Source organism: Megalops cyprinoides, chromosome 19 (genome assembly GCF_013368585.1).
Source record: "Megalops cyprinoides isolate fMegCyp1 chromosome 19, fMegCyp1.pri, whole genome shotgun sequence".
In the NCBI taxonomy this organism is placed as follows: domain Eukaryota; kingdom Metazoa; phylum Chordata; class Actinopteri; order Elopiformes; family Megalopidae; genus Megalops; species Megalops cyprinoides.
The window spans coordinates 20232455-20302489 of NC_050601.1; the positions used below are offsets into that span (position 1 = coordinate 20232455).

The 70035-nt window shown below is 48.0% G+C and overlaps 4 protein-coding genes across 4 annotated transcripts in view; 2 read left to right on the forward strand and 2 right to left on the reverse strand.

The window, feature by feature from the left end:
- The first annotated feature begins 2576 nt into the window (after positions 1-2576).
- cog1 (component of oligomeric golgi complex 1) lies at positions 2577-14151 on the forward strand. Its single transcript, XM_036552581.1, has 14 exons — positions 2577-2897; positions 4526-4770; positions 5076-5257; positions 5494-5664; positions 6473-6629; positions 7713-7923; positions 8297-9076; positions 9710-9856; positions 10262-10423; positions 10835-10959; positions 11091-11199; positions 11893-12002; positions 12609-12690; positions 13968-14151. The coding sequence occupies exons 1-14, from the start codon at positions 2589-2591 to the stop codon at positions 14103-14105; spliced, it is 2928 nt and encodes a 975-aa protein (XP_036408474.1). The 5' UTR covers positions 2577-2588; the 3' UTR covers positions 14106-14151.
- An 866-nt stretch (positions 14152-15017) lies between these two features.
- Positions 15018-31548, reverse strand: rgs9a (regulator of G protein signaling 9a). Its single transcript, XM_036552916.1, has 19 exons — positions 31483-31548; positions 28558-28654; positions 27260-27310; positions 26792-26898; positions 26535-26586; positions 26093-26151; positions 25925-26001; positions 25413-25494; positions 24355-24417; positions 21371-21400; positions 20912-20973; positions 20468-20581; positions 19842-19957; positions 19659-19746; positions 18991-19129; positions 18768-18850; positions 18496-18619; positions 15306-15757; positions 15018-15168 (listed from the first exon to the last, which is right to left on the reverse strand). The coding sequence occupies exons 1-19, from the start codon at positions 31546-31548 to the stop codon at positions 15018-15020; spliced, it is 2013 nt and encodes a 670-aa protein (XP_036408809.1).
- A 2412-nt stretch (positions 31549-33960) lies between these two features.
- Positions 33961-54162, forward strand: gna13b (guanine nucleotide binding protein (G protein), alpha 13b). The gene is made up of 4 exons (XM_036552265.1): positions 33961-34244; positions 40009-40235; positions 47408-47458; positions 53511-54162. Exons 1-4 carry the CDS (start codon positions 33962-33964, stop codon positions 54081-54083), a joined length of 1134 nt encoding a protein of 377 aa, XP_036408158.1. The 5' UTR covers position 33961; the 3' UTR covers positions 54084-54162.
- A 5147-nt stretch (positions 54163-59309) lies between these two features.
- The window catches only part of slc16a6b (solute carrier family 16 member 6b), a 12342-nt gene continuing 1616 nt past the window's right edge, over positions 59310-70035 (reverse strand). The window contains exons 2-6 of the mRNA XM_036552342.1: positions 67851-68096; positions 65758-65901; positions 64581-64709; positions 62463-63311; positions 59310-61992 (exon numbers count right to left, since the gene is read on the reverse strand). Of these exons, the coding sequence (XP_036408235.1) occupies positions 61721-61992; positions 62463-63311; positions 64581-64709; positions 65758-65901; positions 67851-68088 (1632 nt within the window). The 5' untranslated portion in view covers positions 68089-68096 and the 3' untranslated portion in view covers positions 59310-61720. The remainder of the gene's footprint in view (positions 61993-62462; positions 63312-64580; positions 64710-65757; positions 65902-67850; positions 68097-70035) is intronic.

Here is a 70035-nt window from a genome sequence, read left to right on the forward strand (position 1 = left end):
CAGGTCCTGTCAGGGTATAATATTTACTGCAGGCACTTTGCATCAAGCTATGAAGCTTTCAACATACTATGAAGATCAGTAATTCCTGCTCTCCCCTCTAACTCACAGAACACAAAGCCTGTAACATGTTTTTGATTGATGACGGCCATTTTGCCCTCCCAGGTGTTGGACAGTATCTGCTTGTCCGCAGCCATCATCCCAGACCAGGCACTGAGCAGCTCAACATATCTTTAATATCTTCACAGTCATGTAATCATCTGCATGGTGAAATGTAATCTATCCGGAAGACATACAGACCCATCGCTTAGAACAGTGACTGACCTGAACCTAATGATGTTCACAAACAAGCAGTGTGTCCGGGTGAGCACAGGCTGCAGTGAGAGGAGATGACACACTGTACACTCTGAGTCACGAGTCACGCGTCACCAGGGGCCGCCACAGCCACCCATGCAGCAGTCCGAGCAGACGGGCCTTTACCCGCCGTTATACCTGCCAGCATCCCCACCTGTCACGGGCCTGACCGCTTCTCTCCAGCATGGGAGGCTGGCAGTGGCGGTGCAGGGTGCCTTGTGGGATGCATATTTCATCCTCTTATCTGGCTGCAATCCTGAAAGCAATTCATGCAGCTGGCCTTTCAGGTGAGCAGTTTTACTGAAGCACTTTCCGCAGAAGCTAAAGTGCCTCATCATTTTTTATAATTATGCAATGATGTTATGATTATTCTGAGCGGTACTGCTGACATTTTACCGTGCTGTTTATTTTACAAGCAGTGGCCAAAGGTGGTGTTTAGATTGTGTCCATATTTTCATATTGCCAGATGCCTGAGCTAAATATTATATTATTATAATACTATTTATGCAGAGTTTAAATTGTGTACCTTGATCAAGGGCACATTGGCCCTCTTGGGAACAAAGCCTGTAAACTTCAGATTTCCAGCCCAGTTCTTTATATACTACACCACACTGCCATCCCAGCCTATGCCTTCTTACTTAGCACAGACAGCTAGAATTTTAAGTATTGTCTCAGTGATGTAAGCACCTCAGATAAGCACAACCCAGTCCACCAATTATGTACTTATTGTTAATAACTGAATTGTGTTTGACTGATCACAGTGATGTCAGCACATTGCATAAGTCAAACAAAATCCAACAATTATTAACAACAGGCATTTCAATCAATCAATCAAATTTTATTTGTAACAGCACATTTTTACAATCAAGATTTGTATGTGTAAACTAACTTGACACTATGAGTAGTTAGTTACAGTAGTAGCAACAATGGTAATAATGGTACATGAATAGTGTGTTGTAACATTACCTGTACCATGGTCAGGTAATTGTAATATAGTTTCTTGTGTCATAAATGGGATCATAATCTTTTCACCTCTCTTACACACATGCAGGTAAATTGTAGTCGCATTTTTCTGTTTCTGTCACCACACAGAAAACACCTCTCTCTGTTTGTTAGGAACAGCTGGGTTAGTGGAATCCAAAGCAAGCTCCTTGGGGTGGTGAATGGTTGTTCTGAAATGATCCAAAGGGAAAAGGGATCTTGTACCTATGCTGCTTCCATCTGGATCAGAGCAGCAGAGAGCAGATGTTTGTGACTTAGGATGGACTATTGGAGAACCACTGCCTTCGGTTTTTACCCATCATGCTCTCTCCTCAAAACTGATTTACAAGGCAGAGAAGGGGTGGCCAGTCCAGAGCTTCAGGCGTGGCCCCTGAATTGAGTGTGAAGCAAAAAAGCCCCATTCCAAATTGAATAAATGCAGAGTCAAGGTGTTGTTACCTGTATAAGTAAAATGCAATTAATTCATAAGCAAACATGAAAGAGTTCATGGGGACTTCATTCAGAAAATAATTACGGAGGGGAAAACACTTGATACTCAAGTTTGGTGTCCCAAGCATAAAGAAAAAGAACAGAAACGTCACCTGTGATTGACAAACCCAGGACTGAAGGACCCAGAAAGCTGTCATCTATCCACCAACAGTAAGGCCACTGTTGAAACCAGGACAGAGAGTTGTGTTGCAGTAAAAACACCACTGTTAAGAAACAGAGCGAGACTAAAAGGCTAAAACAATAACAAATACAATTTCCCAGTATAAAACACAAAGTACACGTTTTAATATAACTACAATAATTACGGCCAAACTATTAGGGCCAGGCTAATATAACTACATATCAAGTAGGGCATATCAATTGTAAAATTGGTCCCACTTTTTGCAGAGAAGAATACCGTGGCAAAGTGATTGTTGATATGCCATTTGCAGCTGGCACGGAGGCTTGGAATATAACATGGGAGTACAGATGAATGTATTCTTAACAGAAGAGATTTTTAACGTTTGTAAATACCACGGTGTCCAGCATTGGGTTAGTCGGTCACTGCAAACACTGCGCAAGGACCAAACTACCACTGTCCAATGTTAATGACGTGTAAGAGGCAGTAGGACGCATATATCCACCAGAGGCGCTGTGTTGAATTCTCCCCTCCTGATTAACCAACCACCGACCTCTCTCGTCGCTGGCATCCCTGTTTACGTGGAACGAGGCTCTTACTTCCGGCTTCGCAGTCCGATGCTGGTGCCATGGCAGTCGTCCCTGCTCAGTCGCTCCGGGTCTCCGAAATCCGGGACCCCGCGGCCCTGTTCGAGCGCTACAATACCGAAGAGATTCGGGCGGTCGAGCGCAAGGTCCGGGGTGAGATCGAGCAGAAGAAGGAGGAACTCCGGCAGATGGTCGGGGAGCGCTACCGGGATCTGATCGACGCCGCGGACACCATCGGCGAGATGCGACAGTGCTCGGAGAGTGTGGTCCAGTCTATCCAGGACATGTACCGGTACTGCAACAAGCTGAAACAGGGGAAGGGTCCCGCTCCTGCGAACAGCAAACAAGAGGTAATTCATATACGGTGTTTCTGAATGTAGACTCCGTCAAATGGTGAAACACTGCAGTTCTGGACGTGTCATGCCAACTATCCTAGCTAGATAAGTTAAATACCCTAGTATTTTGTCGGAGAGGAACTTGGTTAAAATATGTTAATTGTTATGTATACGTGACAATGTTTATAACAGCGTTTATGTAGCATATTAACTTAAAATGACGTTGGCATGAATGCGGTTACCTGTATGCAACTTGCATCCAGTTGACTGATACGGCATCAGAGTGACTTGTCATCAGTACAGTTGCTGCTCTCCTAAAGTTATTCCATTATGTAGCGTGGAAGTCCCTTTCCACTCAACAGATTTCTGTAGTGTATACATATCTCGTCGTATGTTGACCTCCCAATGCATTAGTAGAGCACGCTTCTCTTGTACACAAACAAATGACTTTACTTGGCTACAGATTCGATAAAAGCTTACCTCGTATTGTACTCAGCTTTTGCTACAACATTATAATCTGTTTCCACTATTCAACGTTATAGCTTCTTTTATCACCGAAATCATTAAGTGATATCCAGGTATCAGCGTTACTGAATGGCGGTTATTACTCAGGAAGACCAAACGACCGCAGTTTTACTACTACGTAAAAAACGTAGGTTGCTGGAACTGTGCGCACATCAGATGCATTGTTAGACGTACAAACGTTACAGGAGCATTTTTGGGTAGACACTTGAAATGGCATGGCCGGTATGCCTGTCAAATAAGCTACGGGTTGACGGGGCGTTTACCATCCCTATGTTAGTCTACATTAACTTGTGCTTTTATTTTTGAAACAAGGTAGACCTTTTTGACATGTGACATAGACTTATGACAAAGACGTCTTGTTCATATAGTCATAGCATTTGTATCTGTTTTAATTTTCTTCCCAGCAGTAATTATGTTGTATACCTTTGGCGCGTTCAAATATAAAAGCAACACATCCTCAGAAAGCATTTTAATCATTTCTCCAGAAAACCATAATCGCCGTAGTTCTCTGAAAACAAGTCACTTGCTCACTGTCACTGGCTAACAGGTGCTTTCCCTCCTAAAGAAACAGGTAATATGGAAAACGAACTGGGTTGTAGATCTCCTAAATCAGGATCGGAGATGGCAGCTCAAACGACTGTCAGTTTGGACTTAGTCCGAAACTAGTTGCCATAATATAAATTGACACTAGGTGGCAGCACTCTACAAGTAATAGTCGATGCCAATCTGTTCCATCTACTTTAGCCGCAGAAATAGAAGTGACTATGGGTGGTCAGGGGCAGTCTTAATTCATTTGGATATTGTGCTAACTAGCTGTTGTTGCTCTGTCTTAACTGTGAGCTAGTAAGCATGCAGTTCACTGTAAGCCTTTAGTAAGCTATCTCTCTGGGTTTATTAAGTTGATTTCATGCTGGCCTGCCAGCAATGTCAAAATACCATACCAAAATACCAAATAAAGTATATTTAGTTAGATGTGGTAAATTAAATTTGGTTTCAGAATGTTGTTATAACCTTGCTAGCCTAGGTGGCTAGATAGCTAACTCACGATATTTTGGCTAGCCAGATATCCGGCTAACATATCATAGCTCACCACATTCATGTGCGCGTGCGCATTTCAGAGCCAGAGACAGACCCAGGAGAAGTTCTACAGCATGGCCTCGCAGATCAAGCTGCTGCTGGAGATTCCCGAGCGCATCTGGAGCTCCATGGAGGCGTCGCAGTACCTGCGCGCCACACAGCTCCACCTGCTCTGCTGCCACCTGCACAGCCTGCTGGGCCTGGAGGGCGGGGCCGCCCACTACAGCCCCGTGCTGGCGCGCTTCCCCATCCTGGTGCGGCAGGTGGCCGCCGCCGGCCACTTCAGGTACGCTTGGGTTCGTCGAGCGGCAGCGTAGCGTAGCGGTGAGGAGCAGGGCTCGTAGCTACGCGGTTGCTGGTTTGGTTCCTCGCTGTGGCACTGCTGCTGTACCCTTGGGCAAGGTGTCTCAGTAAATGTTCCACTGTATAAAGAGGTGACATGCAAAAATTGTAACGTACATAAGTCGCTGTGGATAAGAGCTTTTGCTGAATGATGATAATGTAATGTAATGTAAGTGAACCGTTTTCTGACCGTGCGGTCCTCCCCTGGTGTTTCATGTGAATGCACTCCCTGTGGTTGCTTTTGAGCAGGGCCACCATCCTGCAGGACAGCAAGTCCCTCCTGCGGGGCCGGGCGGTGTCCGACCAGGCCATCACCGAGGCGCTGGTCTCCACCATGCTGCTGGAGGACAGCTCCCCGCGCCAGGCCCTGGCTGACTTCCTCCTGGCCAGGAAGGCCTCCATTCAGCAGCTGCTCAACCAGCCACAGCATGGTGCGTGCAGAGACAGGCTGCTGTCTGTATGTCTGTCTGTCTGTCTGTGAACTGTGCTTGTGTAAAAAGTGGGTGGAGGAACCACCGTGTACTTGGGTTTTTGTCAGTGCCATAATGGTGATAATGACCATGGTGATTATGATGATGCTGATGATGATGATGGTGGTGGTTGTTGTGGTTGTGGTTGTGGTTATGGTTGTGGTGGGGATAACAGTGACGGTGGTGTCACCCTGCAGGTGCGGGGATAAAGGCACAGGTGTGCTCGCTGGTGGAGCTGCTGGTGACCACACTGTACCAGGCCTACGCCGTGTTCTATACTCCCCCCGAGGGCCGGCTCGCCGACCCGGGGCTCAGCTGCGGCCTGCTCTTCACCACCCTGGAGAGCGTGACCTCCACCACGGCTGCAGGTCAGTCCCACAATGCACCGCTCTGGCGTCTCCCTGAGCAGCTCAGAGCTCAGCACACACACAGCGCTGAATGGCGCTCAGTGCTCCCTCAGGGCCATACACACAATGAATACATTAGGCATGGAGTGTCTGGTCTGCTTACTGTCTCTGGATCAGTGTATCTTTGGGGTTTCAAACCCCAGACTCATGTAAAATATGTTCACATCTGCACCTGCATCTTTTAATAAACCTGTGTTTACTCTCCTGTCTTCAGATAATGGGAACATCCAGTCATGGTGTGATGCAGATGGAAATGAGTTTTCATGTTTTTATGTCTCCTTGAGCAAGGGTCAGCCTGCTTGTTCACAGGCATCACATTAGAGTGGTCGCTGCCAACATCCACAAGTCTTTCTCATTCGAGTACATTAATCTGATCTTGTGTATTGTCCATCTGTTATCGAACTGTCATCACAACACAAAGCAGACTTTCGGAAGGATTCACAAGCTGCTGTGGCAGCAGATCCTTGTTTTGCTGTCACAGGGTGATGACAGGAAACTGCTGTTTGTTTTACATACAGACAGAACCACGTGGGAGTTTGCAACTTGTTTTAAACTTCCAAATTCAAAAAGATTTATATGTGACCAGGGCTTAGCGCAGTATTTAAAGTACATGGGTGGCTGGATTCATTCTTACGTTTGTGCACTAACTGTGTAGATGCAGGTAAAGGTGAGATGGTTCAGCTCGTTAGTTAATTTGTGCTCCTTGTTGATGCAGGTAAAGGTAAGATGGCTTGGGTCACTAGTTTATTTGCGCTCCTTGTTGATGCAGGTAAAGGTCAGAAGGTCCTGCAGGAGGAGGTGAGTGCTGGCAGCTGGTTTAAGTACCTGCCTTCCTCCATCCTGGACTTCCAGCCGGCCCTGCGCACCCTGGCCCAGCCCATCCAGGGGGAGCAGCTACGGGACACCCTGCAGCAGTGGATCGACACGTGAGTCCAGCCTCTGAACCCCCATACCCACCCCCACAGTGCATTCTGAACCACCATACCCACCCCCACAGTGCATTCTGAACCCCCATACCCACCCCCACAGCGCCCTCTGAACCCCCATACCCACCCCCACAGTGCCCTCTGAACCCCCATACCCACCCCCACAGTACCCTCTGAACCCCCATACCCACCCCCACAGCGCCCTCTGAACCCCCATACCCACCCCCACAGTGCATTCTGAACCCCCATACCCACCCCCACTGTGCATTCTGAACCCCCATACCCACCCCCACAGCGCCCTCTGAACCCCCATACCCACCCCCACCGTGCCCTCTGAACCCCCATACCCACCCCCACAGTGCCCTCTGAACCCCCATACCCACCCCCACAGTGCATTCTGAACCCCCATACCCACCCCCACAGCGCCCTCTGAACCCCCATACCCACCCCCACCGTGCCCTTTGAACCCCCATACCCACCCCCACAGTGCCCTCTGAACCCCCTTACCCACCCCCACCGTGCCCTCTGAACCCCCATACCCACCCCCACAGTACCTTCTGAACCCATATAGCTACCCTCACAGTGCCTTTTGAGCCAGGATATCCACCCTCACAGTGCCCTTTGACCCCCGCGAGCTTGGAAAACCACCCGCAGCAGTCCCCACACCCTCCGGCTGCTGGTTCACGAGAATCACTTCAGACTAACGCTGCAGAGACCAACTGCTCTGTGTCTGCAGGTTGGACGTAATATAAAGTTAAAGTTGATCAGCATAGTGCCCACAGCAATGCCCACAGACAGGCAGTTGTTCAGACCCAGAGCAATAGGCTATAAGGATATCTCATCTATGGACAGTGTCTCTTCTATGAGGTTTATCTTTTTCGATAGCTCAGCCACTGGCCTTTGCAGCCATCACTTCATGGCTGTGCATGAGAGGACACCTGAACTGCTGTGGAAGTACTGTGGGTGGGCCACTAGAGGGAGCTATTACCTATTTTCCAGTATAAACCCACTCTCTCCTGGGACAGGGATGGGGGACAGGAGATGACTCGGTGGTAATTCCATATCCTCTGATGCCCCCTGCAGGTGTAAAGAGGACGTGCGCAGTGGGGTCAGCAGACTGCTGGTGTACGTGAAGAGTCTGAAGGGCCTGGCCGCCATAAGGGACGCCGTGTGGGACCTCCTCAGCAGCGAGTCCATCAGCCAGCACTGGAGCAACGTGTGTCAGCGGCTGCTAGAGCGCCCCCTGGTCCTCTGGGATGACTTCCTGCAGCAGCTGTTCCTCGAGCGTCTTCAGGTGTGTAGATTCACCCAGCAGACACCCTCATCCTGGAATACTTACAGGGCCTATCATTTTACATTCTGTAACATGATCATATAGAAACTGACAGATTTTCTTGATAGGGGCATTTTGAAGGCAAATGTACAGGGTACCAAAGCAGGGTCTCAGCAGGGTCCCACATCCTAGGTCAACTGTACATTGTCTTCACTATTCTGTGCATGTATGGTAAAACAGGTGTATCAGAAGATCCCAGATCAGTAGCAGAATTATTGTCACTGTTCTGGTATTATGGGGTTACTGGGTACATCAGCAACACTGATGGGCAACAGAGATAATGCAGGTTTTGAGTGACACGTCCCGCCTCCCCTCTCGGCCAATCCTGGAGCAGGCTCTGACCCGGGAGGGCACGGAGGGCGTGTCCAGCAGCTCCCGGCAGCTCCTGACCTCCACGCTGCGTGAGCTGGAGGGGCAGTCCAGCAGAGCGGCGCAGTTCGAGAGCGACGTGGCCTCCTTCCTGTGGGCGGAGTCGCCGGGGGACCTGGCGAGCGACGCGGCCTGGGTGGGCGTGGCCCAGCGCAGCCCGCACCACCGCAGCGGCCTGGCCATGAAGACGCAGGCCCTCACGCCCTGCGTGCAGACCTTCTGCGCCGCCCTGGACGCCAAGCTGAAGGCGCAGCTGGACGACCTCCGCCACTACCTCCCCGCGGAGAAGGACGGCAAGGAGGGCGCCGAGCCCCACCCCGCGGCGGGGGGGGCGTCCGCCTTCGACCGCTTCACGGACGCCGGCGTGGTCGAGGACACCCTGAGGGAGCACTGCCTGGCCTGCGTGCGGGACGTCCTGGCCTGCGTGCGCTCCGAGCTGGGCGCCGCCCGGGGGGACCCGCGGAGCCCCCGCCCCCCGGCGCAGCTGAGCTCCGTGCTCTTCATGGCCAGGCTCTGCCAGTCGGTTGCCGAGCTCTGCCCCAACCTGAAGCAGTGCATCCTGGGAAAGCAGGGCGCCGTGGACCCCGTGGCCCGGGGCACCCCGCGGCAGGGCAGGAAGCTGGGGAAAAGCGGCACCAAAGCAACGGAGGTCAGCCCCGCCCAGGCCAGGTGGGCGGGGCTAAAGGAGGAGCTCCAGTCTTGCAGCATGGAGGCATATCGCATCTGGACCTCCGCCCTCTCCAAGGTGTGTGTCAGTGCAAAGCGTTTTATGTTGAAGGGCAAGAATAGCACATTTTACAGAAGATACAGACTGGTGTGAGTCGTTATTGCAGAACTAAAGATGTTGAGAGTTGAGCTGGCTGACTGCCTGCAGTCCTGGGTAGAAGGTAGCATATTGTAGAATTATGATAATAATTATGGTGGTATGCTTGATTTTGTTACACTACTTTGCTATAATCTGTGTTACAAGGCCTATGACTTGTGAGTGTTGGTTGCTATTGGCTTGTCATGTTTACCTCTGGCGCTTCAAAGTCAGTACTTTACAAGTCCTTATCTTTTAAATTATAAGCATACTGACCACACAAAATACCGTTTGATTAAATGTCACTATCTGTTTCAATAAGATGGGAGTTTTAAGTTGTGTTTCATCTTTTTGTGGTGTATATTTGAAGTTTTCTCCAAATGTAACCACTTGAAAGACATGATAGCCCATATAAGAAAATTTGTTAAAAAATGTTGATGTTCAAAGACAAGGAAGTACCAATTCCAGAAACCAGAAAATCAGTGTTATACAGTATATATAAGTGGTGTTTTCCTGTTATATCTCACATCGCTCTTTTCTTCATCTTTCCCTTTCGCCACATTTTGTGCGTCTCAGGAGCTTGTGAGGAGCTTCACAGTCACGCTCCACGCAGACTCCCCCGGCACCATCCTGGGAACATCCACAAACTGGGAGGAGCTGGAGATACAGGAGGAGACAGAGTCAGGGAGCAGCGTCACGTCCAAAATCCGCCTTCCTGTCCAGGTGAGATAGGCTGACCCGCACAACGTTAATCACATAGTGGCAGCAGGTCGGATAGTCGAATGTCTGGACCATTGCATGATGGGTAGGCTAGTCCAGTTTCTATAACTACAAGTTCTGGTCAGTGGCCTACGTCATGCCAGGTCCAGTTGTCATTTTAAGATGCCATAATGATCAGGCTTGCAAGCATATAGGAGTGCTTTCCTCTTCCTATCTTAAGGGTGCTTTTCAGAGGCACCATCTCATTGGCAAATGTAATGGCACAGTGCTACCATTGCCGCTCTTGGGATTTAGATCTACTCTATGCAAGTGGAGGACTGTAAAACTACAGAAAGTCCCCATCTGACGTTGGCTGTGCAGATGGAACACACTTAAAGTTTGTGCCACTGTTCTCTTCCCTCTCCACAGCCCTCATGGTACGTGCAGTCTCTGCTTTTCCATCTGTGCCTAGAGGTCAATAAGGTCGGAGGTCACGCCCTGCCGAAGGTCACCTTGCAGGAGCTCCTGAGGGGCTGTTTAGACCAGGTCGTGAGTGAATACGAGAAGCTCACCCAACGTGCTCAGAACAAGGTAATCTGACATTCTGTGTGTGTGTGTGTGTGTGTGTGTGTGTGTGTGTGTGTGTATATGTGTGTGTGTCTGGAACTGAGTGTGTGAGTCTGTATCTGTGTGGTCCAGTTTGTGTGTAAATGTGAGCACGTGTGTGTGTATGTTTGAGCTTACGCATACGCGTGTGTCAGAGTGTGCATGTGTGACTGTACGCATGTGTGAGTGTATGTGTGTTTGTATGTGTGTGTGAGAATGCGTCCATGTGAGTGTGCATGCATGTATGTCTCTGTGTGTGTGTCCCTGTGTATGTCTGAATGTGTGTGTGAGAATGCTCAAACACAGACACACGTGTGTGTGTGTGTGTGTGTGTGTGTGTGTGCGCGCGTGCGTGTGTGTCTCTGTGTGTTTACCGTCTCTCCGTCGTGTCCCCAGGACGTCTCCTTCCCCGTGACCCAGAACAGAGCGCTGCAGCTGCTGTTTGACCTGCGCTTCCTCAGCGCCACCCTCAGCGTCCGCCCAGAGGACGGCAAGACCGCCCGCTCCTCGCAGGAGCCCAGGTGCAGCGTCGCCCCGGAACCCCACACCACAGCGCCTCCGTAATCACCCGGATAAAGCTGCAGAGGTCAGACAAATGGCCTCTTTTTTGAGAATGGTTCTCAGTGTGCCGGTTTTCCTCCCTGTCCCCCAGAGTCCAGGAGGTGTGTGATCTCCTCGAGAGCTACATTGACCCCTTCGACCTTGACGTGTTCACCCCTCCGCTGAACAGCAACCTGAACCGCCTGTCACAGAGAACCTCGGTGTGTACCGCCTTCCCTGACTCAGCCAGGACCACGTGGTCACTGACACTGACCAGTGCTTACACTGCCTTGTGTAATGTCAGTATGCTGTTACAGTGTGGTGCGATACAGTGTCCTGCTGCACTCTCAGCTCGGTTATGCTCCTTATGATGTGGTGGTAGACTTTACTGAGACAGTGTTGCTGTGAGACTGTCAGTGCGTTGGTGCAGCTCAGCCAGCATTGTTCCGGTGCGGTGAGACACTGTTTTGTTGCTCTGTTATGTCAGTGTGTTGATTGAATGTAGACACAGTGCAGCGGCATTGTGGCCATATGTTGGTTGGGCATTCACACAGCTGTGGGGTTGTGTCAGCCTGTTGGTTGGGTGTTGACACAGTGCTGAGGTGTTGTGTCAGTGTGTCTCAGCGCCTCAGTGTGTTGGTTGGGTGTTGACACAGTGCTGAGGTGTTGTGTCAGTGTGTCTCAGTGCCTCAGTGTGTTGGTTGGGTGTTGACACAGTGCTATGGTGTTGTGTCAGTGTGTCTCAGCGCCTCAGTGTGTTGGTTGGGTGTTGACACAGTGCTGTGGTGTTGTGTCAGTGTGTCTCAGCGCCTCAGTGTGTTGGTTGGGTGTTGACACAGCGCTGAGGTGTTGCGTCAGCATGTTGACACAGCAGTGTGTTATACTGTGTGTTTCCCATTCCCCACCCTGCGCAGGTGCTGTTGGGCCTGCTGACTGGCGCAGAGAAGCAGTTCACCCCCCGGGGCAACAGCGTGAGCTCCCAGGAGCCCTACAACATCCTCCCCTTAGCCAGCAGCCAGATTCGGTGAGGGAAGCCTTACCTTTCAGCTGCCCATCTCTCTCCGCCTCCTCTATCTCCAGCCCACCGGCTGCCTCTGAGAGAACCCTGTCCCACTCACCCTGTCTGTCTCCTTTCCTCTCTCAATTCAGTTGAATTGTGCTTCATTGCCAGGACAAATCGAAAGTGTAATGTCAGAGCTGCCACATACAACATACAGTATAACACAACCATTCAGTACAACAGAGTTGCAGTATAGACCACAAACATACAACATGCTCTGGACAGTATTATGTTTTTAAGAGTAGGGAAAAGGTTTTGTTGGTCAGCAGTCTAGAAGGTGCTATAGGCTATTTAGTTATTCAGTACATCCCAGTCCTGTGGTACAGAGTGCTCTCTATGTGTCTGTCGGGCTGTGACATGTGGCTACGTATTGTGCCAATAGTTTGGCTGCAGGCCTCTCCTCTAGTGTGACAGACATTTTTTCTTAATTTGTCACGCTTGAGGAATGGGGGGAGGAGGGGGTTGCAGTTGTCTTTTTGAAGAATATTTTCCTTCCTTTTGTGTGCTTATTAAAATGTGTTTGAATCGCTCTCTCACTCTTCCCTCTCTCTCTCTCTCTCTCTGTTACAGGTTTGGACTGCTACCCCTGAGCATGTCCCAGTCCAGGAAGGCCAAGGCGGCGACTCGGGGCGTGGATGTCACCCGCCCGCTGGTCAGTGGGGTGACTGGGGGGAGGGGAAGGGGGGCAGTGCGGAATATCTGGTTATTCAGGTGATTCGGGCCAGGGCAGAGAGTTGCTCTGTTGTTCCTCAGTGATTGGTTGCCTCTGAGGAGTGGCGTCCGTGGGGGTGTGGCCTCACTGCAGCTGCCCTCACCGGGCACCCCTGTGCTCAGCTGTCTCTCTCCCTCTCTGTGCCTGCAGCTGTTCTGAGATCAGGGGACCGTTCGCAGCCCAGCGTGGGGATATTACAGCTGTGGGTGACTGTGTGTGTTTGCAGTGTGCTTGTGAACTTTTTTTTTTTTTTTTTTAATTTTTTGTTTCTTTTTTCTCTTTCTGACTTTGACGCTTTGCATTGAGCTGTTCTTAAAGCCATGCCTGTGTGCTGTCTCCTAAGAGAATTTTAAGACAGGTTTGCCTTTTTAAAAAAAGAAGAGCTTTTGTTTGCTTGGTTTTACCCGAGTGTGAATTTTAGTGATGGCTAAGGGCAATTTGTTAAATGCAGATTCTATTTATTCTGGCCTTGAGAGGATAGTTTCTCATCTGAAAAGCAGACGGTGTTTTCCCCCGACAGACAGAAGCATGCAGAGATCTATCAGAGCAGACCAGTGCAACAGGCAGACGTGCTGACGGATTGAGGTCAGCCGCACAGAGTTTTTGCAGAGACTGGCTTACCAGCCGTGTGTCGTCTGTGTGACAGCAGTACCCTGAACTGAAATAACGTACGCACACAGGCTGAGCAATCAAGCACAGTGATTGATTAACCCACTCAATCAGTATGGGAGGTATGGCAGAAAAAGATTCCGGATGAGGTTTTTGAGGCCGTTGTATGAGATGCATGAGGCCAAAGTTTGATCTAATCTATGAACCTCTGCTATACCTTTCTAAATTCATCTGCAAATGTTACCTGCACTGATATATTTAGTGAATTTTGCCAACACTAGCAACAGTATTCCAGTCAAAACAGTCAGTGCAGGTACCCCACTTTGGTATTGGCACCACCTTGTCTTTCTGGCTGGGTGTTCTGCAAGCACTGAAGTCACGCCTTGAATTGTGATTGGTTGGCTTGGTGAAGGCTCCTCCCCTCAAATACGAATGGTCCTTGCATACTCATCTCTGTAATGCCCCCTCTTGTCTCCACATTTATGTAAGGCTGGCTGAAGCAGGTAGGCCTGACTCACAGCTGCTGTGTGAGACTTGCTTTGACCCAGAGACCCTTGAGGTTCTGCCTTCCTGTTTGGTAAATTTCTGCTCTCTGCGTCTTGTCTCAGGTAACCCCTGCGTCCACACCTTCGACAGAGGACTCCTTCCGCCCAGGGAGCCTGTTCAGACAGCTGACCAATCAGGAAGAGGAATCCACCACGCCCTCTCTCTTCAAACTGGGCTGGCTCTCTGGCATGGCCAAGTGAATGTTTTATCATGAGACATTTTAACGTGTACAAAGATTGTAAAATACTCGCCTATAAATACATTTTCAAACACGAATACCGGGTTGTAGATGTGTCATTGCTGAGAACATTTATTTTAAATTTAAGGACTAGACCTGCGTTTCTCAATCCTGCTCCTGGAGGCCCACTGTCCTGCATATCTTCTATCTATCCTTGCTCCAAACACACCTGATTAGTGTGATTAACATGTTCTTGATTAAATCAGGTGTGCTTAGATAATCAAAAGTGCCACTGATGAGTTCAGTCAGGTAGGTAGAGCAAGGATAGATTGAAGATATGCAGGACAGTGGGCCCCCAGGAGCAGGACTAAGAATCAGTGGACTAGACAGAGCTAAACACAGATGTAAGTGCCCACTCCTAACCCTAACCCAATGTTTTAAGAAATGCAATAATTTAAGCAAGACGTAAACATTACTCTTATCAGTGTACAGTCTTAACAGTCATCACACATTGTAACTATTGCTGAAGTCTAATACAGTTTTAGATATTTAGATGTAACATTGATATATATTTTAAACATTTTTATAAACAGTTTAACAGTTTATAACAGTATGACAGTTTATAAACAGTATAACAGTTTTCCCAAAACAGCAAAAACATTACGGTCAGACAGTATGTTTTGTTTCAGTGTATTTTTGTCCCTCCGTGCAAATACATTTATTAAAAAAGTGAACTTTGGGCACTGCCATTAAACCGTCACAGACATGAATCTCACATATTCTTCAAAACATTCAGAGTAGTGACTGTAGCTTAAGTTTTTTGGTATACCCTTGAAGTTTGGTGGAAGCGTATCAGTGGTAGTTTCGGCAGGGGAGAGATGTTTGCTGGCTGTTCTCAGGCTCCCACACTGCCCTCTGCTGGTCATCAGGGGAATCATCCCACGTAGTCCTGCGGGGTGGGCGAGTCCCAGGGGCAGACGATCTCTTGCATGGTGAGCCTGGCTAGGCGGCGACGCTCCTCCTCCAGGAGGTGCATGGGGTCACTCGGGCCCTCTGAGGAGTCGTCCCCTGGGGTCTGAAGGAAGCTGGGAATTAAAGACGACAAAACCGCAGGGTCAATGCACAAGATCACCGTCATATCAACAAGGAACAAGGAAGCGAAAGCGCTGCCCAATCGGAGTGCCTCCTGGCACCAGGAGAACGTCCGCCCTGAGTGACTCACAGCGCTATGGTCCTGGGCCTGGGGCGCATCTGAGGGCGAGTGCGGCGACCCGGGGGCTGGGCAGACCCGCTCTCCGCGGGGGGGCACGTGGGCAGGGGGCAGGAGAAATTGGGTGAGGTGGAACGGCGCAGGGAGAGAGTCAGGCGGGGCCTGGGGGCGGGTGACGGTGACTCCCCCCATGCCCCTGACGCCGTCGGCACGCTGGAACCGGGCCCGCCCGACGGCCCCGCCGCCGCAGTGTCGGTGACGGAGGGGGACCGGGCCAAAGCTGAGCTGCCGTGGGCGTGGCACTCCCTCCCGGGGCTGGGCGTGACGTCTGTGACTATGCTGGTGGAGGAGGAGTAGGTGGTGAGGGCGGGCGACGGGGAGAGCCACGCCCGGTCGTCACACCCCGTCTGGTAGAGGGCCGAGTACAGAGCCAGGTGGGACACCGGCGCGGTGTATCTGCACAGCTGGAGGGACAAGAGAGCACAGGCACACCTCAGCACCTCCAGCACCACCCAAAGCGTGTGTTCACACACACACACACACACACAGTTGTGAATAGCATGTCGCTGCAATTTTTACACTGAACGATCTGAGTGCAGAAAACAGGCTTCAGTCTTTGGTATCTTCCCTTACACAGTCTATTTTAAGGGCACAACCTCCTTGAAGCCCACCCTGAGTGCAGAAGTTAAACTTCTGAGAGAGAGAGAAGCCCAGAAAGTGTCAGAGGGAGAAGCTGATTACTGCAATGGGTGATGTAAATTTTCCTCATATAATTCCTTTGACAATGTTTTTATTTATTTTCGTGACTTGTGTGGGTTTTCGGTCCATATTTCACAGGAGTTTCTCTCTTTCGCGCAGGCCACGTGACAATCCCCCGCTCACACTATTGCGTGATTCATCACAGAAACATGGGTCTGCAGTCCGATGTGCAGACGGCAAATGAGGGCTGGCTCACTCACAGTCGAATTGCATGCAACTTTTTTCATCAAAGAAAAATTCCCCGCTTCACCTTCCAAGCAAACAGTGGTTGTATCTTACGGTATCTCTGAGTGGTGTGCCACTCAGCCCCCTTCAAAACAGACATAAGTGTGCAAGCACAACACAGTGGTGCAAGATTTGTGTGGAAGCTGCCACATCTGTTATAAATGTCACAGTGGAATCGTTTAAAAGGATGGCAAACACAAATGTAAGAAAAACAGAAAAAACTGGAACACCAAAAGGCAAAACAGGAAAAGCTCTTAATTGGCAGAAAGCAGAAAAACCAGACTGGATTTCTGTGTTCACAAGCAGCCAGATGGTAATAAAAGCCACTAAGCGGGCTGGAGGCTATGGTGAGTCATGATGCTGAAACCTTTTTAAGAAAAGAAAAACCAAAACACAAAACACTGCAGGTTTTCCTGAACTTGGACGGTTTCCTTACCTTAACACAAAAAACGTAATCGACTCATTGCTGGAAAACGGTAAGGTGTGTAGATTCAGTGATGGTGGATGGGAAGACTATGTTAATGGTAAGATGAGCAGACCAGTAATATGTAACATATGTCAGTAGCTGGCCAGAACTGGGAGCCATTAAGCCTGTGGTGCTGAGATGGTATCCTAATTAGAACTACAGTTTTACCACAGGAATGTAATACCCCTGACAGGATGTTGGCAAACCTAACATAGCAGGTCACAGAAGCGCACACACACATGTTTGCCAACTATGCATCTGTGCCAGTTACACATAACTATTCGGTTTGTCAGATCAAGCATAGAAACATTTCCTAATGGCCACACAACAGCGCTGCAGAGGAGAAGCCCAACTACGTCCTGTTGGCCTGAAACAACAACAAAGTATAAATAGGCTAGTTACTGAGATCTCACTCTTACTGTGAGGATGGAGAGCAGCTGTCAGAATCTAACCTAAACCATCAGAGACATTCTGCGCTGCATTTATGTGGACGTACGTCAGAGAGAGGCTGTAGTGAAGGGTGTATCTGAAAGCAGGTGCATCCATTCTGAGTACATTTCACTCAGTGACAGATACAGCCTTGGAAGGATCTCCAGCAGCAGACATCTGCATGTTATTACAAACACCTGTTGGCAATTTTCCATTTTCTAAAAATGGATTTCTGTCAGGGAAATGGTTGCCTGTATCGTATTGTGCATTGAGTGATTTTTTTTTACGATGCTGTTTGTATAGTTATATCGTCACATACAAGCATGAGTGATGAGCATTACGCCGCAAAAAAAGATACTGAATGGTTGGCATGAGAACAACACAAAGGAAACAACAAAAACAAGATGGTTAGAGGTTTTATGGATTTATTTGATGCATGACGGCAGAACACACTGACTGGAAAAAAAAGGACACACCAGAGCTGTGTCTGTTTCAAACAGAGCATGTGACAACGTTGACACACACCGCAGACACAGGTGCGGGCTCCGCCTCTGTCAGCAGGCGTCCCCGGTAAGCCATGAGTGACAGACGCGTGTGACGCGGCAGTTTGGTGGCATAGAACACATGGGTGGAGGCTGCATCACAGACACACAAATGTAACGATGAGGGACACAGTTACAGACAGGTGCTTATCTCTGTGATCTGTCCTGTCTCGGCTAAACAAACCCGTATACGAGTCTTACATAACAGATGAGGTTGTTCACACAGTTTCCCTTAAATTGTTATCTGGTCAATCCTACGCTGTCATAGTTTACATACAATTTAAAAAATATCTAAATGATAAATAAATTATAAATGATTGTCTCTTTAACCTACTAATCTTATAACAGTAATTTTGCATAGAAATTCAACTCTGTACATCTTTTTAAAATAAATTTAAATATTTATACATTGGTAATAATCATTGTTTTAATTTTTTAAAGTATTCATTATTTATCATATTAAACATTATTTCATAAGTATGCTATTAAATCACTCCATTGCAATAGTGTTTGTATGGGTCATACTTGGAGACTTGACGTTTTCTGCTTGAAAAAATCAGAGATGCCCACTAGAAAATGCATTTCATGAGGTAATAATCCAAATGAGGGATTATTGAGGGAATGCCTTTTTCTCTTCTATTAATCTGTTTAATACACTTCCCCAGGCCTTTGTACCATAACACCAGAGTGGACCTTAAACACCCCCATTCAGTGAGATTTGTCTGTAAATTTTGGCTCATTTCTTGTCCTGTTGGCCACGCCGGTCCAGCTTGCTCATGACCTGCTTGATGTCCACGGGGCCGGAGGCTGCCAGCTTGGCCTTCTCCTCCTCCTCCTGTTGCTGGAGGATTAAGGGATGGATCCCAGGCCTGCGGTTGCGGGCATTCTGCTCCAGCTGCGCGTCACTGTGGGAGACCAGCAGTGGACCAATGAAATTCACAACCACTCAGAGGCCCACCAACACCTCCCCCACACTCACCTCCTCATAATCAACTCCTTGGTTTCACGGTAGTGTTTATGGAATATTCCATCAGCTCGAGCCCTGTGTCTCACCTGAACTTGTGCTCCTCTGGATTTAGCGCTTTCTTCTGTGTGTCCTTGAACACTGGAGACTTTATGTACCGTCCAAATGTGTCCTGTAACAGACAGTCATCTGTTAGCTGCCATTTCGGAGGAGCAGATTCACCATTCCTACTGCTGCCACAGAGTCTGCTCTTAGCTGGCAGAGGAGCAGATTCACCGCCCACGAAATAGTCTGGAAACCTAAAAGCCACACCTTCTTCATCAGCATGAAGACATGGATCTGAGCGGCGTCCAGCACGTAGCGGTGAGGGTGGACCAGGCCCTTCACTGTGATGTCCATGGTCTTCTGGTCAATGTTGATCCAGCGCGGTGCTCCAGGGGCCAGGAAGGTCCTATGTGAACATGTAACAGCCATGCAAATCAAGCACAGAGATGAGCACACCATCTCTGCACAAGCTGTGGGTGTATTCAGGAGCCTCTATCTGTACAGAGCTAGGCATTTGACCCTTCTCTGAAAGTGTGTTGAGATGGTTACAATGTATCATTTTCCACTCATTAAGATCAGCGTGATGTAGTGGTAAGGGAATAAAACTTGTAAAGTAATGCTGGTCTTGGTGAGGCCCTGCTCTTGTAGCCGTAAGGCTGCAGTCAGTTATTGCAGTTCAATAACTAGTAGTACAGGTAGATAAAAATTCAAACTCTAAACCATGCAAGTCAGTCTATTTAAGTACATGTGTGAAAGTGCTACCTTTGTCAGAGTCTACCTGACAACACATCAAATTTTCTTTCAGAAAGTAAATGCCTTACTAAAAAGGAAAGCAGGTACTGTGTTATCAGTTCTATGAACATTTTGGTGTGGTCATGGAAATTTTGATATATGTTCTATGGTGTTGGGAGGGGGGCAAAAGAGGAGGGTCTCACTTGTAAATTGTCTCGGCCTTCTCCTTCATGGACTCAGCAGTACCCCACTTCAGTTCCTCGGCGGCCTCCCAGAAGGCCAAGTTCTCACCTGAAAGCACACACACACAAACCAGCTGAGACCTTTGTTTTTTTTCCCCACCCTATTCAAAATGAACGGTGAGCATTCTCCAGTCGGATATGTACCGCTGAATTCCTTCTTCAGAAAGACCCGGAAGTCGGCCCGGCCACGGGGGTCTCTGAGGAGCTCATAGAAACTGAAGGTCCAGCGTTCCACGCGCATCTTAGTCGGGGTCTCCACGCTAAGGAGTGCACAACACATACGCGCGCACACACATACAGAGTCAGCCAAACAAGCACAGGCATCCATGTTTACTGCCCTAATGTCTTGTTTTATGTCACTTAATTATGTAAATATATAAACAGAAACCAAGTTTTGTATCTTACTCAGCGGTCTGATTTTACATCCTGGATCGTTTCTTCAGTTTTATTTTTAGACTCCTTTGGCTAAACAATAACAGTGGCTTTCTGGCCTCATTCTGGACTGCAGCAAATTTACTGTGTGATTTGACAGGCAGCAGGCAGTCTAAATATTTAAATGGTTGCAATGATTAAATGCTTAACGTGGTACTGCGTGTTGTGACAAGGTAACAAAATTTGTCACCAAAACAGAGACACACACAGAGATGCCTGCAGACACAAAAAGTTCAAACTGGGCAAACGGCAGTGCTGGCATAAGCTACAGTACATGTTTGGCTTTCGCCAGTGCAGCGGCCCAGACGGTGAGTGTGGTCCTGGCAGAGGGGACTCACTTTGGCAAATTGAGCTCCCAGTATGTGCTGTCATCAGTCAGCCAGGGGTTGCTGGGGAGGCATTTCGCCAGGAAGGGGTCGTGGTCCTTGTATGTCGTGGCAAACTTGACGAGGCTGCAGTGACGAAAAAACCATCTTCTCTCAGACATCGAATCCCCTACTGCTCATAAAGACTGTACACCCTCCACCCAAAATCGATGTGACATTCTCAGACACAACATGCTCTCCACCCCTGCTCTCCATCCCTCTTAAATACTGTTGTCTTCACCGGTATGGACATGCCAATAATGCCCTATTTACTGCATTTATGCATGTGTGAAATGTAACATAGAGACTGTGTGGCATCTGCAAAAAACAGATGACCATGCAAGACATTTATAGAGTTGCATGTAAAGGTAAGACCCTGTATTTGGAGGGTCCTTGTCTGGCTCTAAAAGGACTTACGCTCCAAGGGACACGGTGGACTTGGTCCTGGACCGCATAATGGACTGCTGAATGAAGATGATCTGAGAGAAAGAGAGAAAGAGAGAGGGGGGGGGGTCATCATTGCAGTCACCAACCTACGTGCAGCACTGAACCAGCTTGAGAAGACTCAGGGGACAGAACAGTGCAAAGTTGGGTTTGCCATAACAATAGGACTAGATTCTGAAATGTCAGTGAATTTCAGAAGTAACACATTTACTTTAGGTCTCAAGCTGTGCTTGCTTCATTTCTTCTGTAATAGAATTAAGCATTTTTTCTCATCTCCCCAAGACAAATTGAATCATTTTAGGGCGTACAGAAATCTGAATGTTTCTTAGAGACTTAAGCAGTACACAGGGTCTCAATTACGGAGCAGTTACAATGATTCGAATTCTGTGGGTAACCACACAGACTTGCTGAAATCATCCTTCAAATACTTACAACTCTTCTGTAGTAATCAAATGTCTTTTTCTGCAAAAAAATGGAAAGAGAAAGAGAGCTTGGTTCACATGTCACGATCTTTTCACAGTTATATATAGGTATAGTAAAAGTAATGGATTCGCTGTCGCTATGTCTGATAACACAGCGACTATGACTAAACATGCCAGCTAGTGTTGTGCTTATGCATGCTATTTAACGTGGTGGCTACAAATGCCACATATCATGCTGATAAACGCCAACTGCTCTCTGCCTCCCTGCATCGTCAGTGTCTCTCTGCATATGAGAGTCGGGGAGGGAGCGCTGTGCTTCGCATGAAGGAACGGGCCTGCCCATGTATTGTGTAATCCTGAGGTTTTCCTTGCCAGGGCATTGTTTAATCCTGAGGTTTGTGTTCAGGGGTTGTGAAAGATGCGGGAATGTACAGAATGACAGGGGGATGATGGGAAACTCTTACCAGGAGGCCACAAACGGCATTTAAATCTCACCACATCGCTCATTTCCGTGGCACGGTGGACATTGCGCCAGAGATTCAGTCAGAGGTTTGCTTTTTACCCATAACATCTGAATGTCACGCAATGGCGCCACCGGTGATAGAATCTCGTAGGCATTAACGCTCTCTGGAATCCTTACACAAGCATCCGCCCACAGGCGGCAGTTTGAGCAATTTAACACCAAAAAGGCCTCTGAAAGGTCAGAAATCTGACAGTTCTGAGGCTCTCTTTGATCTCTTAATGAGATCCAAGTCCAATATTCTGGGCTGCGTCTCACTAAGAGTACAGATCTCCCCCCCACACACACACACCAAGGAGCTTCTGCACTTCGCTTTTTCACCAGTCGCCTGGGATACTTTGCAGAATGAGGTTCCCTATGTCCACAGCAGCAGGCATGGTTATATGAAAGGGTGGGTGAACGGAAGGGCTGTTGGAATATGCCAGACTCAGGCAGCCAGGTTAGGAACTTTGGCCCCAGGACATCAGGACTTCCAATCTTTTGCAATAGGTGATATACGACCTTTAATAAGCACAGTGAGTCAGGACTTCAGGTTAATGTCTCATGCAAAAGATATGCATGCATTCGTGCAGAATGAGAAGGAACAAAATCTGCAGGGAAAGAAAACAAAAAGAGAGGAAATATTTAGTAAAAGTCATTCAGACAGCATGAAGACAGGCAGCAGAAATGAAAAAACCTCAAAGTTAAATAGGTATTTTACTCCAGCATTTAAAATTGATGACATCATAGCATAAAACATAAATAAAACAACACATTTTGATCATTACTGGAGTAACAAGAAGGAATTACAAAATTTGTATAAGTTGCATACAAATTAGCTGGTTGGACCTGACGGCTCCTTGCAGGGTATGTGCTTAACAAGGCAGCCCTGCATAACACTACCTGTAGGAGTGTTGAACAGGGCAGCCCTGAGGTGGGGGAACATCCTCTCAAATGTTTAACAGGGCAGCCTTTTCCATGTTCAGGAAGACTGGCTCTAGTTGTGTTAGCCTTTACTGATGGCATTTTGGTGAGGTAGTGTGGTGAGGAAAGGTGTGCCTCACATGGTATTTAACATCACTCCCTGAAATGAATATTCAATCTTCAGCTATTTCTTTTTGATAATAACCTGTGATATCCTCAGTAAATGACCGAAGTCCCAAATTTTAATGGAATTAAATCTAAAGTTGTTGATTTCCTGAAACAAAATTAACACCTCTTGCCTCAGGTGTCCCAGTCAATGTAAATTGTGCTTGCTGTTGCTGTGTATATTTTATCAGTTGTTTCGTGGCAAAGCTATTTGCTTCCTTAACTACAATGTAGCCTGCTAATCATTTACAAGCCTGAAATGTCACTCTTCCAAAATAATTTAAATTATTAACCAATCAGTTGACTTTGAAGTTTGTCAAGTGTCTGATGAACACTTATCTGCCCAGCAGAATTCTGACAGTTTAGCCTGTCACAGAGTGTGCCTTGAATGTGAAGTTTGGAGTTTGATATAAAGGAATGCTCGAATAACTCAAACTGCCATCTAGGTCCTGCTCTTATCATTTCTTGACTGTTCCGAACATGCTGATTCTAACCTCATGCAAAAATAGTATTGATACCACATTGGAACTATGCTGCAGCAGTCTTTGTCTGCAGAACATTCATTTAGAAAAAATCTGTTCCCTGAATCACAATATTGACGCTTACTTGTGAAAACGAATATAATATCGTTCCCTAGCCTGCCTTTGGTTATATCACCAGCCATAGAATCCTCTTAGAGGGAGTAAGCAGATTGACTTTAAAATGGTCTTGGGTGGCCCAGGACAGAGACCCAGTGCCACTAAGCCTTGCTAATGTTCTTAAACAGGTGGTCCTACATGGCCACCCACAATCCACTGCTCCTTTCACCTGCAGGGCAAGCCCTCTCTTCCTTCCTCACTACAGACCCTCACCACCAGGCATGATGTACCATGGGTACACACTGGTATTTTATAAAGCATCATTAGAGGGGATCAATAATCATCACCTGTCACCAGAATCTGCAAGACATCCAGAAGATTCAGGTCCTACGGCGGCACCTTTCTCATTTTAACAAACCATAATATTCCGTTCAAAGGTTTGTTTGCTATCCTTTCACTACTGTGTGAAGTGTTCATTTAGATAAAGCAACTTCACTGCACTTAGAAAAATCATCACTCCATAACCGACATGCATCCAGCTGTAGAGATGGTCTCTGATGCTGCAGAAAATGTAACACTGTATGCTCCTCTTCACTGATTCCCTCAGCAAGCCTAGGGACCATGTCTGGCTGTGCAGCGTCCATCCAAAGGGCTGGGAATGGCTCTTTCGCCTTAACTAGTTTCACTGGCAGACTGGCATTTACACTGGCGTGTCACCTCATCCCGGCATCGAGCACCCAATCACGTGACAGGTGAGGAAGAGGAACATCACATTACTGCACTTAGACCTTTGACCTTGTTGCGTGCAGGCAGGGACTTACCCATTACCTCCTCCTCATTGGGGTCAATGAGCCGGTCCAGCCCGTAGTCCATGGCGCTGAAGGTTCGAGGCTGTGGAGCAAGATCAAACAACTGTCAGCCTTTCAGAAATTTAAGTGCAAGTATATTTGGGAAGATTATAGAAATGACCTGAAACCTGACAGGCAACTAAGTTGCAGTCGATGTCTGGTATTATCACAGATATTTTATGTTCTGATGAAATATTCAGCTCCTGTACCCCTGTCATCCTATACTGTTCCTTATCTATGAAATTCCAGTTGTTAATAGGAGGCTCCCATGCTGTCTGTATTACTCTGCTAGCCAGGCCATGTTTGTTCTGTTTTAGACCGTGCCTCTTAATAAATATGCATAATGGATCTGCAAATCAGAACATTTAGAGCTTTACCAATGGCAGAGACAGAAATTCCAATGTGAAGAACAAGGAGCTGAATATCTCGTAAATATATAGAATATCTGCGGTATTATCAGTTATTAACAGCTTAAGCGGATTATAGCAGACATGGGATCAAGTGTTACCCGACGGGTGTGTGCAGCCCCTGTGAGGCCCCTCAGTGTGTTGAGTGGCAGCGTGGACATTTACACACTGTGTGACATCAGGGGCCACTTTTTAATTAATCCAGCCAGCCCTGCTCTCTCATTGATCTCTGCTGAAATATTCAGAAATGTGAGACCTTTCATTCTCTCAGATCTCTTTGTCAATCACACACCAGAGAGGAGAGCAGATAGACTGATATAATCTCTCTGTTCTCAAATTATTCACTACTGCTGTAGTTTTCTGCATATCATAATTCTATCCAGGGATGAGCTCCAGGATTAAATATTATAATCAATAAATACATTTTGGTGAATGTGAAATGTTTATAAGCAGAGTGAACAGCACCAGAGAATGTTGTGTTTATGAACAGGGTGAACAGCCCCGGAGAATGAGGTGTTTATGAACAGGGTAAACAGCACCAGAGAATGTGATGTTTATGAACAGGGTGAACAGCCCTGGAGAATGACATGAATGAAAATGCGACTGCACATGTGGCCTGTCCAGTACCCACCGGTGGTCTGTGCACGATCCAGTAGGCCCTCTCCTGGCAGTCAAACACCACACGATCAGCCTTCTTCCGTTCCTTCCCCGCCCTGACCACCAGAGGAGAGAGGAGTCGCTGAGAGCCATTTTACATCGCTCACTCTCTAAATCTCCCTCACACCACTGTCACAATGAGACCAATACCTACTAAACAATTAATATACAATATTACAATATTTCATGTGCTGAAAGGATTAGGCATTCAGATATAGCAATAAGTCACTTCCCGTGGTGAGTCTTAAGGCTAAAAGGTTGCTCAAATCACAGTTTCAGGACTCCTGAGGTCCTTAACCTGAATTGATTTGGTAAATATCAAAACTAAATAAAGTAATAACATGCCATAGATATACTAATCAGCCCTTGTCCAGGGTATCTGCCATGTGAACAAAAAAGCTTAAGGTAGAAACAAATAAGCAAAGTGAGATGGGTAGTGGTCAGTAAAACTGAACATAAATTTGTGAACAGTTGGACAACGCTGACCTGTACTGCTCCTTCGCCTGCATCACAATGAAGTCCCACTTGTGGTTCAGCCAGTTGTGGAGTTTGTTGTAGTGCTCCTGCAGAGGCCAAAGCAAACATGTGCCTCAGTCCTTCAGTGTGACTGAAGGATCTTGCGGGCCAGCACTGCGAACTCACAGAGTGCCTTACCTGCTCATACGACTCCAGGACTCCTTTCTTCCGAATGTTCCTCTTGGCCAGGTAAATGGCTACCAAAAATAGAAGAAGACATTGTGACCTCTGAACTGAAAAAGAAGCTAGCGTGAGTCATCGAGCAATGTATAATGACACACAGCCATACACTTCAACAGATGTGTGCACTACTTCATTGCTTCATTGCTGCAATGCTCAGTTCAAACACATTTTAACACGTGTTTACATGACTGATATATCAAGTTCAAGTAAGACAAAGTAGTGCTTTAATGGCAGTTATAACAGAAACTAAGTTCTGTATTATTGAAACTGAATACACACAGAATAGAGATGTAATTACATTAAAATGAATTTCAGTGCATCCACTGCCTTGGCAGATAAGTGTAACGCATACACCACTTGAATATAGTAAATAATAGCTTCGCCAAGAATCGCCTACCATAGTTTGTGTCATCCGCTGGCCATTTCTGCACCGGCCAGAAGTACGGGGTCTGGAGGAGGGAGAGGGGGGTGAAGGAGACTGCAGGTTAATACTACTGGACATAAACATTCACAAAGCTTGCTTACTTGTGTGTGTATTTATTTGTGTTCAGATGGGTTAAACTGCCGGCATTTCCTGCTTTTTGTAATGCTTTTTAGTGATGTTTGTGCAGTGCTGGTGGTGGGGGTGTGTCTTGCACATGGGGGGTAGATTACCTGGAAGCGGTAGAGGCTGGCATCAGGCTTGAGAATGAGTCTCTTGTGGTCCTGGAGAGGGTAGATGTATCCATATGCCACCATCATGGTGCCCATAGCCAGGGCCTCTGAGGGGGGTCATAAGCACAGAGACACTTCACATTCAGTCAAACCAAATGAGTTCCGAGCAAGAAAATGGATAATGTCAAATCATCTATTTAAATGTTCTGAATTATACAGGCTCTTAAAGAAGCGGATAACATAATACCATTTAACCATTCTAGAAAATTACTTGAAAATGATTCTTTCTGGTCTCAAGAATCCACAAGATTTCAAAATGGCTACATGACATGCTTAGAAAAAATGAGGATCTGAAATTCATCAATAAAGTAGGAGTGTCGGGCAAATACCTGGAAATACTGTTGTAGCATGTGCAAAACTAGGCACTCATTCGGCATAGTACAGAATACGTATTCACTCATTTCTCACCTTGTGTATCCATCTTCATACGATTAGCAATCCACGCTACAATGTCCTGACCTGAGCAGAAGAGAGGGGGATTCAGGTACGGGTGCAAAAATAATGCAAGCTGAAGCTGAGGTCCCTGGCCCAGGAATGATATGGCTAACCCTGAACGTCATTCTGTGCATGGCAATTGTAATATTGTGCATGTAGGTCTAGCTGACTGGTTGTGGCCATGTCACGTGTTGCATATGTGTTACCAGGGAACTGGTTCAGAAAAACAGAAACAAATGAAATTTTCCTTGGAGCAGAAACAAAAAAACACGACACAAAATTAATATTAAAATCTGGACTGAGGACAAATAGTCAGATCACCTGTGTTTACTTGCGATTAAGCTTTTGAGGTCATTATCAGTTTATGTCGTCTGTAAAGCGCTCCCTTCCCCTCATTGTCTTAGTGCACAAATGAGAATTTTATTACCATGGAAACATTTTCAGTAAATCTCTCGCACTAAGCTTCCTGGAAACCTATAAGTTACAAGTCACAGCTAGCCTCTATGGCTGTCTATCATTTTTTTTTTTTTTTTACATCTGGGTCAGAGATTATTAAAATGCTTTCAGAAGCGCAACAGCCACAAGCATCATTTAAACCTAAGCACCATCAAAAGAGAAGAGGAGACACAGGAACAGACACACGGAGTAGGGGGCTTACATTGTGCTACTGAAGGTGTTATGCAGTGTATATGTAGGTAAGAGAAGATCTGAAGGGTAGACAGACAATAGGAGTGAACAACCTGACAAGAAATGGACTTTTCTTTACTGTTTTTGTACTTTATCCTTTATCCAGTTCTAGGAAAGAGCCTCATTCCTGCCATAGGCATAGACAGAGGCAGAGAGCTGGCCTTGCCTTCTGGCTTCCAGCCCTGATCTTTTCACCTGTCTTAGCAGAGATTACCAGGCAACTTTGGAGCACAAAGAGGAGCGCGGAGCTCATCCCTTTGAAGCCTGCCTTATATAGCGAACATTAGCAGATTACCATCAGCAGCAACCTGTTCTGTTCTGCGTGGGGGAGGAGCCTGTTTCTACTCCTGTCTCTTCCCAGTTCCATTCCTTTGAAGGCAACGCGGACCTCAGACTCACAGTGTCACAGTGTCAGTCCTGAGCATGTTAAGAATTTCCCCGAGTGAACCAAAATGAGTTAGTGTTGCACGTGAGTCGTTACTGACATCAGCCACACACAGCGCCTGAAACACAGATGTACTGGACAAGTCTAGTAGCCCTATGTCTACGCTGGGGGTGCAGCAATCCACAGATGGGCGTCTCACCGGCGATGGCGTGGGGGATGGTGGTCATGACCAGTCTCTGCTCCTGGGATTTCACTCCAGCTTTAGGGTCTTGCATCTCTACCACTAGGGCCTCTAGCTGTGGGTGGAACAAAAAGACAAGCTTTAGCAAAACAGACACTAACCAACAGTAACATAGTTACCAATGACCCACTGCCCAGTAGGTCATGGATATGTCCCCACTCTCTTGCAATACTTATATCTTAATATTTAGCTGCCCTTCCACACCTTTAGGGACAGTGAGAGACACAACTGCCCTTAGTCACACCTCAAACACTTTATGTCTCTAATATAACATTATCTCTTGTCTTTTTATCTTTTTAAATTATTCTGTCTTATTTCTTCTAGTCCCTGTAATTCTCAAAATCTTTTCTCTATATATTTCTTTTCATTATATATTATCAACAGTCATTATTACTGTGTATCTGAGTTGTTGTTACCACTATTACTGCTCCATTTGTTTTTTTTCTACTGTATGTCCTACTGTACTTGTTGGACTGGCAACAAGAACATATGTTAGTCATGCCAATGAAGTGAGTTGAATGGAACTTCATTGAATTAACAGAAACAACAGAACAATCCACTAGGGTCTGAAACAGACCGACTGTCTGTGTCTGAGCAGCATCCCTCAGTCGCTAGCAGACCGCCAACAGAGACATTGTTTACACGCACAAATTACTGTTTGTGTACCCCACCGCAGGGTGCACCCTGAATGATCAGACTTCCAAATACAGCACGTCGGAGGCAGTGTGTGCATTTCGCTGCTGCGGCTCTTAGGACTCCCGTTCGTTTCTGGAACAGTCCCTGGGTCCCGCAGGGTCCCTTCCTGTTGGGAGCCCATTGTCTATATCAGCAGGACCATCCATCCGGTAGCTCTGGGAGCCAAGCCCCACGTTAAACGTTATGGTGCTTCCACAGCAGATTTGTTTTAAATGACAACTTCAGCTGAGCTGGAAAGCAATCGGTTTTCAATCACAGCCCTGCGTAAAAAATGCAAAGCATAAGCTATCCTGAGGCCAGACTTTGCTTCACTTTGACAAGTTGCAAATAGGCATCAGTGGTGTTTTTGTTCCCTCCTACTACAAGAAAGACACACAAGCCAAGCAAATCCTTGTAGAAATTAGAGGGCCACCACTTTGGTTCTCTTAATCCTTCCCTTTGCTGTTGGCACTGCTGGCCATCTGACCTTACAGCTCCCCCCTGTGTTTTGTTTGTAGTGACACTTTGTATTAGGGGTCCTACATAAACACTGTATAATACCCTCATAAGCACTGTGTAAACGTTAATAAATGTTTACGTTGACTGAAATAGGCTGTCAATGAAGGTGTCACATCACACCCAATGACAGCTATCTATGCAGTGAATGCTATCTATACCATACATTACATTATATTCCGAGTTGATACATCATGGAAATGTCAAATTTGACATACATGATGGAATACCAAACCCTGTGATAGGCAATATGCTGGTGTTGAAAATCACACATACTCCTGTGTGCTCAGTGCTGGGCTGGTCTCTTTGGTGTGACCGCTCCTCGCCTAGGCTGTCTCAGGTAGGCTCACATCAAAGTAATTGGCTTTGGAGTCAGACCGGCAGTGTTACTGAGAATCGTACAAAGTCTGGATCACGGCAAGCTCCTCAGATGCACTGGAGCCAGTATTCTCTGTAAGAGGGTTTACCAGGTATTCCTCTAACTCCCTCAGGGGGTGCAAGGTGCGCACCTGATGAACACCTGTCTTGCAGACACTTAGAAGAGATACGCGCCAGGTGAGCACCTGTCCGACAGTTCGGCAGCCACTGTCCCCCACCGCACTGTGGGCCACTGCAATGAAGACTCCGTGACTCTGACACATATGTACTGAGAGTGGTGGGCAAAAAGACTGCTAGAGCAGAGATGGAAACTTACTCAGGGGGGGATGGAGGAAAAGGTGAAAAAGAGGAGAAAAGTGTTCTATTCTGTTATTCCACTCTGTTCCATTGTGCTGGAAGTCGCTCTGGATAAGAGCACCTGCTAAATGCATGTAATGTAATGTACACGGAGGCCCTATGAATTCAAAAATGATTGAATCACATAACTGATGTAGCAAATATTGTAGTGACTCATTTGTATGACTCATTTTTAAAATAGATTCAGTTGCTAACAAATGCCAATCAGCCTCAAAGGTGCAAAATACATGCAAAGACAAAATAAGTGGAATAGTTCATTTAAATGCATAGCGCTTCACGCCAAAAGCTTGTGAGGTTTAAACAGACAAAGCTGAGGGGTACAGGTTCTGTACAAATATAGATGATTGGTTAAGTGGATTAGAGATAGTTATGACATTGCCTTCTTACTTAGAAAGTACAGCCCTGACCCATGTGGTTAAATGCCCTGCAGTGAACTGCGGGGTTGACACAGACATTGCGGTATCAATTTATCATTTTTATACAGTCGCCACGTTAAAGACAACAGTAACGACAAAAAAAACAAACAATAATACAAGCATTAATAAGTCTAAATGTTGAAAAATATAAAATTGTTATAAGAGTGACCAAAATAATTAGTATGGAGAATTAGTATGTCAAGATAATTTAGCCGTGTTCCGTAAAAGTCCATAACGTCCACATTTTTGTGTGGAGAATTAAATCAAACTGATTGTCTTGTGATGGCAACAATATTTCCAGTTTTGTCTTCGGGTCAGGAGCGGAATGAAGACTTTCTCCAATAACTTTTCAGGTATAACCCTTGCAAATACATGTACCTTATTGATTACATAGCCTATAGAAATTACGAAAGTAGAGGTTTGTTTAAGTTATTTGTTGAGAATAGGAATATATCAGCCAATATACATTAATCAGCGGTATGCATGTTTAATGGAACAATTAAGATACATATATCCAATAAGATTTCAAATGTAAACCTACCTTCTTCAGGCAGGACATTCGGGGTCGGTAATGCTGTCCATGGTCGCGGTTTGACCTGATCGTCATGTTTGCGGTCTATCTTCAATATGCTTAAAAGGTGGAAAGCACAAAGATGAATGATTAAATGATTTTAAAATTATTTCAGAATCCTTGGAAGTGTCGACGCTTCTGCAGCGCGCCGCTCATCACACACACCGGCTGCAACCGCGCTAGCTTTAGGATATCGAAGGCAGCGCACGGATAGAAATGTCAGCCAATCACAGCATAGTTCTATTCCCTTGTCGATAATCTCTCACCTCTCTGCTAAGGTACACGGTTAGATAGCACAGCCCCCAGCAGGCGGCAATATGGAGCTCTTCAACAGAACGAATGAATGAGTGAGAAAGAGTTACACACACGCTGCACATGTGCGCTTGATAAGATACAGGATCTTTGCGGACATGATATATTGAACGAATAATGACGGCGTGCTATTTGTCGGAGCACAGACAGCTGTGGTGGTTTTTGCCACGCACGTCACTCAATATCTTAGATAACGTTTGTGAACAAAATATAACCTAATCTTGAAACTTCCACTGTAACAATCACAAGGAATTAAATAAATCCGTCTTTTGATAATTAGCAGCTATTTATGACTGTTTATTTATACATCATTGTAAAACTAGAATAGTTGTAGAACAGTTCTGTATATTACTATACATTATTTCTATACATTACGTATCGTCACTTCTACAGTTACTACTACACCACGCTACCGCCTATACACTGTAAAGGAACAAGAGTAAGTATGTTGGCTGTTAAGTATTGCTTGTAAATCTTCCCCACATAATTGATATTGCAGTTATTCAAAAACAGATACATAAAAATAAGCAGATTTAAAAGCACAGGCATGTGCTTTACATAAAATAGTGAATTATAAAATAATTAAATGTTGCAAATAATTCTATTGTCATGGAAAACATTGTAAACAGAAATACATGTTAAGGTTAAATAAACACCTAGGGACAGAAACTTACATGGATCTATCAACACTGGAACTGGACTACTGTCTAATTACAGGTTTGCTTCTGGGTGTGATTTAGAGGTTATTTTGCAAAGGCACACAATTACTTGCTTATGAATATTACAAAGCCTACAAGGGTAGACATGTTGTACAGAATGATCTGTAAAGTCTGTGGGCTGCTTTTCTTTCTTCAGGGAATATGGAACGTCTGCTTCTCTGTAAGCCTTTGACTTTGACTTGACTTTTAAACGTAACATAATTGTCATTTTTGACCTAGGTTGCATTTTTAAATTTAATGTTTACACAACCCATTTTGTAACCACTAATTTCTCATGAGGATTCATCTTACTAAGAAACCCTTAAAGTGAATGTAATCCTCCAACGCACTCTCGCATAGCCAATGACTGTTTTTGCACTACAAGTCCCATAGTGCACCACTGACGTCATCAGAGGAACTTATAGGTGGCTGATGATTTGCAGGGTGCCTGAGATGGTGAGACAAGTACTGGCTGACCCATAATTGTTGGGCATTATTACCAGTGGAACAGTGCCAAATTCGACTTGATCAGTTTTGTACCAGGGCTGAAGGGCTCAGCCTGCACTGGCGATGAGTGCCACTAAGGAGCCCCTGAATTGCATTTGCTTGTTCTCCGTTGGCCCAAGAAGACACTTACTGCTGTTTATTTTATTCAATACATTAGCCCCAATTCAGACCTCAGTTCAGATCTACATTAGCCTGGAATACACCTCAACGTGGCCCTTATTTGTTTGTTTGTTTGTTCATATTACATTGGGGTGCATGTGCATCCAGACCAAGATCAGTCTCTGCCAGCTCAGTTTCTGGCATGATATTGTGTGCAAGCAGACTTGGACCAGCGATTTATCTATCTATCTATCTATCTATCTATTTATTTATTTATTTATTTATTTATTTATTTATTTATTTATTTATTTATGTCATTCACACAAAACAGAAACAAAGCAGTGACTTGTGACTTCTTTGAGCGTATTATATTTTGTTGTATTATTGCGCAAAACAGGTAGGAAACAGCAAGATACACATAATGCTGCTCCCTCGTTAGCTAACAACAAAAGACACGTGTTATTGTAAAAGTACACTCAAAACTCATTTGGTTGAAGAACAGTGCGTTATTATGCAAACATGAAAACAGCATGTTACTACGGAAATGTTGTTTTCTTGCACCAACTGTTTTTGGTTGTGAGTGCTTGTTTCAATGCAAGCGTTACAGAGAGAACAAATAGGGTCAGAATTCGTGCTTTGTTTTCAGATTGCATGAGGAGGATGGTGTGTTGTATTTTTGACCCCGAGGCAAAGCCTACATTACGGGGAAGAACCCACCCACTACTACGTTACGCGTCGTGCGCGTCCCTGGAAGTCGCGCCCCTCCCGCCCATAGACTCAGGAGCGCGCTTAAACTGGACCCTCCCTGCTGTATCGATGAAGTTGCCTCAAAGATGGCGGACTTCCTGCCATCCCGATCCCTTTTATCGGTTTGTTTCCCCAACTGTCTCCTCACCAACAGTGAGGCAGAACAATTAAGGAAATCTAAGGAGATAGACAAGGGTATTTCCAAGGATAAAAACTACGTGAAGCGCCTTGTGAAGATCTTATTACTCGGAGCTGGCGAGAGCGGCAAATCCACTTTCCTCAAACAGATGCGCATCATACACGGCCAGGACTTCGATCAGCGGGCCAAAGAAGAGTTCCGGGCTACGATCTACAGCAATGTAATCAAAGGTACGGGCAATAAAAATCTGTATTCGTCACGCGTATGATTGTTCCTTCACATTTTGGAGAGTGGAGGTCCGCAGTATTAAAGATCTGTGCAGCCGATGCAGTTTACGAGTACTTCGTGTGAGAAGTAAAGTTGTTAGCTCGCCACTCGCTAACACAGATGAAGGCATCCCCTCTTTCGCTCCGGCACGAGTAGCTAGTTAGCTAGCTGGCCAAAGTTTGAAAGAAGAAACGCCCATGTTGTTTGAGGTCTCCGTAACGGTAGCCGATATTAAACGCGTGTAACATTAAAGACGTAGATTTTAAACTTTCTCTTCACTTAGCCAGAATCGATGGCGACGTTGCCGAAGAGATTAAGAATTTTCGAGGTAACATAGCTGTGGCAGCAGGTTATAACGTTGGCTAGGAGTGGTGATGATTGATCATTCCTAGATAGCTGAGGATGACCTAACTGGGCAATCAACAAACAAGCAGTTTTCTAGCTATTCAGCGAAGTTACTAAGCCGTATTCATTTCAGTTATGTCTTTAACAGTTTCTTAACTCTGAGGTAAGCAGGGAGTAGCAGTGCAGTAAACTAGCACGCATGGTTTGCTAACTTCACAACTACAGCGGTAATTTAATCACTTATGAATAGCTAACAATGGCTTGTTGTCAGTCTGCTTGCTAACTAACCGGGTAGCCTGGTAGTTAATGCCTTAGATTGACTCACTAACTAAACTAGCTGGCTTAATAGCTTGTAATGCATTCTTCATCAGATAACAATAGATTACCCCAGTAGAAATCTTAGCATCTAAAGTGTTCTGTTCACAACGGAGAAATTTCAAGTATGTTCCTACTAAATTGGCTAATGTGTTTGTTAGTCTTTTCCAGTGATAATTATACATGGTTAGCTGGCCAGACACACAATTATGACAAGGAGCGGTTGAGCGACAACCTTAGCCTGACTTCAGAGCGTTTTGGGTTCAGCGCCACCCCGCCCCACACACATGCACCGCCACCACCACCTGTTTGTTTACCCATCACAACCACTTTTTGTCGAACAAGACTGACAATCTGTCCACTGAAGTCGATAGCATGAGAGGGTGTTGTCAGCATTTCTTAGAGGTCTGCGGACAGCGCCGAAGTGACTGCTGCCATGCAACTGAACTGGGATGCATAGCCTGACAATACGTGTAACGAGACTTGCGTGTTCAGTAAGACCTGTCTTACAAACAGGCAGAGCGGAAAACCCTCAAAGTTCCAGAGGTTTCGAGCAGTTTCATAAATTTGGGTGGCTAGCGCCATTGAACTTCTGCTTGTTTTGAGGTCCTGTTGTTTTAACTGATGGAAAAAGAAAATCAAGTGCTTCAGCTTTTATTGAGTTGCTGCGCTATATGGCTTCAGTCTGAAAGTTTCAACCTGTAAATAAACAATACCAGTTCGATAAGACTAGTAGTTCCAAAAAATATGTCAGAAAAAAAGGAACTGTATGTTTTCAATGACCTAATTAGAGCACACATTTACAATGCGTCAGCACCATCTAGGAATCTAGAATCTAGATTAGTATTGATTGATTCCTGCCTTTCAGAATATCAGACAGGCTTTTTACAGCTTACTGTAAAAATTCTCTGTGCAGGTTTTTGCTTACTATACTTCTCTTCAATGCGGTGTAATCTTTAACCAGAATGCAAGGAGGTTGATTCTTCCCATTTTGCAAGTGATTTGCATGGTCTGGAATATTAGAAGCAGGGCGTGTGGCGTTTCTGTCTCTTAATGGAAGACCATTGTGCTGTTTGTGGTGGTGCACCTTCACGCGGTGCTCGGTTATCTTCCAGGGGAGTTGGAGAGGGTGGCCGCAGCCCCCTTGGCAGTTGGTGGGGAATTTCCCAGCAGCAGCTGGGGCCAGTCACAGAGGAAGCGCCCATGGCAGTTATGCATCGATCGGGAATCCCTCGGTGACGTATGTGACGGTCTGAGGCCGATGTCACCTTTTTTTCCCCCCCCTGTTCTTTTTAAAGAAAAAGATGAATCATTTTACTTCTCTAGCCCTTCAGTGTTCTTCCCCTATGCGATAGACTCAAAGAGGAAACGTTTGGCGCGTCGGTTCAGGGCGGGAAATGGATAAAGCTGACGCGGTGCTGACTCTGGGATGCGAAGCGGGTGGCGGGGCGCGGCGGATCACATTTTGGGCCATTTTGGGCCTTTCTGTGGCCGCGTCTGGCTCTGTTTCTGAACCTTCCAGCCATGTTCAGCCGGGGGGAAGGGGCAGAGATACTGTTTTGATCTGGTGAGATAACTGTGTTGTTAAACAATTCCAATTTGCTGAATTCTCATCACAAATATGTTTTTCGGTGCCTGTATAAATGTTTAAAGCACAGAATAGGTAGTTCACAGTGATTTCATGATTTTTAATTAATTAATTTTATTTAGTCAGCTTTGACATAGGTTTGAAGAACAGGTGTTTTGTGGCAGGCAAATCTCCGTGTATGCCTTTAGAGTTCCATGAAGGCTCTTCTTGCAGTGTTAACGCGGTTCTGCTTCTTAACGTCTTTAAGGTTTGGCAGTGACCTTCGCTTTGTTTGCACTTCTTGTAAACGATGTAGCAGCCCTGACTAAACGAGGCCGCACAACACGCGCCGCTTCATTAGGCCGTGGTAGGGCTCGAAGAGGCCAAAGGTCAGTGGCCCCTGCTTGGTGCCACACTTGTAAATGAAGAGAGGACCAGGCCCCTTTGGAAAGAGGACAATGAATAATGCGTAAATGTAGATGCCCCGCCATGGGCAGGTTATTCAGGCCTTTTTAAATGGCGAATTTGCTAATGCAAATCAGCAGAGGGGCTCAGTCCTGGACCAGCTGGAGTTAACCCCCCAGTCCCCCACCTGATAGATTTCAGCTAATGGATGTGGATAGACAGAATACTGTAGTGGCTGTGCTGATGTAAACACAACAGCAAGACTAAGCCTCCTAGATAAAAGGGGGGGGGGGGGGGGGGAATCCCATTCTTTAGGGGGGCTAGGGGTGGGGACGGGCTTCACTCCAACCGGGTCTTCGCTGACCGATCAACCAAAGAATCCAGCATTTCTTCTATTGAGAAATGAATTGAGCACTGTGTGAGTCAGAGACTGTCAGCCTTTTCTCAGCCATTGAATTCTTTTTCTTCTTTCAGCCCGAGGCTTTAACTGAATGACAGCTTAATGATATGTACCCTTGCCGTTTTTATTTTTGTCGATGACTATTTACATTGATCCCAGGCACCCCCCCCCCCAACCCTGTTAAACACCCCCTGGGGTTCTTGTATCCTTCATTGAAGACTTCCAGTGTAAGTAACAGAAGGCAGCTGGCGGTGAGGTTCTGTTCATTGCCCTGTTGCAGTGTCCCGTGCTGTCCCCCCCACCCCCCACAGAGGGGTGCACCCTATAAAGTGTCCCCCGGCCAACGGACGGGAGATGAGCCCACACCCTCCGGCGCGGTCTCGGCTCTCCCCGCCCCGCCCCCTCCAGACTGCTGTTTACTCGTTCCATCTGATGCCTGATCCTGTTTATAAGCTGGAAACGGCGGACTTAGCGCGCATATGTTTCCATCCTGGCATTGTTTACGCACTTAATAAATGTGACCTGGACGCCTGCGTGGCCAGAGGCACGAGGCCAGCAGCCAAGTAGACAAAGCAGTGCTGGGCGGGGGGGGTGGTGGCTGTTTTTCAGCAGGCAGAAGCCCGTCTGCCGGGTGGGAGCGGAGCGGGGCCTGCATTCGTGGAACACTCACAAGCTGGAAGGGTGGTTTGTCTCTGGTTAGCTAATGGGACTGATGCTGTGTGTCAGAAGAGCAGTGCGGACCCGGAAGATGGAGTCACGTGGCCCATTCTGTACGCCTTGGGCCGCTCCACGTCTCGTCTCTCAGAGGAGTCTTAGTCCGAGGCGTGGGCAGCGGTGTCGTGTAGTGGAAAGGAGCAGGATTGGTAACCGAAAGGTCGCTGGTTTGAATCTGCTCTACAGCACTACTGCCGTACCCTTGGGCAAAGTACTTAACCCAGAATTGCCTCAGTAAATATCCAGCTGTATAAATGGATAACATTGTAACCTGTGTAAGAGGCTCTGGGTAAGTCTGTCTGCTGAAGGACAGTAATGTAATGTTAAGCGGCCGCTAAGTACGTCTGCCAGGGTCTGGAGCTCAGATGGCGCCTGCACAAGCTCAGGATGAAGAGGCCCTTTGCTTGTACTTGTACACGTTCAGTCATTTGGCAGGTGGTCTTTACTGGTCCGACCTACAGAGCGAATGGTGAAAATGTATACAGTGAGGCCACATGAAGAGCGGTGTCTGCAGAAAACGTCAGGCCACGAGCACGTGTACGCCCGTCACACAGCGCCGGAAAAAAACCGGCGCCACGCTAAATGCAGAAGTGCTTAAATAAAGCATTTCAGCAGCAAGTGCGATAACGCAGCAGCACACAAGGAAAGATTCGAGGGGTCCGTTTATTCCGGGGCGACATGCCGGTTCATTGCGGGGGCCGCTTTGCGCTCCGTCGCCCTGGTCCAGCCTTATCTTTCGCTCCTTGGAGCCCGCGAGCACAGCGCAGGCGGCCGCAGATCGGATTGTCTGAACCGGAGCGTCGGCTGAGACACCGGCGGCGTTTGCTGATCAGGCTCGTCGTTCCCGCCACGGGGCCGGGTGCAGGCGGGCTTGAGCGCGCTCAGGGGGGAGGCCCTGATTTGCTGCCCCCCTGAACGCCGGGGCGGCCTCCTGGCTGTTTAACGCGCCCGTGTCCCGTGGGAAACAGCCACTCCGCGCTTCACTAATGCGTGTAGATGGAGCAGGGTTATCGATCGTGTGGTCCCGCTTGTAGCCATTACTGCCCCCTGGACTGCAGACCTCTGTGAGTTTGCCAATATTTTAGCACTCTAGTGCATGGAAATGTGATTATTCCTCCGACCTTTCAGCCTCTGCCTCTCACTTACTGTCTTTGCTTGATTTAGAGTTATAGATGTTATAGACTTATATAGAGCAAGTGCTGGACTATTTATGAAGAGAGCTCTGAGTAAAGTTAGTAGTTAATTCTGTGCTCTTGGTCCAGGTCAGTGGCATCGTTTGGACCAGAATAGGGGATGTTTTCTGAGGCATGTAAACCTCGTTTAACCCCAGTGGAGCCATCATCTGAGACAGGAAACCTGAAACAGGCAGGTGGAGATGAAAGGACTTGTCTCAGAGAGCCCTGTTAGCCTAATGCAGAGGACGGGCAGGGCGTTTGGTAACAGTAGGTAAGAGAGTAGTAAGTAGTCTGCTTTAGCAGATCAGATGACACCCTTTGGATCCGTGCGCTCAGATTTGAATCGGCTGCCACCAGGATCCGCGCATTTCATTTATTTTCACCTTTGGTCGGTGTCATGTAATCACTGCGTGTAATGTAGTTTGTTAGAGGTAGCCCTGGGTAGTGCGTCGAGTGGGCGGGGCACTGTAAGCGTGTGTCTGGACGGGGCATGGCAAGCGTGTGTGCAGGGCACATGTACAGATTGGGGTGGGGCAAAGGCAGTGTGTGCTGGATGCAGCGTGCTTTTTCATGGGCCCTTTGCTCTCAGAAGAGAGAATACTGCACTGCTACAATACGGTACCTCTACCTGCGGGACAGAGACCCACAGCACAGCGTCTCTGCCTGCAGGATGGAGAACAAGGACCGTCCTTAGACAGTTATCCAGCACTGGATAAACAGACATCTCAGAATGCTGCACCAGTTTCCGCATTAAGGGACTCCTCAGGGCTGTGCAGGAGGGTAACGGCCTGTTCTCTCCCCGGCAGGGATTCGGGTGCTGGTGGACGCCAGAGAGAAGCTGCACATCCCCTGGGGGGACCCCTTGAACCAGGCGCACGGGGAGACCATGATGGGCTTCAACACGCGCTCCGCCCTCATGGCCAACGGCATGGTGGAAACCAAGGTGTTCCTGCAGTACCTGCCCTCCATCCGCGCCCTCTGGGCGGACAGCGGGGTCCAGAACGCCTACGATCGCCGCAGGGAGTTCCAGCTGGTGAGTGTGTGCCCCCCCGTCCCCCCCCCCACCTAACCCCCTCACCCCCTCACCCCCACACGCTGCAGGTCTTGGGTGTCCAGTCCCGAGGAGGACCCGGTCCCTGTCCCTTTAAGAGACGCCCTCTCCCCTCTCTGTCTCTAGCGACCGCACTACAGAAAGCATACAATGTAAAGCTTCGCGCTGCTTAATCTCTGCCGCTTGCATAACGCCACTAAGGTGAGGCGGCCCTGTCTTTGCTCTGAGGCGGAAACCCTCTGCGTGCGTAGATGGAGGCGCCGGTTGCCCGGCAGCGTCAGCCTGACAAACACAAGCCGCGTGCGTCAGCCCGGCACGGCCGAGGCGCTCCTCTCAGAACCAGGGTGCCTCTTAATCAGTTAAAAGTGTCAAAGAGTGCTTTACTTACACTGTATAAGCATGATGCAGTGTGTGATAATTCTCTGCAGTTTCCCTTGTAGAGAGACCCCAGAGACCCCCTGAGGGTAAGCCAAGGGCAGTTTTGAAAAGGAGAACAGACTCAGGGGGCAGGAATCCACTCCTTATGGGTCTGGGGGACAGTGACAGTGGCTGACTTTTTCGGAAAGTGCTCTGAGAGTGCATTATGCTGGGAGAACTTGTCCGGGAGAAAGCTTGCTTGGAAGGTCAGGTCTCGGCGACAGCCCCGCCCTTTAGCGGTCACTCACATGTCTGTGGGGCGGGGATTTCCTGCAACACTTTTTTTGTGGAAAAGTCTACTTTATTCTCCTGGTGCGTCAGCAGAGTCCCACCTTGGATTTGATCCGCCCCGCCCTCCAGTCATAGTTTCTGTCCCCCAGTAGGCCCTCCACCTCGCAGAACAAGGTGTCAGTATTTGTCCCGGCAGGCCCATCTCACAGTGCCTCTCCTCTGAAAGAGCTCAGAGCCGGGCCCATCTCACAGTGCCTCTCCTCTGAAAGAGCTCAGAGCCGGGCCCATCTCACAGTGTCTCTCTGAAACAACACAGAGCCGGGCCCATCTCGCAGTGTCTTTCTGAAACAGCACAGAGCCGGGCCTCAGCAGCAAGCCTGATGCTCACAGCTCAGGAAAGGAGCCACTCTGATTCAGCCGTGACGAGTCTAGCATTTTGTGCTCTTTCCTCCAAAAGAAATACGTACGTCCAATTTTCTTGTCCATTGAGCTCAAATAGCCCATGAATTTTCACAGTACTTTTGTGCTCTGGCACTTGTTGTGGAAACCTGGCTTATTTGTAATCATATTGATGTTGCTCTTTTTTGGTCAGATCTGTGCACATTCTGTTGCCCATAAAGAGCTGATTCCCTGCATTAAATGCTCAGTGTCCTTATCCAGCCTGCCTTAATTGTTCCCGTTTTTGGCTCCAAAATTGATAGCAAGGTCTTCACCGCTCAGTGGAAAGTTACTCAATCGCAAGGAAAATTTGCAGAGGCTTGTAGGAAACGTATCCATGTTTACAGAACAAACCAGTGCTTGTTTTAGGGGAGACGCATAAGAGAATACGTGGTGGTTCTGTCATTCACGGCCGAAAGAGAAGATGGCCGCACCTTCAGTCTGGACGGGAGGCAACACGACCGCGCTGTCTTTTGTCTTTTAGTCCAACCGCAGTCACACTGTCGGTCTGGCCAAGAGGGAGCATGACCATGCTATCAGTCAGGCCCCAAAATGTAGCATAGTGGTAATGAGCAGGGCTGGTAACCAATAGGTTGCTGGTTTGATTCCCCCGCTGGGGTACTGCTGCTGTACCTTTGAGCAAGGTACTTAATCCGCAGTCGTGTTAGTAAATAGTAAATATCCAGCTATAAAAATGACTTAGTTTTTACACGTTATCCACTCTGTATAAGAGCATCTGCTAAATGACAACAGTGTGATGCACTGTAACGTAACGTAATGTAGCACCACAACACTGTCGTTTTCTCCCTAAAGAGAGCCGAGTGCGCTGTCAGCGGGGACAGGAGAGGACGTGGTGGCCCTCATGCCAGGAGGGGGGCGGAAGGGAAACAGAAGCTCCTCAGTGTGGCGTAATCCGCCGGCCGCGTGCGCCGAGCGCGAACGCCCCGGAGCTTCCTGGCGCTTTCACAACGCCGGCTGGCCCCGGCTTACACAGACCCTGGCACGCAGCCGCCTGGTGAGCGGCGAAAAACAAAAAGCGTCCTTTATTCCCCCCTGGGGGAGCACCCCGCCCCCAAGGAATAATCCTAATCCGCCGCATTAGGGCCCCGATGCCGCGGTGTCGGGTGGCAGCATTCCACACACACTAAGGCCCCCCCCCCAGCCCAGCTCTGTCCGCTGAGGCTCCTCAGCGGACGAGCAGAGTATTATGGGGTGGGGCGTACCCCCTTACCCCTCCCCCCAAGTTTCTCCTGAAACCAGGGGCTGGGAGGCGTGGCAGGTCGTCGCAGTGAGGGGGCCTGAGGTGCTGCATTGGGCTGAGTATTTTAGAAATGTCTTTTGCTTGTTTCTGTTTCAGGCTCTCGGGCAGAAAAGGGACGTACGAGACAGTATGCTAACAGCGCGTAGCTGTGAGGACAGTATCAAATCTATATATAGAATAATCTGCTTTTTCAGTGTACTATGTGTGTTTTCTAGCGATCGCGGATTCCTTCCTCAGTGAAAGTGAGAAGGCAGCAGGTGTCGCAGGGTTTTTACAGAGGCCGTTGGCCGTGGCGTGAACAGCAGGGAAAACACCGTTTTGGTGAAAGGTGTCAGATTAGGCGTGACGCAGACGGCGTTGCACGGGTGCGCTATACGAGCATCGATTTCCTCACCATTGATTCGCCGCGAGTTCCGTCCACATGCAAGGCTGTCTACATCCGCTTCCCCGGTGTGGACACGGTGTAGAGCGGTGGTGCGTTAGGGGGCACGAATTGCTCCCCCTCGCAGGTCGATCCCAGCTCTGTTTGGCGAGCGTCTTGAGTTCCCGCCTCTACTGCAGGTGCTCATTTATCAGGAAGTGTTTTTCAGCTGCTTGGGGTTGGCTGCGTGATCTAACACTGTATATGCTCCACAGGGTGCCAGGTCTTCTATCTGTCAGAATACATATGTGTGTCTGTGTGTGTGTGTGTGTGTGTGTGTCTGTGTGTGTGTGTCTGTGTGTGTGTGTCTGTGTGTGTCTGTGTGTGTCTGTGTGTGTCTGTGTATGTCTGTGTATGTCTGTGTGTGTGTGTGTGTGTGTGTGTGTGTGTGTGTGTGTGTGTATGCGTGTGCGTGTGCGCGTGTGCGTTTGTGTGTGTGTGTGTGTGTGTGTTTGATTGTGTGTGTGTGTCTGTGTGTGTGTGTGTGTGTGTGTGTGTGTGCCCACAGTCTTGAGGTTACGCGCTGTTACGCAGTGGCCCGTGACGTCACCCTCATTGACGTCTCTGCGACCGGACCGCAGCGCCTATAGATTACAGAGGACCAGATGTGCTGATAGCAGGCGTGTGAACTGCGTCACTCGGCCTCCTCCTCATTCCCCCCCGGTGCACCTCGAGAGCGTGCGCGCCGCGGCAGCGCGCGTCAGAGTCGTGATGTTCCCCCCGTCTCTGCACTTTCGTGCATCTGAACCAACCCGCCAAGCGCTGTTCTCGTCAGAGGTACCTTGTCACGGCAGAGAGTGTCCTCGCCCACTCATCCGAAATCCTCCAAGGCTACGAAAAGAACATCTGAAAGTGCGTGTGCGCGTACGCACCCTTTGTGTAATCTTTATCTGTACCATCATTTATCTGAGGAGCTTTGAAGAGAGAAACAGTGTATATCTCAGAGTCTCTTTGAATTGATTCCCCCTAAGTGGTGTTGTCTGGGAAAGTCTGTGAGTATTTGAAAATGAAATGAATGACAACCATTCTGAGCTGCAGCTCACAGCAGGTATTCCCTAGTAATCTTACAGAGCAGTTCTGGCTTCCCCTGCTCACCCCACCCCCTCCTGACCTTTGACCTGCAGCCTATCAGTGAGCAGAATCACTGGTTGAACAGGTAAAAACTTGTTTCAGGTCCAGAGGATATTGTTCTTAAGCAGCAGTTGTCCCAGTGTGTTTGTTCTTTGGGGAGTCAGGGCAATCCACAAACGTGACATCATTGCTGTCCACTTAGCAATCGGGTCTGTCCACGTACAGCAGATACCGGTCAGGACAGTTAATTTGATTGGCTGTTAAAAGGCCTGGGGGTGGCGAGGGTGGCAGGGGGTTGCCAGGGGAGAGATGGCATGAGAGGAAAAGCATGTTCACACCTACAGTTTCAAAGGGGAAGGGTGGTTACTGTCACGTTACTGAATAGTGTGGTACGCAAACATCCAAATCATGGCTTGTGCCAGAGTTAAAACATGAGTCCTGCTCTGTCTGATTGGCCTGGCTTATTAATCACTCCACAGTGTGGAGTCTTGCGCCCAGCAGATGGGGTCTAAAATGGTGAAAAGCAGCTTGTAAACAGAACATTATCACGTAATTCACTTAATGAGACCTGAGACATGCAAGGAATCCAGTTTTTTCCCTTGTAAAACCAGCTTGTAAAAAAGCTACAGCTCTTACAGTGTCCGAGCTCTGACAGCACCAGAGCTGTGCTGATCACAGCCAGGTCTAAGCTGTGGTAGAGAAGTGGAAATACGCTGCCCGCTCACTCCTGTCTGACACCCGGAGACCCGGCTCGGCCCGGCACGGGAGCAACGCTCAGAACTGCGCCGTACGGGTGAGGCCCGGGGCAGCCGCAGAGCCCGACCCGGGGGGGTTTGGGTCGCGGGCCAAAATCCCGGGAGATTAACACCACCGGTCCCTGATCAGCACGTGACAGGACTCGCGTGCGGGTCAAAGGTCAGAGTTATAACGCACAATTCGTGGTGATAAACAGCTTATCCGCCCCGCGTTAGTGCAGGGTGTTTGTGCGTGATTAATGAAGAGCTCCTTTTCAGCTCCGTTTCTGTGTCGTTGTGATCGGCTGCGGCGAAGCTCCAGGCTCTGGGCGTGGCCGTGTTTACTTTCTTGCTGTGTCTGCCAGCTCATATGCCACCACCCCTCGGTTTCTGCGAAAGCTTCTTGGAGGGGTGGATGTTAGAGGCTGGGGGTCCCCCCCGGTCTCTGCTGAGGTTTTTGGGGGAGGAAGGAAATGGGCAAAGTCTTCCCTCTGCGGCTGCCCCGGCCCAGCAGCACTCTCGCTCTGAGCTGTGCTCTGATCGCCGGGAACGCCCTGAAGATGCGCCGCTGTATGCACAGAAGGGCCCGGGGAAACCAGAGGCACGGTTATGAGTGTATAAATAGGACTCAGAGAACCCGTCGGCACACCAGGTGTGTGCGTGTGCGCGTGTGATTGTGATTGTGTGCAAGCTTGTGTTTGCACGTTTTTGTGTCAGCATGTTTGTGTGGACACATTTGTGTGTGTGTGTGTGTGTGTGTGTGTGTGTGTGTGTGTGTATGTGCATGTACACGTGTGCATGTACACGTGTGCATGTGAGTGTGTGAGAGTGAGTGTGTGAGAGTGAGTGTGTGAGAGTGAGTGTGTGAGAGTGAGTGTGTGAGAGAGAGTGTGTGAGAGAGAGTGTGTGAGAGCGAGTGTGTGAGAGAGTGTGAACGGAGCGAGCCGGATCCAGCCTCGAGCTGCAGTAAGCGTGTAAAGCTGTCGCCTGGAGCCCTGCCTGCCATCGCTCCCATGGCCTGAGAGTCACGGGACGCTTTGTTTGTTTGCTCTCTCTTTGTTGTTCAGTTCCCTGGCAGCTTTCTCCTGTCACTCTGTTCTGTGTGTGTGAACGGTCGAGCCTCCCTCCCTCTCTCTCTCTCTCTCTCTCTCTCCCCCTCTCTCCCTCTTCCTCTTCCTCCCTCTCTCCCTCTCTCTCCCTCTCCCTCCCTCTCCCTCTCTCTCCCTCTCCCTCTCTCTCCCTCTCCCTCTTCCTCTCTCTCTCTCTCTCTCCCTCTCTCTCTCCCCCTCTCCCCCTCTCTCTCTCCCTCTCTCCCCCTCTCTCTCCCTCCTCTCACTCTGCGTGTCCCGGGGCAACTCGACCTGAAACGGAGCGTGTTTTTCCTGGCACGCAACGCGCCGAGCAGCTGTTCCAGGCGCGAATGCGGAGTCAGTCAGGGAGTGGAAACGCGCTTAGTCAGACAGCTGAACTGCCGCAAACAATTCCAGCATCTGCACTCTGTCTCTGCGGAACCGAAGAGCAGGGGGGAGAGGGTGCCGTATCCGGCCCCGAAGCCCTCTCTGAGCGTGCTCTCCGGGCTGCAATCGTCCCAAGCGGTCGATAAGGCGTTGCTGGGCGGGCTTATCGCGGCCCGCGTGCAGGGGTAAATCAGAACCTTGCGTCAGGCGGTGGCCCTCCAGGATGTGGTCGCCGTGCTTCATGCACTTCCTGCCGTGTGCAGAGAGCTGCTGTCTCATGTAGCAGCGCGCGCAATGAGGGTGCGATACGAGAGCGTGCCGAGCACTGGAGGGGTGCAGGCACACGGACAGGGTGCTGTCAGTTTCGGTGTGCGTGAAGGGAACTGTGGGGCTGTGTGTGTGTGTCTGTGTGTGTGTGTGTGTGTGTGTGTGTGTGTGTCTGTGTGTGTGTGTGTGTGTCTGTGTGTGTGTGTGTGTGTCTGTGTGTGTGTGTGTCTGTGTGTGTGTGTGTGTGTGTCTGTGTGTGTGTGTGTGTGTCTGTGTGTGTGTCTGTGTGTGTGTCTGTGTGTGTGTCTGTGTGTGTGTGTGTGTGTGTGTGTGTGTGTGTGTGTGTCTGTGTGTGTGTGTGTGTGTGTGTGTGTGTCTGTGTGTGTGTGTGTTGACTGAGACAGAGAGGTGACGTTGCAGAAAATATGAAAAGTGAGCAAGCAGGTAGAAGCTGCCTGCTGATAAAGGCTTTTCGTGTGTCCTGAAGCAGCGGGATTGAAGCGTTTCCAGTGCTCAGTGTTGACTGTGTCTGTGTCAAATCTCGGAAGTGAGGTACAGTCGGCACAGCCTGGGGGCAGCGCTGAGAAGACACCCAGACGCAGCAGAACGAGGTCTCCTGTCCCCGGATGCAAAGGAGAACGCCCTCCGTCTCGGGATGGACCGGTCTAAATGGGCAGCGTCACACACACCGAACCGGTGTCGTCATTAACGGCTCCCGCGCAATGACAGCAGCAGCGGTTTCCCCTGTGCCTTCGTGCGCTTCAGCTTTGTACAGAAGTCGATGTTAAGCCACCTGCTGACCCGCTCATTTGTTTGCCCGCCGATACACTCACCCACTGTCTCATTCTTGTTCGCAGGGGGAATCTGTGAAATATTTCCTGGATCATTTGGATAAACTCGGGGAGCATGTAAGTCTGTTTTCATCCTTCTTATTAATGAGATTTACAGTCTGTGTAGCAGTCTGTGTAGCAGCGCTGTGTGGTCGTGCGTTAAAGTGGATGGGCGTGTGCTTGTGTGTTTGTGTGTGAACGTGTGTCCTCACCCTTGAACCCTTGAATTTTGCAGAATGAGGTATTCTCCTGCAGCCACACCCTAATCCACGCCTCTCCCCACCACTCAAAGCGGAGAAACCTCCAGAGAATTCCTAGGACTCCCCCAGGGGCCTATTTTATGCACAGTGTACATATACATTCTTCCTAATGTTCATACACCCACATGTGTATATTTGTGTGTGCGCGCGTGCACATTACCTCTGTGTACACACATTCTGCGTGCGTATGTTTTCATACGGGAATCGATGCCGTGACAATACAGAAAGGTCACTTTGGAACGCCTCCCGTCTAAATATAAACAAAATTACCGGCACGGGTTTGCGCCCGGTTGCGTAATCTAAACGAAGCGTTCCCACTGAGCAGATCTAAAAGCACAGTTTCCAGGGAAGCTGAAACTTCTCCATTTCCTCCTGGCTGCTGGTGAGAAGAGGGGGGGGGGCAAGGTTTCCTTTTACAGAGAATGGCCCGTCATTTACCGAATTTAGGAAACTCGGAGAGGAAAAAAAAAGAGAACCTCCATCATTTGGACAAGGAAGTGCGTCACAGAATGTAATTTATAATTAGAACAAAAGTCCCGTGAAGCGTAATATCATGAGAGTTAAACTCGGAGACTGTCGGGTAGCTGCCAGCTACACTTCTATAGATGGCTGCACTAGACTGTCTTCTAGCGAGCTACACTCATCACCAGCCGCTTCGGTGTCTCCCTCGCTCTGTGGCTGACTCACATCTCACGCTTGGAGAGGGGTGAGGGTCAGTACAGCAGGTGTGGCACTCAGTAGAATGTACAGGTTTCCTGCTTTTACAGTAGACCACCTTAATTTCATTGTTTTCATTTGAACTGTATGCTTGTTTTAAAAAAAATGCAAAACTAAACTAAACTAGGAAACTAGGAGAACGGTAAATAGCTTTTCTTTATGTAGATTAAATGCTTTGCAGGGGGATTTGCAGTGCATTTTACTTAGAACGCCAAACAGTATTTGAACACATCTGAACAGTAATCTGAAGCATTGGCTTAACTTTTTGTGATTCTCTAACATTTGAGATAAAGCAAAAAGCTTATCTTGCAAATCCAAGACATAGTCAGCCATTTGAAGAGATGAAAACTCTGGTTACTTTGTGTTAACATATCTGTCAACAACAACAGCAGTTCACTCGGGAGGAAAAAAACGCCAGCAGCCATATCTCCATCGCTCTCAAGCGCTTCATTAAAAAAACCCAGATTTTTCCACAGTTGCGGTTTCAGCTTTCAAACTGCAATGAGCTGTTTTGTGACAGACCCTGATTGGTCGGGGGTTCTTCGCCTAATGCTTAATCCCCGAATCCCCCGGCTAAACCGCAGCGTGCCCGGTCTCTACAGTCTGTCTCTCGTCGGGGTCCCGTGCGTAACGATGTGGCCGGGGCCGGTTCAGCAGACAGCCCGGGGAGGGAGCGGCCTGCACCTGATTATTAATGTGTCTTTAGCGTGCCGAGCCCGGCTTATTCATGCTTCCTGTCATCCGTTACAGCTTGTTCGCTGGAAAAAAAAAAGAGCGCGCGGTTCGCATCGCGCTCCAGTCATGATCACGTCCCCGGCGGTGTCAGCTGATCCGTTTTGTGTAATTAGCCAAACACCCCCCCAACCCCCCAGCCCTGTTTGTCGTCGTTAATCACGACAGATGTTTGTGGTTCTGTGCTTTTTCTTTTTTTTTCCTTTGTCACATGATTTGGTTTAGCAGAGTCCCTTGAAAAAAGCCCAGCTAAATTGCACGTCAGCACAAATCGTTTTTAGCTGCGCTGTTTTCCTCCTCTCACCCTGGTTAGCCGTGTAACTGTTTGTGTTTCGGTGTCGAAGGAAAGCAAAATCTGACTTCAGTAAAGCCGGTATAGAGCAGATGGAGCCGTTCAGAAGAGTGAATTATTGGTGGCGTCATAGAGTGGTTCAGAAGAGTGGCACCGTGGAGGCGCTTCGGGAGAGTGAAACGTTGCGTGTCAGACCGCATCTACATTCACGCCATGAAGCAGAGCGGTTGGCAGGGAAATGAAAGTGTTTCACATGGTGACAGTCAGGTGGCAGGGGAAGTCTCCCTCATGGCTTTCAAAGACAGTGACGCACTCGGAGAGAGAGCGAAAGATGTGCAGAAAGGTAGCGGAAACGCGGGGGGGTGGGGGGGGGGGGGGGGGAATCCGGAGAAACGACACCTCCTTGCCTGTCCTCTCACCCTCACCTCTCTCCTATCCTCCTCTCCCGTACTCACTTCTCAGAGGCAGTAAGTCTGGCTTGGAAGGAGAGGGTGCTTTTAGGACTCAGTTGACCTGCCGCAGAGGAGGCGTGGCCTGTGGGAAACTGACAGGTGTAAGTGGTGTGGTCTGTGAGTTATTGACAGCTCTCCGCTGAGCCTCTCAGACAGGCATTTTTCCACAGAACCCCTCCCCTCCAGCTCTGGGGACTTGTGTAACTGAGTGGTGATGGAACAGGAAGAGGAAGTCCTGCAGCAATGCGGGTGTGTCGGGGGGGGGGGGGCACTTGACGAGGGCTGTGTGGCTCTTCCTCCTCGCATAATCCCAAATGAACATGAACAAGGAGTCCTCACCCAAAGCCACCCTCCAAGGGCGTGTTCAAGTACATAATTCTACATTACCATCAAACTCCGGCCTAACAATTAGATGATTTTTTTTTTTTCTTTCAACTTGAAAGATTTGTGTGCACAGAATGACACACATCTTCTTTATACATCATTTATGTCACAGTGCAAAGGGCATGACCTCTGTGGTGTCTGCCAAGAACCCAGAAGGTAAACGGGAAGAGCAGCTCCGAGGGAGGTTGCAGGCATATCTTACAGTGACTGTGGCTAGTCGATTAGTTAACGCGTGTTACCCTGTGTCTTTCTGTTGTATCCGGCCCACTGTTCCCTTAGGGTGCTTGTTTACATATTTTACATATTTTACAGTGGGAAGAAATCAAGCACAGTGGGAATTGTGTAATTTCTTTGCCTCATATAACCCAATCATGCAGTTTGCCGTTTTACTCCAGGTCAGGCCGGCGTATAACACGTCCAAGCTTACACGTCCTTCGTTTGGTTAAAGATCAACATGAGAAAACCAGAACACAAAAGCTCAACAAGGAAGAGGATTTCTAATGAACTTGAGGTGTAAGACCGTATGGTCTGTGATGGTACTACATTTGAAGAGTGGCGCTAATGAGGACTCCAGGGTGGCTCAGACTGTAAAAGCTCTTGTTTCAGCTTTTCGACCCAAGCTGAACCGGGAGCTTACATCGGCCGAACAAACCAGCCTTGTTCTGCTGTCTGATTCAGTATCTGTGTGGTTAATTGCTTGACCCTATTTTAAGCTGCTCTGGACAAGAGCTATCCGGAGCCTCTTAAACTTAAATATTCTACAGTAAACCTTACCGCACCCTGACTGAAGACGGGACGTCGGCTGACGTCTGCTCAGATGAGCGAGAGCGTCAGCTGAGCCGTGCAGTCTGACGCAGCAGAGCGTAGCAGGCCCAGCAGAGCCCCCACTGCGGTTGCAAAGTGACAAACAAGCCGTTTTTTTTTGCGTCAAACGGCCGCACGGCGGGCGGGCAGGCTGGCAGGCGGGCCCGTCTCCTCGTTTGCCTGGCAGTTGTTTTCTGCAGGCTGCGGTAGCCTGCGCCGGCGGGTTTGGCGTGCACCAGCTTTGCATTGTAAATCCCGCTCGCCGGCACCAATTGCGCGTTTCGTACGTAAACCAGTTTACCACGCTTCTCTTTCAGGGCCGGGCGGGCAACGAGGCGTCTGGGCATTTCTGCGAATGAATGCCGGTGTGGTTTCACACCCCAGACCAATGGAAATGATTCGTAGTTTTACTGTTCTACTGTTTCACCACTCTGTGGTTGCAGACAGCGATAAAATGTCAAAGGTCCAGAACCAAATTTTTATTAAAGCATGGTATCTTCCAACAAGTTATTTAAGACTGAATACTGATATAAGTAATCTCATGTTGTGCGACATCGGTTGATTGTACTTATGCATTTAGTTGTTTTTTGATGCTCTACGTAGCACCACCCCTTATAGATAGAGGAGTAAACTCTCCTATAGGCAGGTTTTAATTCTTTAACCCCATTTGACCAGAAACTCCAGCTGTTGCACTTCATTGCACTTGCAACTGTTATGCTTAACTCAGTAATGCATTTTATACTTGATTCATGTGATTCCTGCCCCATACCGATTAGTGTGACCACAGTGCGGTCCAGCACTAGCCTCTGCATTCCACCGCATAAAACTGGTAATTATAACACTCTTTAATACGTGGTCAGCATTACTGAGTATGAGGAGACTGGTTGTAGCGCTCTTGTTATAATGTGTGTTACTGTGTCCTCCACAGCACCTCGTGTGTGAGGCCCAGTCAGACTTGTGGTGTGAGCAGAGCCAGTCAGCACTGTGGGTCTGGGTTTGGGTCTTTTAGTTTTTTCATGCTTTCTTCCCCGTTGTGTGACCGTATTTTGGAATTGTAAATTGTATATACGAGGCTCGTCTCACAACTGCAACCTGTCCACTTGTTCAGAAGTACTAAGGCAAGATGAATGCACTCTTACAATACTCTTGCACCGGGTCAACAGCTCCACTGTGCAGCACAGTACAGTGGAGTGGGTGCTTATTGGAAGATGGGCACCATTTAGCTGATGTTATCTGAGCAACTCTTAGGCGTCTGGCGAATCGCAGAGGGCGGTGACATGAGCTCACCTCAGCTGACCTCTCCACCCCTGTAGCCGACGGAACAAAACGAATTTATTCTGCGGCCGTGGGATCCTGTTTGTTGTCTGCAAATGATACGAGGTGTTTCGAACCCAGGCCCTAGGGCTCAGCCTGTGCTCAAAACAAACACCTTACAGACCAAGCCACCCACCCCCAATGGTTTCCTTCTGTGGTTTCAGCCCAGTTGTTTGAGTGGTTTGCCCAGGGCAGTTCAGGCTGGGCAGAGGTGTGTTGCAGTCGTAGTGGCGCCATGTGACAAAGGACATTTTGTGCGGTTCACCACTCCTTTCTCCCTGGTGGAACACCCACACACAGTATTTCATTTCCATTTCTGCAAGGTTGTCGGGTCGCACGACTGTCCCCGCGAGAACGCAGGCTGTTTTCAGAGTTTGGACGAGCGGCCTCTGGATTTGACTAAGCTGCGAGCTTTGTAGCCGTTATCAGCTGGTAGCTTTGAATACCATGCAAAATTATGTATAAGACCACTGCCCAGACAGCGCGGTGTGTTTGTGTGCGACGTGAGGGCACTGAGATTTGGCTCTCCTGTTTCTGCCATACCTAAAGCTGACCACCTGGTCACGGTACGGAAACGGTATGGGCTTTGGATTGTCCTTCAACTGGACGCATCTTGGTTGTGATCAGGGGAATTGCTTACCAGGTTATGGAGTATCTCACCAGAAGTGTTGAAAGCAGAGTTGAGGGCCAGGTTTGGTACTGTCCTAGATGCAGTCTAGACTACAGGCAGGATGATGAGTCGGGCCAGGCTGAGAGGTCTGTCGACATTACACTTGTAGCATTCTTATTTGCAGGAGACCTTCACTTGTCTAGAATATTCACACCAAACAGAACACCTTCTTTGTGTTCCTGAGCAGCACCAAACCCACCCAAACTCTCACATTTATTTTACACGTTGTGTCCACTTCATGGCTTTATTACTTAAGAATACATACTAATGGCTAATTTAGTGCATCTTTACGTTCATTTTGTATTTAAGAAGCAGTTGTTTTGTGTCAAAAATTCTCTTCACACAAGTCTTGGTCCAGCATAGTATTACACGTAGTATCTCTAGAACTCATGACTCTCATGAATGGTGACGGTCTCCTGAGGGTGTTTATGTGGGTGTAGTGTGTAAGTGTGAGGGCGCTCCTCCCCCTCTCTCACTCTCTCTCACACTCTCCCTCTCTCTGCAGGACTACCTCCCCACGCAGCAGGACATCCTGCTGGCCCGGAAGCCCACCAAGGGCATCCACGAGTACGACTTCCAGATCAAGAACGTGCCCTTCAAGATGGTGGACGTGGGCGGCCAGCGCTCGGAGCGCCGCCGCTGGTTCGAGTGCTTCGACAGCGTCACCTCCATCCTCTTCCTGGTGTCGTCCAGCGAGTTCGACCAGGTGCTGATGGAGGACCGGCAGACCAACCGGCTGGTGGAGTCGCTCAGCATCTTCGAGACCATCGTCAACAACCGCGTCTTCAGCAACGTCTCCATCATCCTCTTCCTCAACAAGACAGACTTGCTGGAGGAGAAGGTCAAGACTGTGGCCATCAAGGACTACTTCCCCGAGTACCAGGGCGAGCCGCATGGCCTGGCCGATGTGCAGAAGTTCCTGGTGGAGTGCTTCCGCAGCAAGCGCCGGGACCAGCAGCAGAAGCCGCTCTACCACCACTTCACCACGGCCATCAACACAGAGAACATTCGGCTGGTGTTCCGGGACGTCAAGGACACCATCCTGCACGACAACCTCAAGCAGCTCATGCTGCAGTGACGTCGGAGAGCGGCGTCTTAAGTGACGTTTAGAGGGAGGCCGGCTCCGCCCCGCCGCCCCCCGGCCCCTCCCTCTCGCCCTCCCCCTCCCCTCCCATGGACCGTGTCTCCATTCTCCTTTTTTGTTTTTTACTCTATATAAAGATAACCTTGTAAACATTTGTGTTGGGGGTTGGGCAGGTGTGGAGGGTCGGGGGGTGGGGGCGGGGCCGGTAGCGGAGGTTAGGTAGACGCTGTCGCCAATGGTCTGTTTCATTGAGTTTTTTTTTTTTTTTAATCCCTTCCGCTGTGAAATGCTACAGCCTTGGATGCCAAGAGCGTGCCTGTTTTTTTTTTTGTTTGTTTGTTTCTTTAACTAACCAATGGTTACGGTGGAAATAAGAGGGGCGTGGTTTAGGACGTGGTCAGAGCAAGGGGAGCCTATCGGAACGCAGTGTTCTAATCCCTGTCTTGTGGAATGGTATCATGGTCCAGATACAAGAGCTGCAATAATGCCTTTACCTTGTTTACCTACAAGAACCGTGTTCTAAGCCAACACGTGCCTGACCTGAACATTTGGCTATACTCTTCCATTCGCCTGTGGTATTCTTTTAACTGTCCTGTTCCAATCAACTCTGTCCTGAGGTTCTTTTTTTTATTAACTGCTTTTATGTATATATTACATAAGAAATTTCTTAAGTTATATTACTGGCAATTTCATTTTATGGCTCCAATTCCAACTGCTGATGCAGGTGCCACAGGAAATGGGAGAGTGGCTCTCACACACACACACACACACACACACACACACCACTTGATAAGTTAAACTCTTGCTGTAGGAGAGATACGGTGTGTATGGTTTAATCTCAGGGCTGAATATAGACCACTTCATGTATTTAAAAAGAAAAAAAAAACAACAATGGTGTTTTCTTCACTCGCATTTAAATTCCCCAGAGGACCTGCCACTGACTGTACTTGTTTGTCAGGCGTTGGGTCAGAACAGCTGGCTAAGCTCTCCCTTCCTCTGTCCATCTAAGGCTGAGGAGAGGGGACCTGTCTCTCCATCCTGAACAGTTTCCTGGCTGTCTGTCTGTCAGGGACTGTGAAATGATGGCTCGGGTTCGCCTGTGTTTCTTACAGCTGAGGGGACAGAGCAGCGGTTCAGTTTGTTTCCTGTTGGTCACCTAGCACAGCGCTGTCACATTTTACAGTCAGCTGTGCTGCCTCTCTGCTTGTCAGGCGAATGGAAGGGACAGCTTCGCCAGCTTGTGCGAGGAGAGCTTGCATTTGTGTATATCTGTACAGTCCAGTATCAACTGCCAGTTTATATTACACACATAACTCAAATGGATGTTTAACCTTCAGCTTCCCTCTCACATATAATCACCCACCTGGTTCTGCTGTCAGTCTCTTTTTCCGGTTATCTTCTCTGAGTAAACACAGCCTTTAGGTAGCTTTTAACCCTTTACAGGAGTTTTTGATGACTTTTTTATGCCTTGCTTGACACTCTGCGCAGGGGGAGGGTAGCATAAGCCTTCCTGGACTGAGTGACAATTGCCATTGGACACGCCATTGTCGGGGGCGGGGCCTATGCTTACACACGTAGCCTCTGTAGGCAGTTACTGTTAGAGAAGTGCCAGAAAAGCGCCAGGGGTGGGGCGGTTACCCTGGATCACTGGCACAGGTGCCCATATCCATACGCTCGAGCCCTTCTCGGGCAGGTCATCTGTTTCCGCGGTGAGCAGATGTGCCTCAGATTCACACAGATTGAGTTCTGCAGGTGGGACTCCCAGATCAGAGCCGAGATGTGACTGTAGTGAGAACCAGAGCAGCCCGCGTCCCGCCCCCTCCGTAGGTACAGGAGGCCTCTGCTACCGGCTCACTTCTGATTGTTTTTTTTTTTTTTTTTTTAGTTAATTTTTTTTTTGTAATGCTGTGTGGCACACAAGCAAGAACACACAGCCTTAGAGCACAGTGAAGAGGGATGGGGGCGGGGTTTGCCTTATTTTCGGATGGATGTCACTGTTAAAGCCCCCAAACCTGTCCCCTCTCCTCTCCAGCCATTGACAGTTCCCCAGCTGGGCTCCATGTCCGTTCAAGCGCTGACGTGATGTCAGGAGAAACGATGCAGGTCTTCACCAGTGAGCCATTCCACTGCAGACCGTTTTGATGTTAAGCCTTTTCGATGCTGATGGTTTCCATGACAGAGGCCACAGAGCAGCTCAGGGCTCAAGTTCAGGGGAGGCACCGTCACTCTGCCACGTGTCCAGATGCAGGGGAGTGGGGGGGAGGGCTTTCCCTCTGACCTCTGACCCCTCTCTGACCGCTTCCTGACCCCTCCCCTCAGTGACTGTGGTATAAAAACACTGTGTCCCGAACCGCCTTGTTAGCTATGCAACAATAATGAACTTTGTAAAAAGAGTGATTTTTAAGTTTGTGGAGAGAAAAAATGTACAGGTTTTGTTTTATGTTTTTTTTTTTTTTTTTTTTTTTAATCCCAGGTAATCAAGTCGATTTAAGAGGAAACTCATGTCAAGTGATTTGCCAAAAAAAATTCACGTTTTGCAGTGCCTGTTCACAAGCACCAGGTGTTACCCAATCATGGTCTTTTAGTATTTTTTTAATGTTTTAGATTTTACAATTTTGCCTTAAGTAGGTCGCGTGTGTTCTCATATCAAGTTGAGAAGTTCAGTTTGCTTAGGACACATGATTAACAGGTTTTCTACTTACAGCTCCTTTATGTGTTCTGGTTACAGATTTGTTTTGTTTTAAGATTGTGTTCAACAGCAAAGTCTGGACACATGATTAAAATATGGCGTCTAAGATTTTGTTGTTTTACTCCAAGCCGATAGCCTTCATGCTGAATCCCATCTCTTTCTATCCACATGTGTTGTATCCAATCGGACATCAATAGCAGCACCACACATTTAAGGCTTATTTCCACGTGCAGTGCTTGGTGGAGATATGACTGTCTTCCTTCCACACCCAGATTTCACTGTCCTTTCAGCCTTCTTCAAAACATGCCTCTGTTGTTCGGTTATCAGTTGAACAAAAAGTTTGCTGTCTGTGTTCCTAATAAAAAAGAAACTTCACCAGAAAAAATGACTTGCTGGTGGCCTGGTTATTTCCGCTGTTGTCACAGAGATGAACACCACTTCTGTCAGGGTGAGGAGATCAGGGCTCTAATTTATTAGCATTTGTCCATATTTTGACAACGTAAACTTAATTTAAACTTAATTTTATTCTTCACAAACACTTTGGAAGTAATATTTCACTGGAAAAAGGTAACATCTGCATTTATGTGGAAGTCAAAGTAAAGGGTAAATATGGGTTATTGATATTGACATTGGGTAAGTAATTCCTTGCTGTGTGAATGTTTGCAAATTTTTTAAACGCCACGTAGTTTAGTAAGTTCTGCTGTTTAGAAAAGGGTTCAGAGTTCATCAGTGAAATAGAAAGCCAGACTGCGGTGTATCTGTAGTAGATAATCCTGTACATAATTTTCTCTTATTTTGTTTGGTTTAATAGGTAATGCATCTGTAGTACTACTGTGAATCCCATGTCAGAAGTATCAGGGGAGTGCAGGGCACACTCGGAGGGTATGGGGGGGACATGCAGAGGACTTTGTTTGCAACGAGGTGCATATATTGCAGGGTGACTTTGGATGAACACAGGGATGTCAAAGTGCTTCTTTGAGCTCCTGTAATGGCCTGTTTTTGCCACATGGGGGCAGACTAGGCATGGGAGCTTTTTGCCACACTACCCTCAACGTGGTAATGTTTGGATGAACAGCAGGTGGAGCTATTGTTTAGAGAAAACACGCTTTGCTTGAAGGGGTAGCTAAAGCATCCCTTGTGTCTGATGGGTAAAAGGGTCTTTAGTTTTATCATGAGTGTTGACTCCCTCCATTCTTAAAGCAATTTGCTTGGTGATGTTGGCATCCTGTATGTTTAATAACCTCCCTTATATCTTGGAGTTTCGAAATCTAGTCTGAATAACTGTTTATTTTGGCTTCTGATTTTTGGGGTGGGGTGGGTGTTGGTGTTGGAGAAGAGCAATCTAAATTTTATTTGATGTAAAATGGGCATTAACTCCAATCCAGACACTGAAATAATACCAATAACCTGGACAACTGGGTAATTGCATTGTATACTAAACAGGCTTTAAGTGATTTTATTTGTTTTGTGGGACTGCTGTATTGGAATAATCCACCCTTGTTCACTGCTGCTTGTTTTATTAACAGTTCTGTTAGTGGGGATGTGGTTACTCTGCTTGATTAGTTGGCCTGTCAGCAAGGAAGCCATTGCTCTGCGCTCAGTTAGTCAGCCTGTCATTGTGGATGTGGTTGCTGTTTGCTCGGTTAGTTGGCCTGTCAGCGCGGATGTCATCGCTCCGTACTCACTTAGGCGGCCTGTCATTTTGGATGTGGTTGCTCTGCGCTCAGTTAGCTGGCCTGTGGAAACGCCATATGGAGCGGCAAATCTGACCTCGGATAACGCGGCCGCAGCGCGGGACCCGTGGCATGTGCGCTCGCGAGTCACGTTGAAGCAGGGGCAGATGTGGCTCTGAGTAAAGAGCCAAGCCTGTTCACACACACACACACACACACACACACACACACACACACACACACACACACACACACAGAGGCCTGGTCTCTCCCTGCTGCAGGCCCCTGACAGCATGTCTCCAGGCCGCAGCGCAGGCGTGGGCAGGGTGAACACACCGCTGTGGGCCTCCGTGGCTGCGCCCCACAGGCAGCCTGTGACAGTCATTCTGGGCCCCTAACAATCTACCGTCCCAGATCAGCCATTGGTCAAGCGCACGCAGCCACTCCCACAGAGAGCTCTCTGAGGGAGGGGTTACAGAGACATTGCAACCTCTAACCTTAACCAGCTTTATCAACTGTGAAATGGCTGATGCTCTGTGTGAGTAGTAGTTTGAATAAGCCCTTGGGTAATACTAAATATTTGAATACATGTGTGGCTACATTTCAGTTTATGTCAGTCTAAGGGGTTCAGGATTTTATGTGTGTATGTTTATTCCATGCAGTCTTGAGGTACTAATAAGAATATTTCCTTATTACTGCAAAAGCAACAGCAGACACAAGAACACAAGCGCTTAAATAGCAAAGTGTCTGCCAAACAACTACTTACTAGATGAAAAGCAAAACGATAACATCATTTATGAACCATTGCGTCTGTGGTTGAGTCTGCTCGTCTTTCATTTCCATACCCGTCAGATATTTTTAATGTATGAAAAATACACATTTACAATGGCAAACTGGATTTCTTTAATTGGTAAAAAAAAAAAAAATCAGCAGTTAGCACTGCAGCATTTCCCAGCATAACCCTGTTACAATGTCGTGTTCTATATATTTTATTACAGTTACAACTGGAAAAAAAACAATATTAAAAAGTGACAAGGTTGTGGGATGTTCACAAACCCTCTTCCTCTTAAAAATAAAAGTAGAAAAAACTTCATAATTATTCATAATATAGTACATCAGTATATTGAAAGTCATCCATTCATTGAGGAAATTCAAGTCACATCAGGCAGGTCAGGCAGCAGTGCCACTATGCTGCGTGCAAGATGGTGGATACAGTAATTTCACTCAACTGAGGTCAGACAGTGGTTCCAGCAGAAAGCATGTGTGATGGCAGATATGATAGCTTCACTGTACTGAGGTCAGGTAGCAGTACCAGGAAACAGCGTGTAAGCAGTAATGTCACTCCACAGGAAGGCCATGAGAAGTTATTTCCCTTTACTGCGTTATTATAACTCTGGCGTTCACAGATTTCATACTGTTTCTACAATGCTGACCTCAGAGTGAATCCGTATCATTCGTGATACACACATGCTGCTCTGTGAACATTAACATGTCAATTGTCTATAAAAAAGCAAAGCTTATCACTTTCGCAATATTGTAATATTCTAGTTGTTGTCCGGCGTAGTGTAGCTTTTTCACTGTGAGATACAGGAAAGGTACAATCTACCAGTCAGAATAAACAATAGTTTGTACATTGTGCGTTTTATTCAGATGATAAAGCTGTGGTTTTTTTCAGTCTCTTACTGTCTAATTTGGGCGCTGGACTTCAAAAGGTAGATGGTTTACAGCAGCTTTAGTTTTGGTTTCAGTGATCACTTCCTGTTTCCTGTTTACTCGCTTTCACAGGCTGAACCTTGAATGTGAGGGCTGAACATTTCAAGCAGACCGTTGACGTCATTTCCTGAGGCTCAGCGGTTCAAACTCATTTTTCCTGTCCACGCCTACTTTTCTTAAGACTACAAATTCGCCTAGCAACCTGGAGTTTGTAAAAATCACGGGACGAATCTTCCTTTCAGAGAAGGTGGAGCAATGGACACTACAACCCTTTTCTCTACAGGGTCCCTCATACAGGGGTCTCTAAGAGCTTGGTAAGAGAGAACGTTTGTTACTGAAGCAACTCTCAAGGAAAGAGTTTCTGAATGTGGAAGACTTCTGTGGGGGATCTGAGGGGCTTGTGTTTGACGCTGCCAGGGGGTCACATCACTCCTATCAGAGCACGAGTGGGGTCAGCATTTCGCGGGGCCCAACTGTGAGCAGACGGCAGGTCTTTAACGACCCCTGTCATCAACACTGGACTCCCCTGACCTTAGCAGTCAAGAAAAAAAAGGTTTTCTGGCCAGATCGTCCATAAACGATATTAAAGTATACACAAATATGACTTACGACACTGCTTTAGGGGCATTTGGCTTCTACTCCTACAAACTTCCACCTGCCATGTCTGATATAACTACAGACGTAAGATCACTGATGGCTGAGTAGGGTTCTAACAATACTGTGAAAGTGCAGACACCACTCTCCCTATGGCATGGTGTGTGCATGAGTGGTACTGGTCCACGGGCGTGACTGAGGTTGGTCCAAGCGGCTTGACTTTGTTGTCTTTTTTTGAACTAAAATATAATAATATACAAAGAAACGGAAATGTAAAAAAAGAGATCAAGTATTTCAAGGTGACGAAAAGGAACGAGATCGCCTCTGTTTTGACCCATTCTACTGGCTACTAAAGATGAAGAGGAATATACAGCAGCCTGTATAAAAGCTGAAGTAGCAGGACTGCGGAGGCAGACCAAGTCCCCTCTTTGTTCAGTGGCTCTGCCTGCAGCATGTGCTCAGCTGGAGGTCTCATTCAGGTCTCATTCATTGCAGCTTTCGGCAGACCCACAGACAGCTCATACATTCCTTCTCATTCGGCACAAAGGGCCACGGCTCTTTCTTTAGAGCCTTTAAGTATGGACTTTGGCCAACAGCTGTGAGTGGGAGGGGGGGGGGGGGGTATTAAAGGGTTTGTGACCCAGAAAGATCCTGTCATCTTGACATTTGTCTAAAATGACCCCCCTCTAGTCTCTGTGACAGATGAGATCCAGAAGAGGTGCAATGGTCTTTGTGTTCTGTAAGACTTGGCGTCTGTGAACTGTCTTTTGCCAGTTAATAACGTGAGTCTCAGGGCTGGTACAGTAAGTGTTCATTGACAGTGCTTGACAGCATCAGGTGCATAGAGGATGCGTAGAATATCTCACATCCTTAACCCCAAAAATCGTTTCGTCTTCTCCCATGGCTTGTTTTCTGTGCATCGTTGTGAGGCAGGCTGCGTTCGTAACCGTCCAGTGTCCTCCTCAGACAACTCCCTCGTCGGGCTGCCGTTTGGCGGGGCTCACCTCCACGGCGACGTCCACTTCGAGGAAGTCCTCGGGCGTTTCCTCGTCGGCCGGGAGGGCTGCGGGCTGCTCCGCCTCCCGCTCCCTCTCGCTCTGGCGCCCCCCGGTGGCGCAGCACCGCCAGGCCTTCGCCGGGCGCACCAGCCCCAGGAATATCGCCCCCAGGCCCATCCCGATGGCGCAGGAGTAGAACGCCGAGCCGTAGTTCTTCGTCACGTCCACCAGGACACCTGCGGACACCAAAACGCAATGAAGCAGGAACTGAGAGAGGAACTCTTTCCACACCCTAGCATCCTGTGAGGGCACTGTCACTCCTCGCTGACTGTTCCTCATTAACAGCAAAACTTGGGGACACTGAATACCATGACAGAATTACTTAACTTTACATTAGGGGCACCTGGAGGGTGTTTTATTAAGGGAAAATTTCAGGCCAAGTATTTGGTGGGACTTAATCAGCTTTAAAGGGGACACTGCGCTCTTGGTACATCCAAAGAACAAGAAATCTTTGATTCTGGGGCTCCAGATGCTTCAGACATGCATTTTAAATTACTTTAAGGCAAAATATTGTGATTTTTCAAAGAACAGCCCTTGGTGCTCTTCGAAGACACAGTGTAAATGCATCCTGGCAGCAATCAGAGCAGCCCTGGGTGCCTGTTGAAGACACGCAGCATTTTAAGGCAGAGGGGGGTCGGGGCCTCACCTCCCAGCGGGGGCCCGGCCAGCCCGGCGAAGCTCTGGATGAAGACGTAGACACCGGCGGCGGACGGCATCCTGTCGATGCCCACCACATCGTCCTCGGCCAGCATGGGGATGTGACTGGAGGCCACGGTGCCCAGGAGGAAGCCGTAGAGGGCGCAGCAGACGCTCAGGCCCCAGAACTCCCGGACGGCAGTGAAGAGCACCAGCACCAGGCAGAGCAGCGACACGCAGCCCAGCAGGATGTAGACCTTGCGGATGGGCCGGCGGTTGAGGACGAAGCCGATGGACAGGCGGCCCAGGATCTCGGCCACGGCCATGACGGACAGCATGTAGGCGGCCCTGTCGCGCGCCACGCCCCGGCTCACGCTCAGGTCAATCACATACAGCTGCGGGGCGAAGAAGCCCAGCGTGGCGAAGAGACCGAACAGGGCGTAGCACACGAAGCTGGCCTCCCGCAGCACCGAGAAGTCCAGCAGCTTGGGCTGGGCTGGCTCCTGGGCCCCTGGCGCCTGTGGCTGGGTCCGGGGCGCGGCCTCCACCCCTTCCTCCGCCATCAGGGCCTTCTGCTCGGGGCCGCCCCGCTCCCCGGCCAGCTCCATGCGGGAGGAGCTCAGAGACTGCACCCCCGAGTCCGTGGAGCTGATGGAGGTGCGGGTGTGCTCGTTCTCCAGGGCGTACTTGCTCTCCAGCTGTTTGGAGGAGGGAGATTTGGCCGCCTCCTCCTCCTTGGCCCTGGGTTCGATGACGATGGGCCTCAGCAGGGCCCCGCAGATGATGATGCTGGACTGCAGGACTCCGATCACAACCAGACAGAGCCGCCAGCCAATCAGCTGCTTCAAAGCTGTGAAAGCTGCAGGACGGGAGGAGAGTGTGAAGCCTGATTATGCCCTAAAACGGAGAGCATGTGCTCCAAAACCAAGACAAACACTCCCAACAAGGAACATACACACCAAACAGAGAACATACATTCCAAAACAAGAACAAACACCCCAAACTGAGTACATATGCCCCAAAGAACATACAATCCAAAACAGGAACATTCACCCCAAAACAATAATATACACCCCAAACAGAGAACATACACTCCAAAACAGGAACATATGCCACAGAGAACATACACCCCAAAATGATAATGTACGCCCCAAAGAACATACCTTTCAAAACAAGAACATACGACTCAAAACAAGAACATATGCAAAAGCAAAGAACATACACCCCAGAAAGATAACAGACGCACCAGTGAATAAATGTCCCAAACAGTGAATATAGGGTCTTTTATATGCTTTCTTTCTCAGGCCTGGATTCAGCATTTGTCTTTAACTTAATAACTCAAAATTTAATGCAAAAGTTTATTTCCACGTGAGTTTTGGTGAGTTCAGGGATCACCCTTATGAATGAGAAAAGTTATGAAAGTTGCACTGAAAAGCAGTAACATTTGCACTGACGTGTGAATCAATGCTATGGACAAACATTGATTGAATCCAGGCCACTGTGTGCTGAGTGTTGACCACAGCAGAGTGTTTTCATTTCTGTCCTTCCTTGCCAACAGTACAGAAACATGACTGACTCACTGAAGGAGGGGCGTCTCAGATAAAAGAGTCCTGCACTGTTGGTCATTGCTGGTGTGACACAGCGCGGCATGAGTGTGCTACACAGGGTTGTTTCATAGAGGAAATGTGACTGAGAATGACTCAGCTGTGAACTCCCACAGCCAACTGCGCCTCAGTGATGTCACGTGTTCCGCCTGCCAGGGCGCTACAATGCAGAGGCGGGGCTGAACTGGAGCTAAGGTGAAAATGGAGGACTTTATGGGGTGAAGGATGAGTGTGTCATAGAGCACTGGAACAGGGCCATGTACAAGCCAAGGCACACAACAAGCACAATTACTACTACACTATGACATGGAAAACAAAATGTTTTTTGTCTACCTCAAAGTGTGTGTGTGTGTGTGTGTATGCTTATCTCTACAGTCATGTCTGTGTACATAAGTATGAGCATATGTGGGTCTGTGTGTATGTCAGTGAGATTTTGTTATGGTGTGTGTCTGCCAGTAAGGTATGTATGAGTTCACTCTCGTTCACACCCTGTCTCTCTCTCTCATCGCACTTCTTTCTCTCACCTGGGGCGAAGGCGAAAATGGAGAAGGACTCTCCAGTGGAGGCGACGGCAGTGACGAGAGACCTGCGGGAGGTGAAGTACTGAGACAGGATGGTGACTGTGGGGAGGAAGGTCAGGCAGTAACCCAGCCCTGGAAACAGAGAGCAGAAAGAGGGAGGTGACATCCGCGGGCCCCGCCGCTCAGAAAGCACAGCTGTCTACACCGGATGTCGGCTCGCTGCGGGGGCGTGGCCGCCGAGGCGACGGGAATCCGCCGGGGGGGACAAACCCTTTCAAACCCTGAAAGAGAACTGCAGTTTAAGGAGACAAAAAAAAGAAGAGAGACAGAGAGAGAGGTTCTGCAGTTAGGCAGCGTCCGTGTCATGGAGGAGAGAGATAAAGGTGAGGGGGGAAGTCTAGCAGTGCTTCACTGGAGTCTGTGAAAAACAACAGATGTAATGTTGCAGAGACATGCTGGAGCCGTGTACTGCTTTATCGCAAGCCTTTGCTGATATGCGCACGTACAGGGCGGTGTGGCCACGCTACTGTTACACCACCTCAGTGTTAATATTCATACAGGCAGATTTATCTCATTCAGGCTGATCTCCAAAAACTGTTACTCGGCTCTGAAAGGCCAAGGGTTAGGATCAGTCACAGGCACTGCTATGATTCCCGTTAGTACGTGATGACTTCATATTCCAGGATCCAGTTACCATTCTACAGGTTTCAGTTCAGTCAAACACTTTTCAGTTTGGCTGCAGGATTCTGGATGCAACATGCTAATGTCAAACGAAACGACAGTCATGTGTGACATCTCACTGTGCATGTTTCCAACTAGATCTCTTAAGTGTTTTAACAGTATCATAAAATTAAATCAATTCAAATGAATAATTCATTGATTTTCCCTCCCATTCATGTTTCCAGAGTCCTTGGAGAAAAACATATCAATTGTTATTTATTCAGGACTGTGGATGAAAAATATGTACATTATTTACAGCTGTCTGCCATTTTTGCCTGCAAAATAATTAATGCATTTTATTTGGGAGAGTAACATACAATAACAGACAAAACTCTTCTTAAATGTGTATGTATATATAGCAGTTTACATGTAATAGGGGGAGTTGGGGGTCAGGGGTCAGGGGTTAGGGGGAGGTGGAGGGTGGGAGTGTCGGGGGTGGCAACGAGGGCATTAAAAGTACCTGAGACGATTCCGATGGTGATGTACATCTCGTTGATGGAGTTGGTGAAAGCGCTCGTTATGGTGCCCAGGCTGATGAGGAACCCCCCGAGCATGACGACGGGGCGGAACCCGAACCGGTTACTCATCACCGAGGAGAGGGGAGCTGTGGACACAGGGACAGACTCGGTCAGACACCGGGCGGGGGGGACAGAGCTAAAGCGCACAGCTCTTGTTACTATGGACACCCTCATCACAAACACCTAACCCCGCACTGCAAACACACAGTCCCAGATAGCACACGCAGATCCTGTTTCAATCAGGAAAAATAAGATCTCAAACAGATTCAGGATGTGAATCACTTCAGAGCCATTAGCAGCACTGTCTGACGGGGGTGCGCTGGAGTAATTTCTCCTCATTAGAAGTTGGTTTCCAAATGGAAGGCCTGTATTAAAATTTAATAGGCCTTTTAAAAGGTTTCTGAAAGACCAGCGTTGCTTTCCAAAGGCTCTTTCTTAATGCCTGCATGGTTCATAACTCTGCTGCTCTGAAAGAGGAAATGACCTAAATAAACAGAGGGGAAATATCTTCAAGAAGTAAACAACACTTGTACCAGAAGTGGGGGGAAGGCAGGGCAAATGCACACGAGGTTAAGAGCCACATATATGTACATATTCAACGTGATAATGCAACCATTTGCTGATATGGAGTCACTCAGTCTGAAACAGACCTTCTGTCCCCTTTTACTTTAAGCTTTGCTTTTTCGTGCCGCTCAGAACACTGTGTTATCAACTGTAATAAGAGGTCTGCTGTGCAGTCTGGAAGAACGTGTTGAGAGAAACAATGGCATCAGCTTTCACTTTGTTTTTAGAACTTGGCTGACAAGTTGGTGAAAAAAGGAAGTCACACTTCGCCCTCCACACCTCAGTCGCGTTGGTTCCCAGGCAGAAGAATTCTCACAGTTCAATGGCGTCAACAGGAAGTGATGCAAATAGAGACAAACTGGCACGCCGAGTACACAGGCCACACCCACGTTTGAACCCACGCAGCAGGTGAGCACAGCACTTTGAGGATGTTTACCATGTTACTGGCTGAAGTAATACCTGTTCTAAACAGCAACACGGCCTCTATCGAACAGGTTTTGATTTCATAAAAAGGTCTCTGCTGCATTTTTTAAAGAGACAGATGAAAAGAGAGATTCTGAAGTTGGCATCCATTTTGTTTTTTAATTTATATTTATTTTATTGTTATGCTATGGGTTGTTATTGCATCTATTTATTGTTAAAATTGTATTCATTTGAGAATGTCATGTCCATATGTCATCTGAAACCTGATCTTTAGTCAGGCACCTGGTAATGAGCTGCGCTTTACTGGACGCAGACAGTGCTGTCGGCAGGTTTTGTCCGCGCCCTCTATAAAGAGGCACTGTTTGACTTTCTTTTCAAGTGAAAGAAAGCTCATCAGTGCGCAAAAACATGACATGGCAGAATTGCTTTGTCACGGAGGAAAGGGGTGTCTGGAGTTTTCTGCTGATGGGACAACAGCCCGGGGGGGGGGTTCACTCTGCTACGCTGTTAACAATGTCAGCACACATTCTTCACTTCTGCACACTCAGGGAGACAGCAGTCCATTTAGTTGGGCTGTGTCCATAAAACCCACTGACCTTGAGAGCTCTTTTTGCCTTGTTTCTGTCTTTACTCATGCAGGGCTCTCCAGTGGGGAGGCCCAAACAACGGACAGACAGTGCAGGTGATATGAGCAGTATGGCAATAAAGCCACAGTCAAGGTTGTATTCTATGTCGTTCCCTGTCTCTAGGAATGAGAGTCTGTGAATGAATAGGTTATGGCTGGACCTCCATTTGGCAAATGAATACACGAGTTTACTCATTAAAATACACAGGTCATCCTAATGAGTGGCAGTCTGCTGCTCTAAAGTGTCATGTCAGTTTACTCAACTGTCAGGACTGCATTTGGGAAGGAAAGTGCCATGAAGATTTGAAGAGGGGGCGATGGAAGATGAAGTCTATATTTTGAGGCAGGAAAATATTTTTTGGCAAGTGATGGACTGCATTTCCCATCAGCCCCCTGCCCGAAACCCTCTGCCATTGGACCTACCGGTGAAGGTCATGACGAACACACAGATGGAGATGACCCAGGACACGCGGCTGTTGCTCTCACTGAAGTCGCTCATGAGGTCCTGCAGGAAGACTCCAAAGCTCTTGATGACGCCATAGGTGAACACCTCCACAAAGAAGAACGCTACGGCGACCACCCATCCCCAGTCTCCGTCCGGCACCGCGGGGTAGACTTTGGGCCCCAGGCACCCTCCTGCTTTTGACACCCACTGCGTCATGGCTGGCTCTGTTAGGGGCGAAGGCAGGACACAAAAATAACAGAAAATGTCAGAACGCTATAAGAGACTGGCAGCTTCTACTACACAGCCTCCCCTGCCTCTCACGCTATTTAAAATACAAACAAACTGGAGTCGTCCCTCACACTGTGACGCCTTGCTGGGTCTTGTGTAAACAGCCCGGCACTCGGTGTACTTTTGGAAGTGCTCCCTGAGAGTGCTTTGAATAACACTGCCCAAAACAATGTCAGATCACAAGTTTTACTTCATGTAGGGAAATGTCAACCAGGCCACACAGGCTCAAATCATTTGGTCGACGTGATGGTCATTTACTGTGTTACTGGCCGTTACCCATGTACTTGAGTGTCTTACATATAAATTAATGATAAATGTATTGTTATTATTAATAATAATACAATTAATAGTCTTGATGATTATTCATTACACATTCAACTGAAACCGGGTGGGGGGGGGGGGGTGCGGTTTTACCCGAACACTGGGTTCAGGATAATGATGTCACAGTGGTCTGTTGGTCAGAACACAGGTATCCAGTTCAGGGCTGTATGTACTATTTATGTGTGTGGGTATGTATGTGTGTGTGTGTGTGTGTGTGTGTGTGTGTGAGAGAGAGAGTGAAGTTTCCTGAGAGGGAATGAGGAGGAACAAGGAATTAGGCGAATACAAACTGTCCTAAGTACTATAGATGGCATTAAATACTAAAACCTGGATGTTGCAATGGAATGGGAGGCCTCTAAAAACACAAGTGCAACACCACTAAAAAAACAGCCTTCACATATTTACGCGTTCACGCATTTCCTCTGCATGCAGTTATTACTCTACATGTGAATAAGCAGCGCAGCGATTCTCTCACAGCCGCGGTACACACAATCCGGGATATGAGCTAGTAGCGGCTAGGTTGCCTACTGCTTGGAGGGGGAACGGCCATTTTGTACTAGTGCGCATGCGCGAAACGGCTCACAATGGGACACGGTCCTGACCGCGACCGCTTGAGGTCGTCTGTGCGTGCCATGCTTATTGCCCCGCACCGCGTGTACGCAGAGCAACTGATGATGCTAGCTAGCTGGTTTACATTAGAATAATCGTTTCGTCTGCTATTTGCTCCGCAACGTTGCAGCCAACTTTAGAAACAATGTGCGACGCAAACGCATTGTCTTCAGAGAATGAACACCTCGTTTCGGTGCACACATAATATATATATAACAAGGATGCATATCACCCGCTTTCTCTGCAGAGAAAAATAACCAGTTTAACCAAGACAATGCACTTACATGAGCATAGACACACACAACAATCTGTTCCAAGGAGTTTGGTGTCTCCAGGTCTTCACTCCATAGGAATTGGTACAGCACTGAAGTGTGGAAGCTCACCACAGCTTGACCTTAACAACATGGTGTGCAAGATCATTGGCTTTGTTGGGTTTCTTATCGGTTGGCCAATGGATATGGATGGGTCAGAGGGCAAATGGTGACCTGGGGGCTGTCCTTGGGGGTGTGCCTGTGGTTTGGGTTACCTGCGGGGGTGCTGCAGATAAAGGGGAGCAGCAGGACAGGTTTGGGCAGGTCTGAGCTGGTTTGGAAAGGAGTGACTGTGTGAGTTGGTGGTGTGCACAAATTGAGACAAAGGGATTTGGCCTTTTTAACAACATACTTTACGTTACATAAGCCAATATCATTCTCAGAACAGTGTTCCCAGAGCAATGCTTGGGCCTCTGTGCTGTGTATGCAGAAATTGCATTCAGATTTCAAAGGTGTGCTAAGTAAAAATCCCTCCTCATGTGAAGGCAAATAGAATCTGTAAACTCTCCATCTGGAAGAACAATAGGTGTGCTGGTACTAAGAGCTGAACTTGCTCCTGGGAATGTGTGGTTTGAGATAGCTCTGCTCTGGAGAAACAGTGAAGAATAAAAAATGTGTCCCTTATCGCACCTTA

Coding starts and splice junctions, on each gene's coding strand:
- cog1 (XM_036552581.1), top strand. CDS start 2,589: ATGGCAGTCGTCCCTGCTCAGTCGCTCCGGGTCTCCGAAATCCGGGAC. Junction 4,771..5,075: donor GCCGCCGCCGGCCACTTCAG/GTACGCTTGGGT, acceptor GCTTTTGAGCAG/GGCCACCATCCTGCAGGACA. Junction 11,200..11,892: donor GCCTGTCACAGAGAACCTCG/GTGTGTACCGCC, acceptor CACCCTGCGCAG/GTGCTGTTGGGCCTGCTGAC.
- rgs9a (XM_036552916.1), bottom strand. CDS start 31,548: ATGACGATCAGGTCAAACCGCGACCATGGACAGCATTACCGACCCCGA. Junction 26,002..26,092: donor TCCTGGAGTCGTATGAGCAG/GTAAGGCACTCT, acceptor TGGCCTCTGCAG/GAGCACTACAACAAACTCCA. Junction 24,418..25,412: donor GGATCGTGCACAGACCACCG/GTGGGTACTGGA, acceptor CTTGCTCCACAG/CCTCGAACCTTCAGCGCCAT.
- gna13b (XM_036552265.1), top strand. CDS start 33,962: ATGGCGGACTTCCTGCCATCCCGATCCCTTTTATCGGTTTGTTTCCCC. Junction 40,236..47,407: donor GCCGCAGGGAGTTCCAGCTG/GTGAGTGTGTGC, acceptor TCTTGTTCGCAG/GGGGAATCTGTGAAATATTT. Junction 47,459..53,510: donor TGGATAAACTCGGGGAGCAT/GTAAGTCTGTTT, acceptor CTCTCTCTGCAG/GACTACCTCCCCACGCAGCA.